A 72,089-nucleotide genomic window follows, 5' to 3' on the forward strand; every position below is an offset into this window, starting at 1 on the left:
GAGGGAAATTAAAACAACAATCTGTTAACACAGGTTATACTAAAGTAGAAAGTTTGAAGTCACTTGATGTCTGAGAGCGAGAGAGCGAGAGAGCGAGAGCTAGACAGAAAGAGAGCGTGTGAGAGAAAGAGGGGGGGGGGGCTCGGTGGGGGGGGGGGTGGATAGAGAGAGAGAGGGGGAGAGAGTGAGAGGCGGGGGGAGAGAAAGGAGGTTAAGTGAATGAGCTAGTGCCTTTCTGGTACAGAATTTTCCTCTGATGAAGTTTTAGTGCTTCATTGTTTTAGACATGAAGTGCCTTCTACAAAAAAGATTTAAACACTAGGTGCCTGACCCGGCTGCTGTGTGCCTGTGTAAGTGAGTTAAGAGTGAGAGACAAAAGCGAGATCAACTGATTTAGGTGCAGCCTGAGACAGAGAAAGCGAGGTGAACCGATATGTAAGTAATTTGAAAAATATATTTGCCTTTTCAATGGAATGGACAGCTTGACATTACTGTATAGATCACTCAAGACCAGTAAATACTGAGTGCAGCATAGGATCTGGAAGGTAATCTCAATAAAATGTCGTCATATGCTGAAAAATAATTGCAATTATTGGCAACGCCATTTGGAAACAATGAATAATGATGTTGTGTTCCAGACTAACCGGCCCTTATGGACATACAGGCACACACATAGGCACACATATCCACACACAGACACATACACACACATACATACATACACAATTTCAGACTCTGTCTCTCACAATCAGTGGCCACACCAAAAGGAAACAGAAATCCACTCAGCAAAAAGTGTGAAAGACAATTCGGACCATGAAAGGAAACAGTAGGTAGTTGCCACAGATTTACACAAATCTGAATTATCATACATACCACAATGGAGTTTATGACTGTGTTGTGCAATGTGAAATTCAATATGGCTCCTGTATTTCTGTTCCTCAGTCTGGTGATGAAGTGAATGGCACAAGATTCACTCCGATCTTTCAGCAAAATATTACACATCCATTACCAGACCAATCACACAACACCAAATAGTTATTCATTATGCTTTTGTAAGTGAAATAAGTCTGAGAGAGGACAGAGAGATTAATCAATATACGTGTAGTCTGTAACAGTGATGAGAACAGATCGGCAGTAGTTTTAAAGATGTATTTGCCTTTGCAACGAACGCCCATGACAGCTAATAGTTATTAACACGACAAAATGTATTCTTCCAAAGTGAGTGTCACAAGTCATTGGCGCAGTGGTATTTTCGCTGGACTAGTAATCCAGAGACCCAGAGTCAAGCTCTGGGGACCCGGGCTCCCACCACGGCATGTGGTGAAATTTCAATCAAGAAAGATCTGGAATTAAAAGTCTAATGATGACCATGAAACCCTTGTTCTGTGTAATCAAAACCCATCTGGTTCACTGATGTCCTTCAGGGAAGGACACCTGTCGCCCTTAACTAGTCTGGTCTACATATGACTCCAGATGACTCGACAGCAATGTGGTTGACTCTTAAATGCCCTCAGGGATGTGTAAGAACTGCAGGATCAGCCAGCGACATCCACATACCATGAATGAATAAAAAGTATTTAGTATCTTGAAAATAAAATTCCTTCTTTCTTTCTCTCTTTCTTTCTTTCTTTCTTTCTTTCTTTCTTTCTTTCTTTCTTTCTTTCTTTCTTTCTTTCTTTCTTTCTCTCTTTCTTTCTTTCTTTCTTTCTTTCTTTCTTTCTTTCTTTCTTTCTTTCTTTCTTTCTTTCTTTCTTTCTTTCTTTCTTTCTTTCTTTCTTTCTTTCTTTCTTTCTTTCTTTCTTTCTTTCTTTCTTTCTTTCTTTCTTTCTTTCTTTCTTTCTTTCTTCCTTTCTCTCTCTCTCTCTATCTATCTATCTATCTATCTATCTATCTATCTATCTATCTATCTATCTATCAATCTATCAATCTATCTATCTATCAATCTATCTATCTATCTATCTATCAATCTATCTATCTATCTATCTATCTATCTATCTATCTATCTATCAATCTATCTATCTATCAATCTATCTATCTATCTATCTATATATCTATCTATCTATCTATCTATCTATCTATCTATCTATCTATCTATCTATCTATCTATCTATCTTTTAGACATCCTTTATTGTTTGATTCATTTACGGGACATGGGGCCATTGATTGGGTCAGCAATAATGGCCCATTCCTAGTTGCCATTCAGAAGGTGGCGGTGAGCTGCCTTCTTGAATCGCTGAAGTCTCTGATATGCAGTTACACCCATACTCGTATTAGCGAGAGAACTCCAGTATTTTCACCCAACCACAGTGAAGGAACTGTGATATATTTGCAAGTCAAGATGGTAAGAGACTTGGAGAGGAACCTCCAGATGGCATTAATCCAAAGTATCTGCTGCTCTTGGCCTTGTTGGTAATTGTTGCCATTGGTCTGGTAGGTGCTGAATATGAAACCTTGATTAGTTCCAACAGTAAGTCTTGTGGATGGCAACAATCAAGCGACTGATATTTCCTGGATGGTGTAAAGCTTCTTGAGGTTTGTTGAAGCTGCACTCCAGACAAGTGGAGAGTATTCCATTCCACTTCTGACTTTTCTCTTGCAAATGATGGCCAGGCTTTGGACAATCGGGATGTGAGTTACTCTCTGTAGGATTCATGGCCTTTGAACTGCTCTGGCAGCCACAGCATTCGTCTGGCTTGTCCAGTTCAGTTTCCGGTCAATGACAACCCCCAGGATGCTGATTGTGCGGTAATCAATGAAAATAAATCTGTTGTATTATTCTGTGGGGTAGGAACGTTTGTTATATAAAGTGAGACACAGAAGACTTCAGCCGTGAATGAAACAGTAATAAAATAATATCAGAGAGTGGACGCCACATAGTATAAAAGGAAGGACGGCAGGAAGAGGGAAATCGACCGTGGATATCTAAGGAAATAAGGGAGAGTATCAAATTGAAGGAAAAGGCATAGAAAGTGGCAAAGATTAGTGGGAGACTAGAGGACTGGGAAATCTTTCGGGGGCAACGGAATGCTACTAAAAAAGCTATAAAGAAGAGTAAGATAGATTATGAGAGTAAACTTGCTCAGACTATGGAAACAGACAGTAAAAGTGTCTTCAAATATATAAAATAAAAAAGAGTGGCTAAGGTAAATATTGGTCCTTTAGAGGATGAGAAGGGAGTTTTAATAATGGGAGATGGGGAAATGGCTGAGGAACTGAACAGGTTTTTTGGGTCGGTCTTCACAGTGGAAGACACAAATAACATGCCAGTGACTGATGGAAATGAGGCTATGGCAGGTGAGGACATGGAGATGATTGTTATCACTAAGGAAGTAGTGATGGCAAGCTAATGGAGCTAAAGGTAGACAAGTCTCCTGGCCCTGATGGAATGCATCCCAGAGTGCTAAAATAGATGGCTAGGGAAATTGCAAATGCACTAGTGATAATTTACCAAAATTGACGAGACTCTGGGGTGGCCCCGGCGGATTGGAAATTAGCAAACGTGACAGCACTGTTTAAAAATGTAGGTAGGCAGGGAGCGGGTAATTATAGGCCAGTTAGCTTAACTTCGGTCGTAGGGAAGATGTTGGAATCTATCATCAAGGAAGAAATAGCGAGGCATCTGGATAGAAATTGTCCCATTGGGCAGACGCAGCATGGGTTCATAAAGGGAAAGTTGTTCCTAACTAATTTAGTGGAATTTTTTGAGGGCATTACCAGTGCGGTAGATAACGGGGAGCCAATGGATGTGGTATATCTGGATTTGCAGAAAGCCTTTGACAAAGTGCCACACAAAAGAGATCTGCATCAGATAAAGTTGCATGGCATTAAGGGTAAAGTAGTAGCAAGGATAGAAGATTGGTTAATTAATAGAAAGCAAAGAATGGGGATTAATGGGTGTTTCTCTGGTTGGCAATCAGTAGCTAGTGGTGTCCCTCAGGGTTCAGTATTGGGCCCACAATTGTTCACAATTTACATAGATGATTTGGAGTTGGGGGACCAAAGTTAATGTGTCCAAGGTTGCAGACGACACTAAGATGAGCGGTAAAGCAAAAGGTGCAGAGGATACCGGAAGTCTGCAGAGGGATTTGGATAGGTTAAGTGAATGGGCTAGGGTCTGGTAGATGGAATACAATGTTGACAAATGTGAGGTTACCCATTTTGGTAGGAATAATATCAAAATGGATTATTATTTAAACAATAAAATATTAAAACATGCCGCTGTGCAGAGAGACCTGGGTGTGCTCGTGCATGAGTCGCAAAAAGTTGGTTTATAGGTGCAACAGGTGATTAAGAAGGCAAATGAAATTTTGTCCTTCATTGCTAGAGGGATGGAGTTTAAGACTAGGGAGTTTATGCTTCAATTGTATACGGTGTTAGTGAGGCCACACCTGAAGTATTGTGGTCTCCTTACCTGAGAAAGGACGTATTGGCACTGGAGGGTGTGCAGAGGAGATTTACTAGGTTAATCCCAGAGTTGAAGGGGTTGGATTATGAGGAGAGGTTGAGTAGACTGGGACTGTACTCGTTGGAATTTAGAAGGATGCGGGGGATCTGATACAAAGTTTGATTAAACTTAAACGAGGAAGGGTCTAAAGCAGTGATTATTGATGCAGGATCTAGTATATTATAAACTGAGGCAGGGTCCATTGCAGTCATTCCTGGTCAGGGTCTGGATTAATATATGTGAGAAGAGTTATTCGGCCAGATGATTAAAAACATGGTCGACGAGGCAGGTTATAGGATGATTTTAATAAGGAAATTGAGGTAAAGAGGTGTAGGGAATGAATACCAGCGCTTAGGGCCGAGACGCAGGAAGACATCGCAAAGTGAACCAAATAATTCTGAAGATAACAATAGGTCTTCATCAATTGGAGTTGCAAAAATTAAGAAAAATGTTTCATATGCACACCTGTACGAACGGTCAATACGTTTTTTCAGCGATTTTAATTTGTCTTCTTAACCAGATGAGTGTTGTATGATTGGGTGGACATTACTCCTATGGGTACCCACCATTACCATCCTGGCAATACTGTGAGAACACGGTTCTGTCTAAGTCTGCCAGTGCTTCAGGTGATTGGTTAATAGAAATCGAGGCAGGAAAATAATCATCATCGTGAAAAAAACGTTCCAATCGATAGAGTGTAACACAAGAGTAAATTCATCATTTTGAACAAAACAGAGATTTCCACAAAATTTTGGAAATTGCAGTGCACCGGTGTTCACATGTAGACCTGTCCCTCAAGGCCAGCACATTCCTGGGATGTTGGGTAAAATGTTCAACTCAATATTGCCCACATAATAGCAGAGCAAATACACATGTAATCTACTTAGAGATATTAACACGAATTAACATAATCTCAAAATCAACGATGATTGTACTTGGAGATACAAGCAAACATATTCAATCATTTATAATATCGAGAGGCAACAGGAACATGGTCCGGTGTAATATAAACAGAGAGAGGCCCTGGTGTGATGTAAATATACAAATTCCTGTGGAATATAAAAGAGGCGGTACTTAATGTAATATAATCATATGCATGTTATAGCATATTATTAATTGAGTGTAGCACAAACAGAACAGTGTAGTATAGACAGGGGCAGGAGTTACTTTAATAGAAATAAAGACAGGGTCTCATTCAACATGAGAAGAAACCGATTTCACGTAATACAGTGCATAGAAAATAGAGCAGGAGTAGATCATTCTGCCCTTCGAGCCTGCTCCGCTATTCATTCTGATCATGGCTGATCATCCACCTCAGTATCCTGTTCCCACTTTCCCCGATATCATTTGATCCCTTCAGAGTTTTCATCCCCAAGAGCTTTATCTAGCTCCTTCTTCAAAACATACAATACTTTGGACTTAACTTCGTTCTGTGGTAGAGAATTCCACAGGTTCACGACTTCCAGGGTGAAAATATTGCTCCTCATCTCAGTCCTAAATGCTTTATCCCGTATCCTTAGACTGTGACACCTCGTTCTAGCTTCCCCTACCATTGGAACATCCTTCTGCATCCGCCCTGTCTAGTCCTGTTACAATTTGATAGGTTTATAATCAGAGGGGGAAATTAATATTTCATAAATTAGCACGAACAGACTCAAAAACAGCTTCTTCCCCACTGTCACCAGACTCCTAAATGACCCTCTTTTGGACTGACCTCATTAACACGACACCCCTGTATGCTTCATCCGATGCCAGTGATATGTTGTGTTGCCCTATTATGTATTTTCTTTTATTCCCCTTTCTTCTCATTTACTGAATGATCTGTTGAGCTGCTTGCAGAAAAATACTTTTCACTGTACCTCGGTACACGTGACAATAAATAAATCCAATCCAATCCAATAGTGTCTTCTGGTTTCTGACCCTCCTGCCAGTGAATGACGTTTATTCCTAATTAATCAAATTCGGAATTTTGAACATTGTTTTCACGCCTGCCCATAACCTGCTCAGTTTTCAGGAAATCAATCCCAGCTTCTAACCGCTCTGACCGTGCAGCTAATGCAGTGGGAAGGCCCAGTTGTATATATGTTTCTACCTTCCTTGTGTTCAGATGCTGTTTTTGGAATTACTGACATTTTATATGGAGCCAGTGGAATTCCCATTCACCATTGCCATCGTGTCAGAATAAGGCACAAGACTAATAAAAAAACCAGCCTCTGAAAATTAAATTGACCCATGTAAGGCTGGACCCAGAATTAGAAATTTAGATACACTGAGCAATGTCTCAGAATGTAATGTAAAAATGCAAACCATGATAGGTTAACAGCCTTGCTTCAGTAGAATCAATATCACCTCCCACAACAGATTCCTGAGCCCATGATCCAGACTGTGATCCAATGTAGGAGTATTTTATGTTCAGTTGCTACATCTTTTGGATGTGATGATATCACAATCTTAGGGGTGTTTCGCAGTATTATTACTAGACTGGTAATCTGGAGGCCTGAGCTATTGCTCCAGAGGTAGGAGTACAAATTCCACCAGGGCATATTGCAACGATGTGAGCAGTTTTGACCTTACTTAAGGATAGAGATTTTGAAAGCAATCCAGAGAAGAAGGTTCATTAGGCTAATCTCGGGTATGGATGGATTTTCATAGGTAGCTGGAATTTCACAGCACAGAAAGAGGTGCTTCGGCCCATCGTTACTCCACCTGTCATCAAATAGAGAAGAATCCGGCCTGAGAAGGTCTTGAACCACAGACCTTTCGGTTTACAGCCAAACACGTTGACCAATTGCACCAAAGCGACTGATATGAGGAGCGGTTAAGTAGGTAAGGCCTACACGCATTGGAGTTTAGAAGAATGAGAGGCGAAATTACTGAGATATATAACACTCCCAGGGAGCTCGATTGTGTAGATGCTGGAGGTTGTTTCTGTTTGCGGAGAGTCTGGGATCATAGGGCACAATCCCATAGTAAGGTGTCACTCGTTTCAGACGAGGATGAGGAGGAATTTCTTCTCCCAGATGGGAGTGATTCTATGGAATTATTTGCTGCAGAGAATTGGAGAGGCTGGGTCAATAAATATGTGCAAGGCTGAGACAGACAGATTTTTCATCAGTAAGGGAATCAAGGGTTGTGGGGAAAAGGCGAAAAAGTGGAGTTGAGGATTTAATCAGATCTGCCACGATCTCATTCAATGGCAGATTATATTCCATGGGCCGAATGGCCAAATTCTGCTCCTACATCTTATGATTTTATGGCAGCTTGAGGACTTGCAATTAAATGAATTAATAAGTCAGAAATAAAAATCGTTGTGTCATTCATAATACTCATGAAGTTATCGAAATTTCCCAAAGCTCAGCAGGTTCACCAACATCCTTCAGGAGAAGAAATCTTCCCTCCTTACTCTGTCTGGCCTATATGTGACGAGTTCAACAGTGATGTGGTTGACTCATAACTACCTCTGGTATTGCTGAACAAACAAGTTAGTTCAAGGGAAGCTGCTGCAGAAAGTCAAATGTGAATTAAATTGTCCTAATTTTGCCAGTGAGGGTCAGATGCCGATAATGAATTTTTAAAAACTGCAAAGTGCTGCAGATTCCGGAAATCTGAAACACAAACAAAAAGAGGCTGCTCAGCAGATCAGTGAGCATCAGCAGAGAGAGAAACAGATTCACATTTCAGGTGGTCTACCTCATTGACATAATTCAAAAGAGTAGAGCTGATTTTTCCAGTGTCCTCGACCAATGTCCGTTCTTCATCTAAAATCACAGATTAGTTGGTAACTTATCACATCTTTGTTTGTTGGAGCTTGCTGTTCGCAAATTCTCTGCTCTGTTTCCAACACTACAGCAGTGACTAAATTCAGCAAAAATATATCAGTGAATTTTTAATGGCTTTGGGATGACCTGAGGTCGGGTAAAGCGTTTTACAAACACAAGCTTTTTCCAAATGTTAACATTTTAAAATGTAAGTTTAATATGTTGAAATATCTGAGATTGATGTGACTGTAGGTCACTCCTCTGCCTGATGTTTGAATTCATCTACTTTAAATCGGTTAATATTTCAATCAAATTAACATTCAGTGGAATAACAGCCTGGTTAAAGATGCTTTATTAATTGAGGCATCAGAACTTTCAGAAAGAATACTTAATTTAAACGTATTTTTTATTTCAATTAAGTAACAGCTGTTCTAACGGAAGTTTCTATACATTTTATTATACTGTCAATATGCTTAAAATAAACTGCTATTTTGAGTTGAAACTAATCAATGCGTGAATGTGTTTATCTCGTTTTTCTGACATGAACACTTCATTGTGACCAGTGAGGTGTTTATGTAAATAAACACAGAAATAGAAGTCCCAGATTAGATTGTGGACTGACATAAACACAACATCTATATCCCCACCGACACAGCACAGAAATAGAGATAAAGATGTAAATAGAACAACGGATTCCAGTAGTAGTTGTTTTTGGACATTTGTCTCTTCATCAGTTATACGAGAAAAATGCCACGATGATATCCATGTTCAGAATTAGCAAAGATTCCCTCCAATCTCGAAATATAATGACAAGCGAAATGTGTTCATAGAGTTTTCCTGAATCTGATATATGTACCTTTCTCCTAACTGGTTCTGTCTCATGTCTCTCCACGATGGGTCATTGTCTTTATTCGACAACTTGAAGTCAAAATGCGCCCAATATATTCTCTCAGCCTAAACTCACCCCATTGGTTTCCAACTAAATGTATCGAATCTAATGAATTGGAATACATAGAGGGGGTTTTACTCTAAAATGTGGTTGGAGCATTCAATTACCCTGTAGTGTTTAATGAGAACTGTAGAGAAACATTTATTCTGTATCTAACCTGAGCTGCACAGAGCAGTGAGGATTTGATGTGGCAGTGCCAAAGGATCGTTCCCGAAATCGAACCGGGCTGACAGAGATAGATAGTTTCTTGATTAATAAGGGGATCAGGGGTTATGGTGAGAAGGCAGGAGATAGGCTATTAGAAACATAACAGTCATGATTGAATGCGGAGCACACTCGATTGGCCGAATGGTCTAATTCTGCACCTGTGTCATATGGTTTTATGGTATAAAGCCCATCTATTGACGATCTTAAAATAGATAGGTACCTGATTGCCATCGCAGATATGGTGGGTGAAGGGCATCTTCCTGTATTGTAAACCTCTAACTTTTCATGACTCTATGACAAGGTCTAAAATTATTATCACTCATACAGTGTGGCGATTAACCTAAACTAATCTAATATTTGTTTTTCCACAAGGTAGCTGACATTAGCACTGCAATGAAGTCACTGTAAAAAGTTCCTAGTCGCCATATTCCGGTGCCTGTTCGGGTACACAGAGGGAGAATTCAGAATGTCTAAATTACCTAACAGCACATCTTTCGGGACTTGTGGGAGGAAACCGGAGCACCTGATGGAAACACACACAGACACGGTGAGAACGTGCAGACTGCTCACAGACTGGGACTCTGGCGCTGTGAAGCAACAGTGCTGCTGAGAATGGATCTATTGAAGTGATTACTGATGCAGGGTCTAGACTAACATAAACCCAGACAGGCTCTCGTGCAGGAATTACTGATACAAAAGTTGATTACCCATATATGATATAGGTTATAGAGCAGTGATTATTGATTCAGGGTCTGGAATATTATAAACTGGGGTTGGGTCTATTTTAGTCGTTCCTGCTGTAGGATCTGGATTAATATATGTTCAAATATATAGGCAACACGGTAGCATTGTGGATAGCACAATCGCTTCACAGCTCCAGGGTCCCAGGTTCGATTCCGGTTTGAGTCACTGTCTGTGTGGAGTCTGCACATCCTCCCCGTGTGTGCGTGGGTTTCCTCCGGGTACTCCGGTTTCCTCCCACAGTCCAAAGATGTGCAGGTTAGGTGGATTGGCCATGATAAATTGCCCTTAGTGTCCAAAATTGCCCTTGGTGTTGGGTGGGGTTACTGGGATATGGGGATAGGGTGGAGGTGTTGACCTTGGGTAGGATGCTCTTTCCAAGAGCCGGTGCAGAGTCAATGGGCCGAATGGCCTCTTTCTGCACTGTAAATTCTATGTCTAAAGAGTTATTAGGTCAGATGATTAAAAACTTGGTCGTCGAGGCAGGTTATATGGGATGATTTTATTCAGGGAATTGAGGAAAAGAGAAGTACGGAATGCATACCAGAGCTTAGGGCCGAGACGCATGAAGACATCGCAAAGTGAAGCAATTAATTCTGAACATAACATAACGTCTTGATCAATTACAGTTGCAAAACTCAAGAACAATATCTTATATGAACACCTACACGAACGGCCAATACCTTTTAGCAGCGAATTCACTTGCTCTTCTGAGCCAGATGAGAGTTCTATGATTGGGTGGATATTTAACCTGTTGGTGCCAATCTGGTGATTCTGTGAGAGCACTGATCTGTCTAACACTGCCAGTATATCAGATGATTAGTGAATATAATACTAGGCAGGAAAATAATCCCCACCATGAAAACAACTTTCCAATGGATAGAGTGTAACACAAGAGTAAATTCATCATTTTGAACTAAATAGAGTTTTCCATTAACTTTTGGAAAGTGCTGTGCACCGGTGTTCATATGTAGACCAGTTCATTACTGGGATGTTGGTAAAATAGTAACCTCAATATCACCCACATGATAGCAGAGCAAATACACATTTCATAGAACTACTTATAGGTATTAACAAGAATTAATATAATCTCCAAATCAACAACGATTGTACTCGTACAAACAAGCAAAAATATACAATCATAGGGCAGCACGGTGGCGCAGTGGTTAGTATTGCTGCCTACGGCGCTGAGGACCCGGTTTCGATCCGGGCTCTGGGTCACTGTCCGTGAGGAGTTTGCACATTCTCCCCGTGTTTGCGTGGGTTTCACCCCCACAACCCAAAGATGTGCAGGATAGGTGGACTGGGCCATGCTTCATTGCCCCTTAATTGGAAAAAGTAATTGGGTACTCTAAATTTAAAAAATATATATATACAATCATTTGTAATATCGAGACAGGCAGCAGGAACATGGTCCGGTAAAATATCAACAGAGATAGGCCCTCGTGTGATGTAAAGAGACAAATTCCTGGGAACATAAAAGAGGCGGAGTTTAATGTAATATAATCCTATGGTCTAGTGTGTATTAATTGAGTGTAACACAAACAGAACAGTGTAGTTTAGACAGCGACAGGGTTTACTTTAATATAAATGAAGACAGAGTCTCATTCGACATGAGAAGAAACAGATTTGATGTAAGACAGTGACATACAAAATAGAGCCGGAGTAGACCATTCTGCCCTTCGAGCCTGCTCGGCTTTTCCCCGTTTCATTTGGGCCCTTCAGAGCTTTGATCCCCAAGCGCTATGTCTAAATCTTTCTTTAAAACATGCAATACTTTCGACTCAACTTCGTTCTGTGGTAGAGAATTCCACAGATTCACGACTCCCAGGGTCAAGATATTGCTCCTCATCTCAATCCTAAATAGTTTACCTCGTATTCTTAGATGTTGACCCCTCGTTCTAGCTTCACCCACCATCGGGACCATCCTTTCTGCGTCCACCATGTCTTGTCCTGTTGCAATTTGATCGGCTCAGAATCATGGGGGAATTAATTGATATCTAATTAATCAGTGTCCTCTGCTTTCTGACCCCCCTGCCAGTGATTCAAGTTTCTTCCCAATTAATTAAACTAAACCATTCTTAATTTTGACCATTTTCACCAGGCCTCCCCATATCCTGCTCGGTTCTAAGGGAAATAATCCCAGCTTCCAACCGCTCTGACCATGCAGCTCGTGCAGTGGGAAGATCAAGTTGCACATATGTTTCTGCCTTGCTTGCATTTAGATGTTATTTTTGGAATAACTGATATTTTATATGGAGCCAGTGGAATTCCCATTCACCATTACCATCGTGTCAGCATAAGACCTAAGACTAATAAAAGACCAGCGTCTGAAAAGTAAATTGACCCATGTAAGACTGGACCCATAGTTTCAACTTTAGATTCCCCGAGCAACATTTCAGAATGTCAAAATACAAACCATGATAGGTTAACAGTCTTTTCCCAGTGGAATCACTATCACCTCCCACAACAGATACCTGAGCCCATGATCCAGACCTGTGATCCAATGCAGAAGGAGTGTTTAATGTTCAATTGTTCCATCTTTTAGATGTGATGATATTACAGTCTTTGGGATAGTCTCGCAATATTATTACAAAACTGGTAATCTGGAGGCCTGAGCTATTACCCCAGAGACAGGAGTGCTAACTCCACCAGGGCATATTGTAATGTTGTGAACAGTTTTGGTCTCCTTATGTAAGGAAATATATTTTGGAGGCAGTCCAGAGAAGGTTCTTTCGGTTAATCCCGACTATGGAGGGATTTTCAAAGCTAGGGGGCGTTTCACAGCATAGAAAGAGATCTTTCGACCCATCGTTGCTCTACCTGTCAGCAAAAAAAGAAGAATCTGGCCTTGAATCACAGACCTTTCGGTAAACAGCCAAACATGCTGACCAATAGCACCACAGAGACTGACAAGGGGAGAGCTTAAGTCGGTTCGACCAACACGCATTGGAGTTTAGAAGAATCAGAGGCGAAGTTACTGAGATATATAGTATTCTCAGGGGGCTCGACAATGTAGCTAGAGGTTGGTCCCGCTTTTGGGAGAGTCTAGAACCATAGGCCACAATCTCAGAGTAAGGTGCCACTCATTTCAGACGAGAATGAAGAGGAATTTCTTCTCTCAGAGGGTAGTGATTCTATAGAATTATTTGCCGTAGAGAGTTGGCCTGATTGATGAATAAGTTCAAGGCTGAGTCAGACAGATTTTTCATCAGAAAGGCAATCATGGGTTGTGGGGATAAGTTGGAAACGTGGAGTTGAGGATTTTGTCAGATCAGCAACGATGTCATTGAATGGCAGATCATATTCCATGGGTCGAATGGCCAACTTCTGCTTCTACATCTTATGGTTTTATGGCAGCTGTGGGGACTTTCAATTGAATGAATTAATAAATCAGAAAAAAATCGTCGTGTCATTCATAATACTTATGAATTTAGCGAAATTTCCCAAAGCTCAGAAGGTTCCCCAACATCCTTCAGGAGCAGAAATCTTCCCTCCTTATCCTATCTGGCCCAAATGTGACTCTAGTTCAACAATGATGGGTTGACTGTTAACTATCTCTGATATTGCCGAGCAAGCAAGTCTGTTGACGGGAAGATGCTACAGAAAGTCAAAAGTGAATTAAACCGCCCGAAGTGCACCTTATCAAAAAGGTGGTTCACATCCGGCTTCTCAGGATGGACAGTTAATGCTGACTTTGTCACTGATGGCCATATGGCGAGAATGAATCCAAAACTGTTCAAAGTGCCGCAGATTCTGGAAATCAAAAACAGAAACAACAAAAAAGTCTGCTCAGCAGGTCAGTGAGCATCAGCAGAGAAAGGAACAGATTCACATTTCAGGTGGATTACCTCATTGACATAATTCTAACGAGCAGAGCTGTTTTTCCCAGTATCTTGGACTAATGTCCGTTCTTCAACTAAAATCACAGATTAGTTGGTCACTTATCACATCTCAGTTTGTGGGAGCTTGCTGTGCGCAAATTCTCCGCTATGTTTCCAACATTACTGCAGTGACTAAATTCAGCAAAAATATATCACTGAGTTCTAAGGGCGTTGGGATGACCTGAGGTCGGGTAAAGCGTTTTACAAATGCAAGCTCTTTCCAACTGTTTACATTTTAAAATGCAAGTTGCAATTGTCAAAAGGTCTGAGATTAATGTGTCTATTCATCTCTCCTCTGCCTGGTGTTTTGAGTTATCCACTTTAAATTGGTTAATATTTCAATCAAATTAACATTCAGTGGAAACGAGCTGGTTAGATATGCTTTATTAATAGAGGCTTCATAACTTTCAGAATGAATACTTATTTTAAATGTATTTTTTCTTTCAATTAAGTAACTAATGGAGTTCTAACGGAAGTTTCTATTCATTTTAACCAACTGTCAATATTCTTAAAATACACCTCTATTTTTAGTTGAAACTAATCAATACGTGATTGTGTTTATTTCGTTTTGCTGAAATGAATATTTCATTGTGACCAGTGAGGTGTTTATGTAAATAAACACAAAAATAGAAGTCCCAGTTTTGATTTTAGACTGAGAAAAACAAAGCAAATGTTTCCCCATCAACACAGCACAGAAATAGAGCCAAAGACGCAAATAGATCAACGGATTCCAGTAATGATCGTTTTTCGACATTTTTTATTCATCAGTTATATGAGAAAAATGTCATGATGATATCCATGTTCAGAATTAGGAAAGATTCCCTCTAATCTCTAAATGTAAGGACATGTGAAATGTGTTCGTAGAGTTTTCTTGTATCCTATCTCCCTCTGTGTGTTTCCCCTAACTGGTTCTGTCTCATGTGGGCAGCACCGAAGCATGGTGGTTAGCATAAATGCTTCACAGCTCCAGGGTCCCAGGTTCGATTCCCGGCTGGGTCACTGTCTGTGACGTCCTCCTGCACATCCTCCCCGTGTGGGCGTGGGTTTCCTCCGGTTGCTCCGGTTTCCTCCCACAGTCCAAAGATGTGCGGGTTAGGTGGATTGGCCATGCTAAATTGCCTGTAGTGTCCTAAAAAAGTAAGGTTAAAGGGGGGGTTGTTGGGTTACGGGTATAGGGTGGATACGTGGGTTTGAGTAGGGTGATCATGGCTCGGCACAACATCGAGGGCCGAAGGGCCTGTACTGTTCTATGTTCTGTGTCTCTCCACGATGGGTCATTGTCTTTAATCGACAACATGAAGTCAACATGTGGCCAATACATTCTCTCAGCCCGATCTCACTCCGTTGGCTTACAACGAAATGGATTGAATCCAATGAATTGGAATACATAGAGGGAGTTTAACTCTAAATTGTCGTTGGAGCAGTCAATGACCTTGGAGTGTTTCATGAGAACTGCAGAGACAATTTTACTCTGTATCTAATTTGGGCTCCACATGGTGAGTGTTTGACATGACTGCGCAGGGAGATTTACTCCGTATCTGAACTATGCTGACCTGGATGTGTTTGATGGAAAAATGACCAGGTTCCTTTGCCCAGTAAATGCACAGGTTTCTTTACCCCACTGTCAACCTGTCTTGGGGATCTCTGAGGAAGAGTGCAGAAGAGATTTTACCTGGCATAGAACCCTTGATTTCCAGACCTTTAATGTATTTAAGCGAGTTATGTAGAGGGAATTTCATTCTGTATAATAATAGCTTATTGTCACAAGTAGGCTTCAATGAAGTTACTGTGAAAAGCTCCTAGTCGACACATTCCGGTGCCTGTTCGGGGAGCCCGGCATTGGAATTGAGCCCACGCTGATGGCATTGTTCTGCATTGCAAGCCAGCTATTTACCCCACTGTGCTAAACCAGCCCCGCTAACAATCTGCAGCTGCACTGGGAATGTTTGATGGGGGCAGTGTGATTGAAGAAGTCCTGGCGAAATCTTGTCTTCAACCACTGATCCAACTGTCCTGCGAGTGTTTGAAGGGACAGTAGGCCCTGCCTCTGGATTGTACCTGGCCGTGAACCCGTCTCTGTTTGTGTTTTACTCCCTCGTACCTGTGTCAGTTTATATTCAATAAGGACACTTTTATATTTGTTCATATAAAACTAGGCCACCAATTCGAGGATTGTCTTGATCAATAAGGAGTTCAGTGGTTATTGGGAGAAGGCAGGAGAATGGGGATGAGGAACATATCGGCCATGATTTAATGCTAGAGCAGCCTCGATGGGTCGAATGGCCTAATTCTGCTCCTATATCTTATGGACTTATGGACCCTGTTGGCTCTGTTCAGATTAACCTAGAACCTGACTCTGTTTCTATTCATTTAAACCTGTCTCTGTATTACATTAGATACAGCCTCAGTTCTTCACTGGGCCATGTCTCTGTTCATATTAATTTGGACCAGCCTCAGTCATTGCTGCGGAAGAGCATGCACAGTAATGTGGAAAATGGCTGGGGAGGAAATTGTGAAGATAAAAAAAAACTGAGGGAACAGTAATAATGTAAAATTCTTTAGCGAGCAATGCTAATCTATGTCCAGATAAACGTCATAATCTGTCTTGTCAGCACCCTAGATGCATGCACATAGAAGCGCAGATCTCTCTGATGTTCTTGCAGCCAATTCAAATTGTACAACTGAACTTCTATTGCCTGGGCCTAGTGCAATAAACGAAGGGAATGGAATAGTTGTAATTGTGCAACATAAACGATATGTTTCAAATGATGTAATAGGACCTTGGCTTCACCAGTAACGTCAGAATGTGGTGTTGAGCCCTCTTACTGAACCATTGCATTGATATTGAGTAAGTACACCCACAGTGCTGAAAGGAAGGGAGTTCCAGGATTTTGACCAGTGACGGCGAAGGAACGGAGACATAGTTCCCATCAAGATGGTGTGTGGCTTGGCGGGAACTTGCAGGTCCTGTTGTTACAATGAATCTGCCGGGCCTGCTCCTTTTAGATAGCTGAGTTCGTGGGTTTTCAAGGTGCTTTCTAAGGAGATCCTTGTATATCGTTCACGCTGCTAGAATTGTACACCCGTGATTCAGGGAGCGAATATTTAAGCTGGTGGATGGGGTGTTCGTCGAGAGGGCTGCTTTGTCCAGGATGGCGTCGCGATTCTCGAAATTGCTTGAGGAACACATTTCAGACAAATGGAGGACATTCAATAAACTCCTGACTTCTGCCGTATAGATGATGGATAGGATTTGGGAAGTCTGGAGGTGAGATACTCACCACAGAATTTCCAGCCACTGACCAGCTCTTGTAGCCACATTATTTAAAAGGTTCTTCCAATTTAGTTCTTAATCAATGATAATCCAGAGGATGTTTATTGTGGGGGATTACATCACGGTAGTGTCATTTAAAATCCAGGGGAGATGGTTAGCATCTCCCTTTTTGGGATGGTCATTCCCTGACACTTGTCAGCCCAAGCCTGAATGTTGTCCAAGTCTTGTTGCGTATGAAGACAGACTGCTTCAATATTAGAGGAATCGAATATGGTGCACAACATTGGGTAAACATCAGCGAACATTCCCACTTCTGACCTTATGATGAAGGGTGAAGCTAGGGCCGGGGACACTATGCTAGGACACTATACGTGACAGGATGCTCCTTGACACTTTTCATGAAGTTGCTGATGATCGAGTGCGGACTGATAGAGAAATAATTAGCCGGGTTGGATTTTTCCTGCCTTTTGGGGACGGGTCATGTTTGCCAATGTTACACATTGTTGTATACATGGCAGTGCTGTACCTGCACTGGAGAAACATGTCTGGGGCGCAGCCAGTTCTGCAGCACAAATCTTCAGTCTTGTTGCTGGAATGCTGCCAGGAATAATAACATTAGCAGCGCCGTCAGCCGTTTCTTGATGTCATGTGGAGTGAATCAAATTTGCTGAAGACTGACATCCATGATGATGTAGACCACCGGAGGAGGCCGAGATGGATCATCCTCGGCAAGGCTGACAGAAACTTTCAGTCTTGTTTTTTGCACTGATGTGCTGGGCTCCCCCATAATTGAAGAGGGGGATTTTATTGAGGCTCCTATTCCAGCTTTTTGTTTATTTGTTGATTACTATTCAGGACTGGATGTGGCAAAACTGCAAAGGCAGATCCGAAACATTGAAAATGGGATCACAGTGATTATGTGGCATACACATTGAGATGTACTGGTGCAGTATTAATTGAAACAGAGTGTCGTGTATTATAAACAAAGACAGAGTCTAGCCTAACAAAAATACAGATGGAGTCTAATTTAAAATTAACAGAGAAGGGGATCACTGCATTAATTATTGAGTTAATGTCCGCTTCATGTCTCGTCAGGCATCTCGATGTAAATGCCATCTGCTGGCCAAACTGTGCAATTGCAGTGATTGTGAAATGTCACTGTCAGGTATGATCCATGATGATTTTACATAGAATTTACAGTGCAGAAGGAGGCCATTCGGCCCATTGAGTCTGCACTGACTCTTGGAAAGAGCACCCTACCCAAGGTTAACACCTCCACCCTATTACCATAACCCAGTAACCCCACCCAACACTAAGGGCAATTTTGGACACTAAGGGCAATTTAGCGTGGCCAAATGATGTATCACTAATCCTTTTTCCACAAACGTAATACCACATCGCCTTCTGCGGGAGATTTCAAAATATAAGGTGTAACTAATTGCAAGTGTCGATGGCTGATTATCCCACATTGAGATCAGAAACAGAGCTAAGCTGCTCAATTCCTGGTCATGCATTTTTGTTCATCTTTGTTAAATAGAGGAATGTTTACCTGGGCGTTGTATCATGCGAAATGTAACATTCATCTAACAAACATAGTGTTGGGGAGAGTTTATTGATTCACTATACCACCTGGAAAATGGTTGGGATCAATGTCACCGAAGATTCCCAGGAAGTTAACATGGGATTTTAATTTTAATGGGGAAATGTGGGTGTGCGTGTAAGACAGAGAGAATGCGTGTGAGAGACTGTGTGTGTGTGTCTGTGCTTGTGTGAAACACATGTTGCGTACAACTAAATTTCACAAAGGCCACGACATCCTTCTATTTCCAATAGATGAACCGCAAATATTTCCACAAATGTAGCACACGAAGCTCCCAATTGTCGTTCTAGGTTGCCATTTTCTCGGTTTGTGTCTATTTCAAACCTGCTAAATCCACCGGTCCTGGTGGTTCACACCAGCCCACCGGACGTGTCCTATTTTTTCAGTTTGCAGCTGGTGACACCCAGTTGCGATGATCAATATTTAGGTTTAAGGACATTATGTCACACTTGGAAGAATCCTTGAAGCGGAATATCGGCCTTCCCACTGGGTGCGTGGCTCCGGCTACTTCGCAAAGTGGAAATTCCTTGCTCGTGTGACCATGGCCGATTTAGGGACCACACTGGAAATATGCAAACCACCTATTTTTACCTTGGAGAGACTTGGATGCTCTGTCTTTGAGAGAACTGCCGCATTTCTGATTGTGTCCGGCCAGTAAATATCCATAATGCATTGCGGACAACAAAGATGACATTTGCTGAGCTATTTTTCTTCACAGGTGAAGGTGTTCCTTGTTTCACAGCCAGACAACAGGATTCTGAGAGTTCAGGCCTTATAAACCATCAGCTTGTTCCAATGGGCCAGCTTGATGTTATTCCATGGGCATTCAATGAGTAAAACAAAGGTCGTAACTGTTTTTCCACATGAATTACATTCTACATCAAGGCAGTCTCTCACCATGGAAACTCGGGAGCAGAATCTGCTCACCGGCTCTTAATTAGGTTGACCATGGCGAAAGTGCAACACCTTGACCCACAACCACGATTTTCCTCATGCTTATGGTAAGGAAGAACAAGATACAGGCACCGAGGACACAGTCCATGAGTCTCTGAATATGATGTTTTGTTTTGATGATCGAATTTTCAGCGTAGAGGAATTCTCTGATGAGGATGTATTGTGATTATGTCTCCGTTTTGATGACTAAGAGGTTGTAGAGGTTGCAGCCTGACCGAGTGTGTGAGTGGATTTTATTCTTGTCTTCAGGTAAGGCGAAGATCAGCAGTATGGAGAGGAAGCTGCCGAATAGAGGTGTGTGTGGGACATTGTCCTCTTTCACTCAATTATTCACTTAGAATCTGTCGGAAGTGGAATGATCACTCTGTCCCGTGCAGTGCATTTTACCATGGAAGGAGTGAATGCGACAGGGGAGCTTCAGCAGTCAGCCAATTTCCCCCAAATCATATAGCCCCGACTCTGTGGACAGTGTCGAATATTTATCGAGATTGACGAAAGTAAGGTGAAGAGGTAGGCATGTGGCAGAGAGAGCAGATCATGTCCAGAGTAAACCTTGTGACGCAAACACAGCACCATTCTTCCAGCAACATTTGGCCTGAAAGCAGATGAAGTGTTTAAACTGTGACCATTGGAAAGGCCTTCCCAGTGCTGCGATGAGTGAGATATGTCACTAGTTGCTGCAGTCTCCTCTGTCCACTTTATTTTCAGATATTGGTTATGATTTTGCATCATGAATCTCCTGTGGGATGGGTTATATCTTCCAGGAGAGAAGGCGTCGGTCATAAATGTTCAGAAACATAGCAATAATATTCACCAATTTTCGTTCATTTATTAATATAAATAATTAGATTCACAAATTGCTATCGTTCCATAAAGTACAGTTTTAAATTAAGTTATACGGTGTGGCCATCGAGGGCTCGGCCATGACTTATTGTCCATCGCTAATTGCCTTTCACAAAGAGGCGGTGAACTTCTTGTTTGAACTTCTGCAGTCACTCTGGTGTAGAGACACCGACGATGCTGTTAGGGAGGCAGCTGTAGGTTTTTGAATCAGCGACACTGAAGATTCTGTGATATATTTCCAAGTCAGGATAGTGAGTGATCTGGAGGAGAATTTCCAGGTGGTCATCTTCCCATGTGTCAGCTGCCTTTACCTTCTGGAAGGTAATGGTCCTGGGTTTAGAAAGTGTTTCAAGGGAGACTTGCTGCCCTCCTGCAGCTCATCTTGTGGATGGTACATGATTGCCATTGTTAGTTGGTGGTGGATGGAATGAGTGTTTGCGCATAGGGTGGCAATCAAGCGGAGCTGCTTTGGCCTGGAAGGTGTCAGAGTATTCAATTACAGTCCTGACTTGTGCCTTGCAGATGGTGAACAGGCTTTCGGAATCAGGAGGTGTGTTGCTCGCTGCAGGCTTCCGAGACGCTGACCGGATCTTGTAGCCTCAGCATTTATATGGTTAGTCCAGTACCGTTTCTGGTCAATAGTAACCCCAGTGTATTGATCGTGCGGGATTCAGCGATGGCAGAATCAGTCAATATCAAGTGGCGATGGTGAGATTCTATTTTGCTGGAGATGGTCATTGTTTAGCAATTCCGTGGCGAATATTACCAATTGTCACAATTCACAAAGTTAAATAATGATATTAATCAATTATCATCAACTCACAACATAAAACGTTATATTTACCAATTATGATCCACACCTTTTTTACAAACTGTAAATGCAATTCATTCAAGGGAGGTGGATTTGAGACCAGGAAGAGATCAGCCATGATGATTGAATGGCGGAGCAGGCTCGAAGGGCTGAACTGCCGACTTCCGCTCCTAATTCCTATAGTCATATGTTCAACATAATTTATTTGAGATAGGATTGACTATTCTGTCACCGAGTAGTCACATCTGCATCAGAATTCAATGTGAAATGGAATTAAACCAGTAAGAAGTCTTACAACACCAGGTTAAAGTCCAACAGGTTTGTTTCAAACACGAGCTTTCGGAGCACGGCTCCTTCTTCAGGTGAAGAAGGAGCCGTGCTCCGAAAGCTCGTGTTTGAAACAAACCTGTTGGACTTTAACCTGGTGTTGTAAGACTTCTTACTGTGCTCACCCCAGTCCAACGCCGGCATCTCCACATCAGAATTAAACCAGACCGAGGATTATGTGCAGCTACCCAGCAGCCTCTGCGTTGTATTGGTCAGTAATCTCCTCATCGTCACACAGAATCTCCAGACTGGAGTGTGAGATGATTTTTAAAGTGTCAGTAGAAATGAAAATGTCTGTACCTAATGTGACGCTGATGAACCTTTGAATCCCAGTATGTTATTACAATGATTTGGAAACTAATTCAACGTCTGCAGCTGTCCACTGAGTTTCACAGTATTTCAGTTTTCACATTAATGTGTTTCCAGTCTGGTGTCTTCATTAATTTGGGTGAGGACATCTTGAGTGACCTAATGTACATGAAATTACCACATGTTCCAAATATTACAACCGTCCCCCCTCAACGTCATCATGTTCCTGCTTTCTGTCTTTGAGATGAAGATTCGCCATCAGCAGAGAAGAATCACCAGAACCGCAGGATATCTCAAGTTTCCTCTTAGTGACGTCCATCTCATCAGTTCCCGATAGTCTGGGGATGGAATTTACCCAGAAAAGCTTGAGCCACCGAATGCATTATACTGACACAAATTATAAAGGGCCTGGTTTAAATTGGGAAGTCATCAAGCACAAAACTGAGAATGTAGAACAGCATATTTCAGGACCATCTATCCATGCATCCATCAAACCCATTCACCGATTCCACAATCAAAATATTCAGGCATCTAACAAACATCCATCCCTACATCAAAGCAGTAATCCCTTTATCTTTTGGGTCGGTAGTGGGGGAGTATTAATGACATTGAACCAATAATCCAAAGGCCCGGGCTAATTCTGTGGGGGCTTGGGTACAAATCCCACCATGGCCGGTGGGGGAATTTGAGTTCAGTTAATAAATCCGGAATACATACTAATGGTCACCATGAAACCCCCTCTGCTTCACTAATGAAGGAAATCTGACATCCCTCCCTGGTCTCACATATATGTGGCTCCAGTCGGCAGCAACATGTCTGACTCTTCAGTTCCTTCTGAGCTGGCCCAGCAAACCACTCAGTTCAACAGCAACTAGGGGCAGGGAACACATGGTGGCCTTGACAATGACTCCCACATTCCATGGAAGAATAAAGGGAAAAACACGTAAATGTACATGTTTATATATTACAAAATGTTGCCCCTGTCTGATAGTCTGTTTGTATTCCTATCCATCATCACAATGTTATGAGATGTGGGAGAGATACTCCAGCCGGCAATTGCTACGATTGGTCAGAGAAGCTGGATAACTCTCCTTTCCTTAGGGATGGGTACAGTTCAAATAGGTTCACAATTTAAAACATAAAAAGATCTCCAGTACTGTTGCTGGGTAGATTTGTTTATAAATAGCCCTCATTGACAATGTTAAGAGTTTGAAGTTGGATTGCAGCCAAGCGGTCAGTACTGAGCAAACAGATCTTTGAAAAAAAAGTACAGATGTTTCCTGTAAACAACATTGAACATTCGAGCCTCCCTGACTGCAGGCGGCTGGATTGCTGCCAAATACTGTGTGGGGCAGATTAGCCTGAATATGAATGGATTAAATGGGATTTATCCATTCAAACAATAAATGTTTTAGTCGCACATGAAGTAAACTTTTAAATGGTGATCCATGCAAAGAAATATATTCACTGAATGCTTTGTTCACTATGAGATTAAACATGATCGGAAAATAGCAACCTGACCAGATGCTATTTAATTTATATTAGTTCTGAGTAAAGATCCTCTAGTTATTAAAGTCCGTTTGTTGAGAACCGAATGAAGTGAGAGAGTGATTGGTGTTGATGGACACAATCTACAAGTTCAATAAGATGACTCCAATTCCAAAAAATAAAATAAAATGAAATAAAAGTAAATAAACTGCATTGAACTCGGGGGGATTCCTGGGATATTCTCCGAGTTGTTGATCTCCGTTAAACGGAGGCGTCTCTTATACCCGATTAACACCGTGTTCTGTACAGTTTAATTTGTGCTGATTTCCATTATTTAACAGTCCCTCTCATTGCTGCCAATAAGTGGAGAAATGACCAGTTCATGACCTGCTTCAATGGAAGATAAAACATTTATTCCTGTGATATTGTGTAATATGCTGCAAAGTCCTGATATCCTGTGTTCCCAACACCAGTGAATGTTAGACAGCTGGTGGTCAGTAAAATTAGCGGCAATGATTTGGATGCTGAAGGATAACTTTGCTGATCGCCGCGTCCGTTCTGATTCATTAACTTCTTGTCAAAAGCTGGTGTGAATTTTATGTTTCGCTGTCAACTCACTGCTGAATTATCTGGCAAGCGGCTTCTTTTACCGCTAATGTTCACAGGACTGTCTGAGGCTCAGGGGCAAATCGAGAAATGTAAAGAGAGACATTGCATAATGTGAGGAGTTTCTTCTTGTCTGCAGACCCACATTGTACAGTGATGGCCATCCGCACTGCAAATGTAATCACGTCATTCATTCCCTCATTTAGTTACATTATGTCTGATAAATTATACTTTATTGTTGTAATGGGATAGAGTCCCGGAGTGTTGCAAATCTGACTGCCAGACGATTTATTCCCTGATAATGTAATTTGATCTGCTTGTGTTCATCCCTTTATATTGGAGTGTAGAAATAAAGAGACTTAATATTTAATGGAATTAGATTTTACTTAGAGATGTTCAAATATAACGTTCCTTTCGGATGAGGATAGACATTACAATGAATCAATTCAGCCAAACAATTAATACCGATCTAATGTATTTTTTAAAAATAATATCCTATAGTAAATCTCTGTGTCCATTCTGTTGGGGGTGTGGAAGGTGGGACGTGGATCCAGTCGCCGCCTCCACCAGGGAATCAACAGGCGGCGCCTGGAAAGCCGCCCCCTTCTGCCGGGTATTTAAATGCCGCTCACTGGGACCCGAATCCAACAGTCCGGGAGCTGGTTTGTTCACTGAGTTCCTGACACAACCATTTCCCCCAAATGGCCAGAAGGATGAGGTGGGCCATTTCTCTCAGTTTGTTGCTGACTTTCTTATCCCGTGAGTAGTTTTTATTGTCCAAGTCTCTCACTGTTACTGTCTCAGTGTTAGTCTCTCTCTGGAATGTTCCAGTGTCACCAATCATTTCACCAGCATTAATCCTCGGGCTTTTTGATATATTTTTACAGGTGTCCAGTCGGATGTTGTGTTGACTCAGCCAGAGGCAGAGACTGGGCGTCCCGGAGGCTCCCTGACACTGACCTGTAAAACCAGCGGCTTCGATCTCGGCACCGCTTCCATGCACTGGGTCCGGCAGGTTCCCGGACAGGGGCTGGAGTGGCTGGTTTGGTACTATAGTTCATCCAGCAACAACTACGCCCCAGCCATTAAAGATCGATTCACTGCGTCCAAAGACACTTCGAACAACATCTTCTCTTTGGCCATGAGGAGTCTGAAGACCGAAGACACCGCCATCTATTACTGTGCAAGAGACCACAGCGAGAGGAACCAGGGCTGGACCCGCACAAGAACAGCTCGAGAGGGAATTCAGCAACTTGCACCTTAACCTGAAGGTCAGCACTTGATTCAAATGTAATATTAATGTCAGTGATCAGAGTCATTGCACAAGCTGCTTCTTACATAACTCACACAGAGAAAATTAAACAGTAAAACTGAACACACCAATCGATATAATAGGATGAGCTTGTGTCAGTTTATATTTATTGTTAACAGTTTCAGCTATTACAGACTTGTATATAATCATCGTTTTATTATTTCTGATACTTGGGAAAATCTATGTACATTGGATTTGATAAACTGCTGTATAAATTGTAAATTAGATCAGAAGTAAACGTGTATTTGAAGTGAATATTGAGCGGCAGGACTGAACAGAGAGTGAGTGCAGTATTTGTGCGGCTGTCTGTCACTGTGACTACAGTGGGTCACAGTGCTGTGCACAGCGACATCCTCATACAAAAACCTCAGAGAAAGAGTTTGTTCAAATTGGTGATCAGGGCCACAACACGAACGTTAAAGTAAACGAGTTTTAAATAAAACAACGTTTGGAAGTAATATTAGTTTGCAAAAAGGTATAAAAATCTTCCACTTTATCACTGTTGACCGACTCGCGAAATGTGCACAGAGGTTTTAAAAGTGTTCCGATCTTCTTTATAAATGTAATGACCAGGACAAGCTGAAATAACTCACCCATTCGCCCTTGGAAGAGACAGAGTTAGTTTTTTGGGAGAGCAGTGAAATTATATCTCTGTATTTTATAGTTAACCGTCTGCCGCAGTATTTGACACGCTGTGTCTCACTGTGATACCTGGGTGGCACAGCAGTTACTGTCAATACAAAAAGCCCCTCAGCACTAATTAACTGAGGCTGGCTCAGTGCTCGCTTTTACAATCCAACTTTATTCACAGTGAAGCATTATTTGATTGCAGCAATGAGAAAATAATAAGAATTAATGTGGAAAATTGGTGGTCGTTATTTAGTCACAATTGGTGTTTTCAATAACATTTCCATGTCTGTGAAATGTAAAACATTCGGTCATTTATGAAGAGAGAACGGTATCCACAAATATTAATATAATTTCCCGAAAATTAATCGTGAATTTTCTTTACTGTTGGTTTGTGAATATTTAAAATAATGGTGGATTTCTGTCTATTTTATGCAGGTGCGGTTATTGTATGGAGCAGCTCAGGGAATGTGATACTGTGACATCATGGACTACTGGGGACAAGGCACCATGGTGACGGTGACTGCAGGTAAGAACCATTCCGTCATTTACCAACTGTTTTACTTGAGTATTTGTTTTATATTTTTCTGCATTTTCAAAATCCATTCGTTCACTGAAATGTGTTTTGGTGGATCATGTATTGGGATGTTGTTGCAATGTTTCATTTGATTCTGCTGAAAGGGGGATATAGAATCCCGCGGTTTCTTGACAGAAAGATGCTGCTGAGGGATTCAGTCCCTGTTTGCTGTGATCTGATGTTTATTTGCTGAGGATACTGTGTGGCTGGGTTACTTTAAATACAAAACGTCTGTTTGTACGATGTTTAATCTCGGTTCTATCTAATGTCTGCAGTTTGTACCGTCCACCGCACAAGTGTATGAGATTGACCCCAACATTGATAAAATGTGTTAAAGTTTCTGTATTATCTTATTGAACATGTTCTGCTTACTGAAAGTGCTGATGATATCATTCAAGTTTTCTGTTTAGTTTACTGTTCATTCATTTGATGACATGAGGGTTTGGTGCATTCAAAATTGAGATTTTCTTGCAATGTTACATTCGATTCTTTTGGAAGTGTTTTGTAGAATTGAGCTGCTTCTCTATGATGTTTCACTCCTTCAGTGATGTGATTTGGTGTTTTCCTGCTGAGGAATGTTTTTGGGTGACTTTGTGTAGGAAAGTTTGTGAAACGGTTTGGTGTGTCTGTATTGTTTCAACTCGGTGACACTGAGCGGTTACACGGTTTGTGATTGAATGCAGAGGCTGCGTGTTGGAAACTGCTTGTCGCAGGATTGTCGACAGAGAACAGGGAGGCTGTTTCTGCATCTTGAAAAAAAGTGAAAATTGCAGATTAAACTAAGCCACGTTTTACCACAAATCCTTTCCGAGCACAAGTTGTTGCTGCAATCAGTTTGCCGTTTGTGCAAATTTAAATCTCCGTGGCATCTGATGGTTGCAGCTTTTACCATCAACTGCAAACATTAAAAGCATTAAATGTGTTTGAAAAATGACTCAGTATGAAAAAAATGGTTAAGTTTCAATATTTATTTGGTGTTAATATTCGAGCACCTCGCAATGCTATTGCTGTTATTCCACATTTCTGTTTAGTTTAATAATTCATACATTTGGTGACTAGCTGGTTTGCTGGATATTGATATTTTCTTGCAAAGTTAAGTTTGATGCTGTTCGACGTAGAATTGAGCTGCTTCTCCATAAACGGGTTTCATTGATGTGATTTAGTGTTTTGTTCTGCTGAGGAGATTGTGTATCTGGGTGACTTTAAATGATTCAGATCTGTCAAACGGTTCAGCGTTTCTGCATTGTTTCTGCATTGTTTAAACTCGGTGACACTGAGCGGTTACACGTTTTCTGGTTGAATGCAAACAGTCTCCGCGTTTGAAAATGCTTGAAGGGCGATTGTCGGGTGAAAACAGCCAGGCTTAAGAAAATAATCGAATAAAGATATATTGATGCATTTTGTAATTTTAACTGATGCTTCCAGATTAAACGAAATAGTGACTGAAACGCCCATGCAGAACATAGTAACATTTATATAATTCAAACAATTCCAATGCGGTGATACAACTCCATATTAACCAAAGGTTATTATATATTAATATAATTCATCATTAATCACCTTTCACAATCCTGCTGTGTTCCGCACGAGGTTAACTTGACCGGACAGGTTTCTAGGCTGGAAATACTTTGTAATTCCAGTTATTCTATTATTTCTGTGGCGCTGCAACCATATTATACCTTCACTGTAATGCGTAGTTGGGTAGCGAGGTAATTATCATTAATCTAATGTTAAATAGGTTTCTGAGATGTGGAAGTCGCTGCCAATCAAGGAATTGTTCCCATGATTTTATTTGTATTGTAGGAAAGTTCAGATTGCCTATGGCAAGAGATTGAAAAGTAAAAGCTTGAATGTCAAACCGGTTTATTTATTTACAAAAGGTTAAAAGTAGCTTTGCATTTGATAATGACATCCTGTCTCCCATAGCTGTGCTCTACACACGATAGAATTATAGGAAGAACAGATGATTGGAAAGGAAGAATGATTATATCTTAGCTTTAGGCATACATTTTATTAAATGCTAAATTCAACAACAAATTGTCGACTCCACTTGGTCATAATGGGTGAGTTTTGCAAATGATTTGAATAAACATTACTGAGCTGGTCTCGAAATATTCATTACTTTCTGAGAATAGATGGAGTTTATGATTTATCAATATTTTCAGAAAGGCGCATATTTTACACATTTGTAGGTCGAATAGAGCAATTGGAGTTTAAAGAAATGTGAATATAGTCAATTAAATGTTAAGATGTTTCCATCGAGTAATTTGGAGTTTACTGTTCAACATTGTTTGATTGTCAGGTTGTTTTAATTAAACCCCAATTATTTCATAACGCTCTGGGTAAAAACAATTTGGGGATTATTGAAAGCTATTTTTATTATATTTATTATTATAGTACAGATAATCGAATAAAGAATTAGCTGACAATTAACAATAACTTACAGTACAATATCAGTGAGAATTAATTCAACATAAATGATCTCCTACAATTGAGTTGTATCCTGGCGTGCAATATCTCAAATGTTTTAGAGAATTTTAATAATACCTGAAATTAATTGAGGAAACCATACATTTCATTATACTGCTGTGTGCAGCTCAATTATTTTACTGATTACATTCTTTTGCCCTGATTATTTTTCTGATTACATTTAATTGTGTTTTTAGATCATATCAGTGGGTAATGTGAATATTTCCTGGTTTGTTTAATTATTACCTTGTCACTGAGTCTCTGTTCCGTCATTAATCTAGCCTGAATCTGTAATATTTAATCTGCTAATTTTCAGCAAAACTACTTTTTGCCCAATTGTCGAGTTTTGAGATAGACAGAGAGAAATAGTTAAAAACCGAATGCAGTTTTGAAATTAATGTCAGTTTAATTTCAAATAAATTACTAAATTATTGTTGTCGGAAGTTGACCATTGATAAATTAGAATCAAACAGTTTCATGAAATTGACAGATTGAACAGATCTATCTGCTGGAACTCGATTGTTGTCATTTGTGTCTGTTCAGTTTCTGTGCGTGCGGTCACTGTGCTGGGACCAGGAATCTTCCTGACTGGTTGTAAATCTTCTGCTTCATTTTCCAATATTTCAGGGAGTACAATTTGATCAATCTCTTCAATAAAACTTGTATATGTGTGGAATGTGGAAATTATACTTGATGTTTGACTAGGTGACTCAGAAAGGGGATTCCAAGCCCAGATTGTGACAGTCAGAAAGAATTCAGCAACGCCAGACAGGCTGGAGAAGGAGATTTGGGTGATTTTTAAGCAGTGATATATCGGTCTTGGGAATTTTCGATTCGGCAATGCAGAGAGCGATTTATTGGGTTACATTCCGTGCTATGGCAGTCCTTGATTTATTTAATGCATCAGTGCAGCGGAGAAATCCCTTTGCATTTGATTTTTAATCCTATCCTAGGATTCTGGAGGCGCTGGCAAGGCTAGATTTTAATATATCCCTGGGGCTGGTTTAGCTCACTCGGCTAAATCGCTGGCTTTTTACAGCAGACTAAGCAGGCCAGCAGCACGATTCGATTCCCGTACCAGCCTCCCCGGACAGGCGCCGGAATGTGGCGACTATGGGCTTTTCACAGTAACTTCATTGAAGCCTACTCGTGACAATAAGCGATTTTCATTTCATTTCATTAAGGGTCCTTGGGAAAGTTTTGATGTGAAGCATCCTTGAATAGCTGCAGTCCATGTGGCGGAGGTATATCTGCAATATTGCTAGGGAGAGAGGTCCAGAATTTTGACTCGGCGACAGTGAAGGATTGGCAGTATATTTCCAAATCAGGACGGTGAGTGTCTTGGAAGGGAACTTGCAGGTGTTGGTGCACCCATACATCGATACAAACACATACACACTCTCACTCTCTCACTCGCTATTTATCTTACATCCTCACACAAACGAATTCTCTCACGCGCATAATCACAATACGGCAGCACGGTAGCATTGTGGATAGCACAACCGCTTCACAGCTCCAGGGTCCCAGGTTCGATTCCCGGCTGGGTCACTGTCTGTGTGGAGTCTGCACATCCTCCCCGTGTGTGCGTGGGTTTCCTCCGGGTACTCCGGTTTCCTCCCACAGTCCAAAGATGTGCAGGTTAGGTGGATTGGCCATGCAAAATTGCCCTGAGTGTCCAAAATTGCCCTTAGTGTTGGGTGGGGTTACTGGGTTATGGGGATAGGGTGGAGGTGTTGACGTTGGGTAGGATGCTCTTTCCAAGAGCCGGTGCAGACTCGATGGGCCGAATGGCCTCCTTCTGCATTGTAAATTCTATATAAAAAATATACACACTGTGCCTCACACACAATCACACACTCACAATCTCACTCTCAGACACACTGTGATGATCTCTCACTCACGCGCTCTCACTCACACACGATCTATCTCACACGTATTCTCTTTCACCAAATCTCTGACACACTTTGCCTCACTCTCACACCCACTCTCAAACACACAGACCGTCTCTCTCCCTCACAAACAAGCATAATCGCTCTTCAAACGTAGCATTTTTTTCTTTCAGGCTCTCTCTCACACATATTCCCTCTTATATACATATACAATATCTCAGACGCACACAAACTCACCAACACATTATTACTCTCTCACTCTCTCGCTTACACGCTCTCTCAAACGTGCACCCTGGCACATGCCCTCTCTCTCTCTCTCTCATGGACACTGTCTCATTCTCTCTCTCTGTTGACAAACAAACTATTTCTCTCTTTCAGGCATGCAGTATCTCACACTCTCACACATTCTCTCTCTCTCTGACACACACACTCTCTCATCCGCACATTCTTTCTCTCACACACTCCCTCTCTATGGCAGACACACTATCTCAGACACACAGATCTCTCTCTCCCACACACAGTCTCACATCCATAATCGCTCTTCAAACAGAATCATTCCTTATTTCACACACATAATCTCAAACATACTACTGTATCTCTCTCCCTTTCTCTCACACACACTTCCACAGACACAAACACGCACCCTGTCACACACATACATTCTCTCACCTGCTCGCTCTCATGCACATTGTGTCACGTGCCTCTCTCAAACAATCTCTCTCTTTCGCACATGCACACTCTCATACACAAACACATACATACTCACACAAGCACTTATTTCTCTCTCTGACACACACTGGTACATACATACCTCGTGAACACACTTTCTTTCACTCAAACACAGACATGTTGAGGGCATTTAAAAGTTTATTGGATAAGCATATGGATGATAATGGCATAGTGTAGGTTAGATGGCCTTTAGTTTTTGACTTCCCATGTCGGTGCAACATCGTGGGCCGAAGGGCCTGTACTGCGCTGTATCGTTCTATGTTCTATGTTCTATGTTCTTTGGCATACTCTATCACATGTTCTCAGAAACACACAAACGTGCCCACACATTCTGTCTCTCTCTGACACACGTGGTCTCTCTCTCACTGTCTGAGGTACACACCCACGTGCTCTCTAATCTCACACACACTCACATACACACACAATCTCGAACTCACGCACACAATCTTCCCATTACACACTCTCACACACATTGCCTCTCTCACTCACACACAAAATCTCTCTCACACACATCCCCTCACACACACTCACACAGAAACTCTCCCTTGCAAATTATTTTATTCTCCCTCTAACACCTATCTCACATACATACACGTACTCTGTCTCTCTCACACACACAGGAACACACACATAGGGGCACACAGGAACACACACATATGTTCACACACACATACTCAGGAGCACACACACACTCATCACACACACAGCAGCACACAAACAGGAACAGATACACACACTCACAGACACACAGTAACACGCACAAGGGGATACAGAGGGACACACACACACACACAGGGACAGACACACGCTCACACACACACACATGAACACCTAGGAACACGCACACAGGGATACACACACACAAGAACGCACAGACAGCTGAGTGTGACTGTTCGTGACATCAAGGCAACATTTGAACCAGTGTTGCATCAAGGACCCCGAGCAAAACTGAAGTTTATGGGAATCGGGGGGAAATTCCCCGCTGGTTTGAGTCATACCGAGTGGAAAGAAAGATGGTTTCGATTGTTGGAGATCAATCATCTCAGTTCCAGGACATCACTGCAGGGGTTCCTCAGTGTCGGCCCCACCATATTTAGCTGCTTCATCAATGACCTTCCAAAAGTCAGAAATGGGGATTTTGGCTGATCATTGAACGATGTTCAGCACCATTCACGACTCCGCAGTTACTGAAGCAGTCCATTGCTAAATGCAGCAAGATCTGGACTATATCCAGGCTTGGGCTGACAAGGGGAAAGTAACATTCGCACCAGACAAGTGCACGCAATGGACATCTCAAACAAGCGAAGATCGAACGATCACCCCAATGCCATTCAATGGAATTACCATCGCTGAATGTCCTGCTGACCATTGACCAGAAACTGAACTGGACTCGCCATATACACTGTGTGGCTGTGACAACAGGTCAGAGACTCGGAATTCTGCAACAAAAACACTTCCTGATGCCCCAAATCCTGTCCACCATCTGCAACACCAGGTTAAAGTCCAACAGGTTTGTTTGGAATCCCTAGCTTTCAGAGCGCAGCTCCTTCATCAGGTGAGTCACCTGAGTAAGAATTCTTACTGTGCTCAACATAGTCCAACGCCGGCATCTCCATATCACCATCTGCAAGGCACGGTTCAGGAGTGTGATGGAATGCTCTCCACTTGTCTGGATGAATGCAGCTCCAATGACACAAAAGTAGCCCGCTTAATTGGCACACCATCGACAACCACTCCCTCCCTCCACCACTGAGGGACACTGGCAGCAGTGTGTAACACCTACAACATGCTCTGAAGGAGCTGGTCATGGCTGCTTGGACAGCACCTTCAAATCTCACAACAGCTACCATGTGGACAAGGACAGCAGACACATGGGAACATCACCAACTGGAATTTCTCCATCCAGCCTCTCACCATCGTGACCTCAAGATATCACGTTGTTCCTTCACTATCCATGATTCAAAATTCTGGAGCTGCCTCCCAAACACCACATGGACTGCAGTGGTTGAAGAATGAAGCTCACCACCATCTTCTCTAGGGCAATGAGAGGTGGGAAATAAATGTTGGCTCAGCCAGAGACGTCTGCATCACAAGAATGAAGAAAACACACTCTCTGACACAATATGACAATTTTACGGCCTGAAATTGCCATTTTCAACATTAAAATCCAGTTCCGAATTGTTTTGTACAGAATGAAATCACACCGACATTAAAGCAGCTGCCCAGTGATCTACACTGCTGTCTGACTGTACACAGCCGGTGTTACTGACAGTATTAAAGCAGCTGCCCAGTGATCTACACTGCTGTCTGACTGTACACAGCCGGTGTTACTGACAGTATTAAAGCAGCTGCCCAGTGATCTACACTGCTGTCTGACTGTACACAGCCGGTGTTACTGACAGTATTAAAGCAGCTGCCCAGTGATCTACACTGCTGTCTGACTGTACACAGCCGGTGTTACTGAAAGTATTAAAGCAGCTGCCCAGTGATCTACACTGCTGTCTGACTGTACACAGCCGGTGTTACTGAAAGTAGTAAAGCAGCTGCCCAGTGATCTACACTGCTGTCTGACTGTACACAGCCGGTGTTACTGAAAGTATTAAAGCAGCTGCCCAGTGATCTACACTGCTGTCTGACTGTACACAGCCGGTGTTACTGACAGTATTAAAGCAGCTGCCCAGTGATCTACACTGCTGTCTGACTGCACACAGCCGGTGTTACTGAAAGCTGATCAATGTGTAGAATCAGGACAGGATCGTTGGAGAGGAAGAGGAGGAGGTGGGGGTGGTGCAGCCGAATGGAGGAGCCCCCAGCTCGGCTGTGGACAACAGACAAGAGAAAGCTGAGCCTGAGCGGAATGCCATCCAGAGAAACATCGCCCGGCTTGGCCCGGAGTACCTGAATGATCACTCATTCACCCTCACTCAACGTCACTCACACTCACTCACACTCACTCACACTCACTCACCGTCACTCACACTCACCCACCGTCACTCACACTCACCCACACTCACTCACACTCACTCACTGTCACTCACACTCACCCACACTCACTCACACTCACTCACTGTCACTCACACTCACTCACGCTCACTCGCCGTCACTCTCACTCACTCACACTCACTCACCGTCACTCACACTCACGCACACTCACTCACACTCACTCACCGTCACTCACACTGACCCACCGTCACTCACACTCACCCACACTCACTCACACTCACTCACTGTCACTCACACTCACCCACACTCACTCACACTCACTCACTGTCACTCACACTCACTCACGCTCACTCGCCGTCACTCTCACTCACTCACACTCACTCACCGTCACTCACACTCACGCACACTCACTCACACTCACTCACCGTCACTCACACTCACCCACACCCACTCACATTCACTCACCATCACTCATACTCACTCACACTCACTCACTGTCACTCACACTCACTCACTCTCACTCACACTCGCTCACCCCTGTTCACACTCACTCACAGTCACTCATACACACTGACTGATTAACCCATACTCATTTACCGACACTAAGTCACAATCCCTCCCTCAATCATCCACCCTCATGCATCCATACCCACTAACCCACATTCATTCACACACCCACACTCACCTATGCACATCCTCAATCACCAACCCTCATTCCCTTACCCTCACTCACTCACAGTAATCCGTCCGAACTAACTCATCCTCCCTCACCCACCTTGTCATCCACATTCACTTCCTCACCCTCACTCACCAACCCTCACCCAGCTTCACTCACCCACCCCCACTCACCAACCCTCACCCAGCTTCACTCACCCACCCTCACTAAACAACCCTCACCCAGCCTCACTCACCCACCCTCACTAACCAACCCTCACCCAGCCTCACTCACCCACCCTCACTAACCAACTCTCACCCAGCCTCACTCACCCACCCTCACCCAGCCTCACTCACCCACCCTCACTAACCAACCCTCACCCAGCCTCACTAACCAACCCTCACCCAGCCTCACTCACCCACCCTCACTCACCAACCCTCACCCAGCGTCACTCACCCACCCTCACTAACCAACCCTCACCCAGCCTCACTAACCAACCCTCACCTAGCCTCACTCACCCACCCTCACTAACCAACCCTCACCCAGCCTCACTCACCCACCCTCACTAACCAACCCTCAAACAGCCTCACCCACCCACCCTCACTAATCAACCCTCACCCACCCTCACTAACCAACCCTCACCCAGCCTCACTCACCCACCCTCACTAACCAACCCTCACCCAGCCTCACTCACCCACCCTCACTAACCAACCCTCACCCAGCCTCACTCACCCACGCTCACTAACCAACCCTCACCCAGCCTCACTCACCCACCCTCACTAACCAACCCTCACCCAGCCTCACTCACCCACCCTCACTAACCAATCCTCACCCACCGTCACTCACCCACCCTCACTAACTAACCCTCACCCAGCCTCACTCACCCACCCACCCTCACTAACCAACACTCACCCACCCTCACTAACCAACCCTCACTAACCAACCCTCACCCTGCCTCACTCACCCACCCTCACTAACCAACCCTCACCCAGCCTCACTCACCCACCCTCACTAACCAACCCTCACCCACCATCACTCACTCACACTCACTCACCCACCCTCACACTCACCAACTCTCACTCACACTCACTCACACTTACACACACTCAACCAGCCCACTCACACTTATTCACTCACCCCCACTCACCCTCGCTCACCAACAATCACCCACCCTCATTCACTGTCACTCACTCGCCCACTCTCACCCACACTCACTCTCTCACACTCATTCACCCACATTCAACCACCCCACTCTCACTCGCTCACCCTCACTCACCAACCCTCACCCACCCTCACTCAATCACTCCAACTCACCCTCACTCACCAACCCTCACCCATCCTCATTCACACTATCTCACTCACCCACCCTCACCCTCACTCACTCACACTCATTCACCCACACTCAACCACCCCACTCACTCACTCATCCTCACTCACCGACTCACACTCACACTCGCACACACTCACTCACCCACACTACTCACACTCAGTCACACTCACTCACCCTCACTCGCCAACCCTCACCCCATCTCTCACACTCATTCCCGCAACTACATTCACTCACTCCCACTCACCCTCACTCACCAACCTTCACTCACACTGACTCACACTCACTCACCCACAGCCAACCACCCCACTCAAACCCACTCACCCACTTTCAATCACTCACACTCACTCAACCACCCTTGCTCATGGAAATCACTCAGTCCCTTCACTCAGCCACCGTCACTCACTCACACTCACTTATTCACTCACTCCACACAAATTAATTCACTCCCCTAACTCAACCAGTCTCACACGCCCAGCTTCGCTCACTTTTCATAACTCACGCACCCTCATTCACCCACAGTCATTCGCTCACCCAATGTGATTCACTCACCCACACTCATTCACCCTCACTCATCCACCCTCATTCACTCAACTTCATTTACACGCCCTCACTGAGCCTCACCTTCATTCACCCACCTTCACTCACTCAGTAGGCCTCATTCACACATCCTCGCTCACCCACTGTCACTCACTCTCCATCATTCATGCATCCTCCCTCCCTCACCCACCATTACTCACGCAGCCACATTCAGAAACCTCAGATCACCCAAAATCTCACTCAACACCAAATCGCCCACTCATTTATTTACATGCTGTGGAGATGCTGGCGTTGGATTGGGTGAGCACAGTAAGAAATCTGACAACTCCAGGTTAAAGTCCAACAGGTTTGTTTGAAACTCTAGCTTTCGCAGCACTGCTCCTTCCTCAGGTGAGTGAAGAGGTAGGTTCCAGAAATATATATACAGACAAAACTCTATATGTATGTTTCTGGAACATATCTTTTCATTCACCTGAGGAAGGAGCAGTGCTCCGAAAGCTTGTGTTTGAAACAAATCTGTTGGACTTTAACCTGGTGTTGTAAGACTTCTTACAGTGCTCATTTATTTTCAACCACCACCGTCGCCCATGCATCCTCCCTCACTCACCAATCCATCCTCAATCATTTACAATCGCACGCCCATCCTCATGCTCCACACTCATACGCGCCCACCATTGTTCATGCACACACACTGACACACCATGCCACCCTCTTCTCACTCCCGCCCTAATTCACACCCACGCTCGCTCACCCTCATTCACTTGTCCCCTTGCTCACTAAATGGGAGGAGTTAGTCTGCAATAAGAGAGGAAGAGAGAATTGGAGCGAGGAGTGAGAGCCAGTGTGCACGAATGTGGTGGCCTGGCAAGGCGGCAGTAGGACCCAGGAGAAAGAGAAGAGAGCTGGAGGGAAGCGTCAGGGTCGGGGGCGGGGAGAATTGTAAAGAGGACGTGGGAAAATATCGAGGGAGAGGAACATGTCAAAGAGTCATGGAATAGAGCAGAGAGCCCTGGAAAAGGTAGAGAGATGGGGAAATGTGCGGGAAGCCTCGGAAAAGGCAGAGAGCTGTGGAAAACTGCGGGGAGCCTGAGAAAATATAGAGAGTTGGGGAAAGCACAGGGAGCCTGGGAAAAGGCAGAGAGCTGGGGAAAAGCACAGGAAGGCTGGGAAAATATAGAGAGCTGGGGGAAAGCATAGGAAGCCTGGGAAAATATAGAGAGCCGGGGAAAGGACAGGGAGCCTGGGAAAAGGCAGAGAGCAGGGGGAAAGCACAGGGAGCCTGGGAAAAGGCAGAGAGCCGGGGGAAAGCATAGGGAAGTTGGGAAAAGGTAGAGAGTTGGGGAAAAGCACAGGGAGACTGGGAAAAGGCAGCGATCTGGAGAAAGTACAGGGAGCCTGGGAAAAGGTAGAGGTTTGGAGGAAAGCGCGTAAGCCTGGGAAAAGGTAGAAAGCTGGGAAAACGTGCGGGGAACCTGGGAAAAGGTAGAGAGCTGGGGAAAAGCACAGTGAGCCTGGGAAAAGGTAGAGAGCTGGGGGAAAGCACAGGAAGCCTGGAAAAGGTAGAGAGCTGGGGAAAAGTGCGGGGAGTCTGGGAAAAGGCAGAGAGCAGGGGAAAAGCGCAGGGAGTCTGGGAAAGGGCAGAGAGCGGGGGAAAGCACAGGGAGCCTGGGAACAGGCAGAGAGCTGGGGAAGAGCACAGGAGCCTGGGAAAATGTATAGAGCTGTGGGAAAGCGCAGGGAGCCTGTGAAAAGGTAGAAAGCTGGGGAAAAGTGCGGGGAGTTTGGGAAAAGGCAGAGAGTTGGGGGAAAGCGCAGGGAGTCTGGGAAAGGGCAGAGAGTTGGGGGAATAGGATAGGGAGCCTGGAAAACGTTTGAGAGCTGGAGGAAAGCAAAAGGAGTCCGGAAAATGCAGGAAGTGGGGCGAAAGCTCAGGGAGCCTGGGAAAAGGCTGAGAGCTGGGGAAAAGCGCAGGGAGCCTGGGAAAAGGCTGAGAGCTGGGGAAAAGCGTAGGGAGACTGGGAAAGGCTGAGAGCTGGGGAAAAGCACAGGGAGACTGGGAAAAGGCTGAGAGCTGGGGAAAAGCGCAGGGAGACTGGGAAAAGGTAGACAGCTGGGAAAAAGCGCAGGATGCCTGGGAAAAGGTAGGGAGCTGGGAAAAAGCACAGGATGCCTGGAAAAAGGTAGAGATCTGGGAAAAAGCACAGGATGCCTGGGAAAAGGTAGAGAGCTGGGGAAAATCACAGGAAGCCTGGGAAAAGGTAGAGAGCTGGGGAAAATGACAGGAAGCCTGGGAGACGATATGGAGATGGGGGAAAGCACAGGGAGCCTGGGAAAAGATAGAGCTGGGGAAAAGCGCAGGGAGACTGGGAAAAAGTATAGAGCTGGGGAAAAGTGCAGGGAGCCTGGGAAAAGAAGGAGCTGGGGAAAAGCGCAGGGAGACTGGGAAAAGATAGAGCTGGGGAACAGCGCAGGGAGACTGGGAAAAGGTAGAGAGCTGGGGAAAAGTGCAGGGAGCCTGGGAAAAGAAGGAGCTGGGGAAAAGCGCAGGGAGACTGGGAAAATGCAGAGAGCTGGGGAAAAGTGCAGCGAGCCTGGGAAAAGGTAGAGAGCTGGTGGGAAAGCGCAGGGAGCCTTGGAAAGGATGGAGCTGGGGAAAAGCACAGGGAGGCTGGGAAAAGGCAGAGAGTTGGGGAAAAGCAGAGGGAGTCTGGGAAAGGGCAGAGAGTTGGGGGAAAGCACAGGGAGCCTGGGAAAAGGTAGAGAGCTGGGGAAAGCACAGGGAGCCTGGGAAAAGGCTGAGAGCTGGGGATAAGCACAGGGAGCCTGGGAAAAGGCTGAGAGCTTGGGGAAAGCACAGGGAGCCTGGGAAAAGGCTGAGAGCTGGGGAAAAGCGGAGGGAGATTGGGAAGGGCTGAGAGCTGGGGAAAAGCGCAGGGAGACTGGGAAAAGGCTGAGAGCTGGGGAAAAGCACAGGGAGACTGGGAAAAGATAGAGAGCTGGGGAAAAGCACAGGATGCCTGGGAAAAGGTAGAAAGCTGGGAAAAAGCACAGGAAGCCTGGGAGACGATATGGAGATGGGGGAAAGCACAGGGAGCCTGGGAAAAGATAGAGCTGGGGAAAAGCGCAGAGAGACTGGGAAAAGGTATAGAGCTGGGGAAAAGTGCAGGGAGCCTGGGAAAAGAAGGAGCTGGGGAAAAGCGCAGGGAGACTGGGAAAAGATAGAGCTGGGGAAAAGTGCAGGGAGCCTGGGAAAAGAAGGAGCTGGGGAAAAGCGCAGGGAGACTGGGAAGAGGTAGAGAGATGGGGAAAAGCACAGGGAGCCTGGGAAAAGGTAGAGAGCTGGGGGGAAAGCGCAGGGAGCCTGGGAAAAGATGGAGCTGGGGAAAAGCACAGGGAGGCTGGGAAAAGGCAGAGAGTTGGGGAAAAGCAGAGGGAGTCTGGGAAAGGGCAGAGAGTTGGGGGAAAGCACAGGGAGCCTGGGAAAAGGTAGAGAGCTGGGGAAAGCACAGGGAGCCTGGGAAAAGGCTGAGAGCTGGGGATAAGCACAGGGAGCCTGGGAAAAGGCTGAGAGCTTGGGGAAAGCACAGGGAGCCTGGGAAAAGGCTGAGAGCTGGGGAAAAGCGGAGGGAGACTGGGAAGGGCTGAGAGCTGGGGAAAAGCGCAGGGAGACTGGGAAAAGGCTGAGAGCTGGGGAAAAGCACAGGGAGACTGGGAAAAGATAGAGAGCTGGGGAAAAGCACAGGATGCCTGGGAAAAGGTAGAGAGCTGGGAAAAAGCACAGGAGCCTGGGAGACGATATGGAGATGGGGGAAAGCACAGGGAGCCTGGGAAAAGATAGAGCTGGGGAAAAGCGCAGACTGGGAAAAGGTATAGAGCTGGGGAAAAGTGCAGGGAGCCTGGGAAAAGAAGGAGCTGGGGAAAAGCGCAGGGAGACTGGGAAAAGATAGAGCTGGGGAAAAGTGCAGGGAGCCTGGGAAAAGAAGGAGCTGGGGAAAAGCGCAGGGAGACTGGGAAGAGGTAGAGAGATGGGGAAAAGCACAGGGAGCCTGGGAAAAGGTAGAGAGCTGGGGGGAAAGCGCAGGGAGCCTGGGAAAAGATGGAGCTGGGGAAAAGCGCAGGGAGACTGGGAAAAGGCAGAGAGCTGGGGAAAAGCACAGGGAGCCTCGGATACGGCAGCGAGCTGGGGTGGGGGGGGGGGACACATGGAGCCTGGGAAATGGTATAAAGCTGGGTTAAAGTACAGGGAGCCTGGGAAAAGGCAGAGAGCTGGGGAAAAGCACAGGGAGCCTGAGAAAAGGCAGAGAGCTGGGGAAAAGCACAGGGAGCCTGGGAAAAGGCAGAGAGCTGGGTAAAAGCACAGGGAGCCTCGGAATGGGTAGCGAGCTGGCCGGGGTGGGGGGTGGGGGGGGGGGGGGGTACACGGAGCCTGGGAAATTGTATAAAGCTGTGTAAAGTATAGGGAGCCTGGGAAATACGAGAGCTGAGTAGTGAGCAGGTGAGATGACCAGAGAGCTGAGCGCAGACAGGGGAGAGAATCTGCAGGAACACGGGGAAAAGTGGTAATTGCTGGGCCAAAGCCAATAATCAGGGGGCAAAGTGCCATGTTCTGGGGAAAAGCACAAAGAGCAAGTGGAAAGTTCCAGAAGCTGAGGCAAAGAGCAAACAACCTGAAAAGATGCAGCTGGGCAAATTACAGAAGTGGAGGAAAGATCAGAGAGCTGGGAAAAGCGCAGAGAGCTGGGAAAAGGACAGGAAGCTGGTTAACGCGGATACATGGAATGCGGAGTCCATCCCACAATCCGCTCCGCCATAATCATATTGAATAGTGCAGGAGACCTGAGGGACCGAATGGCCGCATCCCGCTTTTAATGTCCAGGGTCCTGTAATTGGAGAATTTTGGAGTTACTTGCACATGTGCTCAAACGTAGAATTTTATAGTCATTATTTAAATACCTGGATGATTTTTCTGAAGCAAAGTCACGACTCCTTGTTTTGGGGAGTGGGGGTAGTGAGGTGGAGAGAGGGGGGACAACAGTCAGTTTGAACACAGGCAATTTCCAAAACAGCAATGACAGAAATGGAGAGACAACTTCTTTATCACAAAGTGCTGTTGGTGGAAAAAACATTGGTGTCATAAATAATGGGGAAACCCTCCGCTCTGCTCATTGAAAGGAATGAATGGTACATTTTCAGATGACACCACAATGCTAATTTCTGCAAGGTGTTAGAAATGGAGAAAGAGATGTGAGTTTCTAAAGAGGGAATAAACAAATGGTGATTCTCAAAAGTTAGAAGTAACAGAAGCTCAAGTATGGATGCAGTTTTAATGCGAACGGTTTATGATAAATTTGTAACTTTATCCAAATTCTAAGTTCTAAGATTCTAATCTTAATGACAAATCCCAGAGTCTAACTTGTTCAATTGGCCATTCTCTCCCAGCGACACCGTCTCCGCCCACTCTCTACAGCCTGGTCTCCTGTCAGCAACACAACACCGGCGGCTCCGTCACCTACGGCTGTTTGGCGATGGACTACTCCCCAGAAATCACCAGCCTTACCTGGAAGAAAGATGGGCAGCTGATCAGCACTGGAGTTAAGGAATACCCGTCAGCAAGAAACAAGAAGGGAACCTACACCCTGAGCAGCCAGTTAACCATCACCGAGTCAGAGGGGGAATGCAGCAAAATCAGCTGTGAGGTTCGACACAGCGGCTCAGACAAGAGCATTGGAATGACATGTAAGTGTTATGGAAACTGTGCGAAGCAGAACCGCTGTGATTACTTTATTTACACCTTTGGCTATAACATATTTATGATAAAGTGTGCCGTTCTGATTCCTGAGGAAAATATTGGCCGCAGAGAAACAGTTAAAATATAATAAATCATTTTATTTGTCACACCATCTTCTGCAAGAAATGTCTAAATTGTGTTTCTTGAAGGCCCGCCTGGTGTCCCTCCACATGTTATCCTCACCGTGAGTTCCAGTGAAGAAATCACAAGACAGAAATTTGCAACCATCGTCTGTTCAATTAACGATTTCCAGACAAATTCAATCACGGTAAAGTGGCTGAAGAATGGACAACCCATGGCTTCAGGAATTGTCACCTCTCCCGCCTGTGAAGTGAACGGGAACTTCTCGGCGAGCAGTCGGCTGACAGTCTCCGCTGGGGAATGGTTCAGCAAAGCGGTCTATACCTGCCAGGTCACTCATCAAGAGGTCACCCAAAGTCACAACATCACCGCGTCTGGTAAGAGACACAAACAGAGGAAACAATAAATCATCCTGAACTCTGATGTTAATCCAAATCAGGAATTTATTAAAATCAGGACAAAGCACAGAATAACTTCTAATTTACTGCCATGTAGTTTGTGTTTCATTCTGATGTAAGAGCTGCATTTGGATTGCTCACCATTCAGGATTTGATCAGCAGAGAAATAAATGTTTCCCTCTAATTTGAAGTCATTTAGTGAGTGAGGTGGATTTGATATCAGCCTTATCCTGAGACAGCTGATTATATTTGAGAGGCAGTAGGTGTCTGAACCCCTTTATTGATAACAGCTCCAAGGAAAATTGTTGGAAAGTTCATTCAACCTATTTATAAATCAGCCTTCCGTATTAGGTTTCCGAGATCAGGATTGGAATATTTGTATTGGGAATGCTGCAATACTCGTTCATTAGAATGCCATTGGTGCTGACTGTATTTCACAATGAGAATCGTTTAAGATGACCAAACTGGTTTTCCATTGTGTACAGAAGATTAATGGCGATCATTGGAAGTTTCGAAGTTGATTTATTCCCATTGAGTGAGTGAAGGCTGAATCCTTCTGTCCTGATTCTGAAGATGAAACTTGTGTTGATTTTCATGTTTTCATTCACAGATCCTTCTGATTGTATTACCGCCTCAGTAACAATACTGCCACCACCAATAGAACAGGTCTTACTGGAGGCGACTGTCACCTTAACCTGCGTCATTTCGAATGGTCCTTATGGAGTCAACGTGTCCTGGAGTGAAGCGAAGAAGCCGCTGAAATCAGAGATTGCCGACCAGCCTGGGGCAGATACTGAGAGCGTGGTCAGCAAATTAAACATCTCGACACAAGCCTGGCTGAGTGGGGCTGTGTTTGACTGTGTGGCGAGCCATCAGGACCTGCCAACTCCTTTAAGAATTTCAATCCACAAAAAAATAGGTGAGCGGTGAAACTGAAGCAATAAGTGAATCATTGTGTCTATTTCTGGTGTCAGTGCAGCGGTCAGTATTTAGCATTCAGTGTATTTATGGTCCATTCTGATTGGTAATTCCACGACTAAAAATTTTGGGCCTGTTGATCTTAAGGGGGAAATTGCTACGTAGATGAAGGAACAATGAATTAAAAGCAGTGATATGGGGTTTAGACGGAGCTAGACCAATGGCCACAAGACGTAGGAGCAGACGTAGGCCATTCAGCCCAACAACACTGATCCAGCCTTCAATGAGATCATAACTGATCTGATGTGATGATCTTCAACTCCTCTTTCCCGCCTTCTCCCGCTGTTACCAGACACCTAAACGACCCTCTTACGGACTGACCTCATTAACACTACACCTCTGTATGCTTCACCCGATGCCGGTGTTAAGTAGTTACATTGTGTACCTTATGTTGCCCTGTTATGTATTTTATTTTATTTCCCTTTCTTTTCATGTACTGAATGATCTGTTGAGCTGCTTGCAGAAAATACTTTTCACTGTACCTCGGTACACGTGACAATAAACAAAATCCAATCCCATATCTCTCATTGGTTTAAAATATGTCTCTCTCAACCTTGAACATACTGAACAACCCAGAATCTACAGCCCCCTGGGTTAAATAATTCTACAGCTCCCCGACGCTCTGAGAGAGGAAATTCCTTCTCATCTCTGTCTTAAATGGGCGAACATTGACTATGTGATCCTGCACTCTGGTCCGAGATGCTCCCACAAGGGAAAACAACCTCTCAGCGACTACACTCCGAAGCTCCCTGAGAATCTTTCATGTCTCAATTAGGCCGCCTTCGTTCTTCTAAACTCCAATCAGTCCAGGCCCAGCCTACTTAACTTCTCCCCATAAGAAAATCCCTCCATACTCGGGATCAACATCGTGATCCTTCTCTGGACTGCCTTCAAAACCAATCTGTCTTCCTTAGATAAGGGCACCAAAACTATTCAAAATATATCAGGTGTAGTCTAACTAATGCCTTGTATAGTTTTAGCTCGACTTCCACATGTTTATATTCTATTCCCTTTGAAATAAATGTCAACATTCAAATTGTCTCCATATTACCTGCAGAACTTGCGTTTTGTGGTTTCTGCGCGAGGATCCCCAATTCCCCCGTTACTTCAGCTTCCTACAGTCTTTCTCCAGCTAAATAATATTCCGTTATGTTCCTCCTCCTACCAAAGTGTCTCACCTCACATTTCTCAACATTATGTTCCATCTGCCAAGTTTTTACTCAGTAACTTAAGCTGTCTCTGTCGCTCTCTAGATTTTCTGTAACCTCACCACTTGCCTTTATATTTTTTGTCATCTGCAGCCGTGGGAAGAGTGCATTCATTTATTAAACACAGTTTTGAAATTTATGTATATTACATCTAATGCCCCCCTTTCTCTAGCTTTCTCCTTATCACCTCAAATAAGGGCAATAAATTTGTCAGGCATGATTTCACCTTCACGAAGCCGGGCTGACTCTGTTTGATTATATTGTGTATTTCTAAATGCTCAGCTATTGGATCCGTTATAATGGACTCAAACCGTTTCCCACTGACAGATGTTAAGGTCCCTGGCCTATAGTTACCTGTTTTTGACACCCTCCCTTTTGAATAAGGGTGTTACATTGGCAGTTTTCTAATCCTCTTGGGGTAAGGTGGGAGGAGCCTGGTTTGGAGTTTAGACACCAGCACAGAACAGTTGGGCCGAATGGCCTGTTTCCCTGCTGTACACTTTCTGAAACTTTCGAATCCAATATCCGTAAATTCTCAGGGAAAAGGATTGTGTCCACCTCTGCTCCGAGCTGGGAACCCGGACAGATCCCAATGTGGAAAATGGAAACCTTTAAAATCCAACACAAAACACATTTCTCTCACATCTACCCCGCGGTTCCATTGTCTCCGGAATTCCCCATTTTATTGACATTTATTGTACATTTTCTGCAGATCCCAATCCGCGGGAACCGTCCGTCTCTGTCCTCCTGCCCTCGGCTGAAGACGTCTCCGCTCAGAGATTCGTCTCCCTCAGCTGCTTAGTGAGAGGTTTCTCCCCCCGAGAGATCTTCGTCAAGTGGACCGTCAATGACAAGCCGGTGAATCCCGGGAACTACAAGAACACCGAGGTGATGGCGGAGAACGGCAATAGCTCCTTCTTCATGTACAGCCTGTTATCCATTGCAGCGGAGGAGTGGGCCAGCGGTGCTTCTTACTCCTGTGTGGTGGGACATGAAGCCATCCCCTTGAAGATCATCAACAGAACGGTTGATAAATCCAGCGGTAAACCCAGTTTTGTGAACATTTCCCTCGCTCTGATGGACACCGTTAATTCATGTCAATGATAATCTGTTGGTTAGATTTCGAACTAAAATAAAATAATAAAGTTTTTTCCTCCAATTGTGATTTAAATGCACTGCCGCTTAATTAATGGCGCTTCCACTTTGCTGATATTAGATCTGTTCAATGAGACCCGGATTTCTATAGGTCTCAGCTCCAAGTCTGATACAACCAGAGCTCCCAGCTCAGATACACCCTGGGTTAGAGACAGAGTAAATCTCATTCATTCCAGGATTCAACAAAATATCTTCATTGACTTTCCTCCCGCTGAGGAGAAATCGGACAATTTCCCATTTCAGACAAACCCATCACATTTAGATCTCGGTGTTCTTGCTTCTCTCATTGTCCATCCCTTTAAAATTAATGTCAGCTTTAAGTTGCTGCATCACACCCAGTGGGAACTGAATTGAGGATCACACAGAAACATGGACCAACAATCCCCAGTCAAAGAGAGGGGAAAGTGAAATTGTTAATACACTGTACCCCCACTTCACCAACAGTGGGAGGAGCATTAGTTAATCCACTGTACCCGCACTTCCCCAACAGAGAGAGGGGGAGGGGCTTTAGTTAATACACTGTACCCCCACTTCCCCAACAGAGAGACGGGGAGGGGCTTTAGTTAATCCACTGTACCCCCACTTCCCCAACAGAGAGACGGGGAGGGGCTTTAGTTTATCCACTGTATACCCACTTCCACAATAGAGAGAGGGGGAGGGGCTTTAGTTAATTCACTGTACCCCCACTTCCCCAACAGAGAGAGGGGGAGGGGCATTAGTTAATCCACTGTAACCCACTTCCCCAACAAAGAGAGGCAGAGGGGCTTTAGTTAATTCACTGTACCCCCACTTCCTCAACAGAGAGAGGGGGAGGGGCATTAGTTAATCCACTGTAGCCCACTTCCCCAACAAAGAGAGGAAGAGGGGCATTACTTAATGCACTGTACTCCCATTTCCCAGGCAAAGAGAGGGGTAGGGGCATTACTTAACACAGTGTACCCCCAATACCCAGGCAAAGAGAGGGGTAGGGGCATTAGTTAACACAGTGTATCCCCACTACCCAGGCAAAGAGAGGGGTAGGGGCATTAGTTAACACAGTGTACCCCCACTACCCAGGCAAAGAGAGGGGTAGGGGAATTAATGAACAAACTGTACCTTAATTTCCCCAGCAAAGAGAGGAAGAGGGGCATTAGTTAACACACTGTACCCTCACTTCCCCAACAAAGAGACGGTGGGGGCCTGAGTTAATCCACTGTACACCCGCTTCCAACAGTGAGAGGGAGAGGGATTAGTTAATCCACTGTACCCACACTTCCCCAACAAAGAGAGCTAAGGGGCAATACTGACCCATTTTACCTCCACTTTCCCGACCAAAAGAGGAGGAAGGTGATGAGTGAACTCTCTGTATCTCCACCTCCAACAGGGAGAATCCAAAGGCAATTTGCTGAGCTGACCAGAGAGAGGGAGATTATTAACTCAATATCTTCCCAGTCCCCAAGCAGGGAGTTTGAAAGTAAACGGTTCTCTCGACTAAGAATTCAGTTACTGACATTACAAGGCGGCATGTAGCTTACTAGCTACATGGCTAAAAGACCATCATGATAAAGATGTTCTAAAAATTTATGCAACAGAATTTTTTAGCACCCTTGTTCCTCTTATCTGTATGCTGAGACCGATTCCGCATAATCCAAATCCAGACTGGTGATTGAGTTCTCCCTGGGTTTTCACTGTTCTCTCCTGAGGCACCTCCTTGTATTTTTGCATTCGGTCACCTGATGTCAGCTTGCAGCTCACACAAAACACATTTATATGCAGAAAGTTCAACATATTCTACATTGGTACCAATAATACCTACAACTGGCAAAGCTACAGGCAGCTGATACAAATACACAGACAGATAAACAGACACAGACACTACACATACATGCACACAGACCCAGAAACACACACACGCTCACACGTAGACACAAACACACACATGGGCACACACATAGAAACACATGCATAAACATACACACAGGCACAACGAACCACACATATTTTGACACAAAAACACACGCAAACGTGCGCAAAAATTCACAAACATGCACATAAACACAAACAAGCCCACATTTATACAGAGACAGACACACGTGCACATCCACACATGGACACACAAATCCACACACACAAGTGGCTACACAAATGTATGCAAACAGACACATACAACCACATGTCCACACAGATACAGAAATATATAAACCAGACAAGCAGGATGACAGAAGAATATGAAACACAAATGTAACCAATAACATATACATTAGCAGAATTTCACGATGAGAGAAATATTTCCATTCAAACAGAGACAGTAATCCACATTAACACACGAATGGGCTCACGTAGACACATATTAGCAGACTCGTACACACGCTAACACGAACACATATGAATACACATAGAATTATCAATACACATCAATAGATAGTTATAAACAACCATCAACGCATAAATAGCACTGCTGCCTCACAGCGCCATAAACCCGGGTTCAATTCCAGCCTTGGGTGATTGTCTGTGTAGTGTTTCCACGTTCTCCAGTGTCTGTTCCTGTTTCCTCCGGGTGCTCCAGTTTCCTCCCACAATCTAAAGCTGTGCAGGTTCGGTGGATTGGCCAGGCTATATTACCCCTTAGTGCCCACAATGTTAGGTGGGGTTACCAGGTTCTGGGGTTAGGGCAGGGGCATGCGTCCAGATAGGGTGCTCTTTCCGAGGGTCGGTGCAGACTCAATGGGCCGAATGGCCTCGTTAGGCACAGTAGGGATTATCCGATGATGATTCTATGATGAAATACACGCATCAACAAACACACACACACACAAACGCACTTATCTAGACACAAACATTAAGACACTGACATGCATGTTGAACGTATAAAGACACATTAACACTTTTATTACTGGGCAGGGAAGTATAAACTTATATTATAACAGGCATTAATATATAAACATAGACTTCAACACACAACACACACACAATAAACACTCATATTTACACATTGACTTAAGATAAATTTACACACAGGCGCCGACACACAAATACACAGATCAATACTCATTGACACATGAACATACACAATGACACTTATAAAGACATCGGGACACACAAATGAAGAGTAAAGAAACACGAATTTCGCATCTACACAGACACAAAAGCTAAAGAACAAACACAGACGTCAGGCAAGGGCGGCACGGTGACGCAATGGTTAGCACTGCTGCCTCACGATCCCGCTCCTGGGTCTGTGTCCCTGTGGACTTTCCTCGTGACCCGTGGGTCTCACGCCGACAACCCAAAGATGTGCAGGGTAGGTGGATTGGCCATGTTAAATTGCCGCTTAATTGAAAGGAAAAAGTTACAGAGATCGATTTCCGAGTGTCATGAACTCAACAGTAGATATGCAATGACAAATATATTAAAGAATGAATTAGCAGCGGGAGAAAATGAAACGAGAATATTAAAAATAAAACGTGTATTAACAAACAATCTGATTATATTTATTGGGCTCGATCCTCGTAGATACCACAGACCACACCTGGACTGAAGACAATGAGGATGATAACGGGAACATCTGGACAACCGCTTCCACATTCATCACCCTGTTCTTCCTGAGCATTTCCTACAGCGCTGCAGTCACTCTGGTGAAGGTGAGAAGATTCAATCCACTCACACTTCAAACTGACAGAAGCCGTTTAAAAACCCTAAATGTTTGATTTGATTAAAAACTCTAACATCAATGTTCCAGATCATAAACATCTGCTTCATCATTTTCTCTCTCTTTTACAGATCAAGTGATCGGTTGACGTTCGGACGCTGTAGATTTTCCTCAGCTGTTTATTATTATCTGTGTGTGACAGAAATACAATATCTCCTCTTGGTGACTCTAACAGTAACATCCTCTCCGTTTATTATTCTGCATCTGTAACTGAGACAATCATGGACAGTATTTCTGCTTTTCAGTTTAAAATGTACAAGATAATTTTGGCTGTAATGTAACTGTAGCTAATAATTTCTCTCAATATCATGTCTAAATAAGTAACTTATCTCGTACCTTATTCACAACAATTTTCTTCCCTTTATGTTGAGCTCCTGTTCTCTCTTGTGTCTGTTACAGTTGTACATACATTTGGCAGCTCAGATGGCATGTGTTCTGTTCTCAGTGTGACCCTCAATCACTATTTTCCCTTTTGTAAACATCAAAATAAACTTTTGTGTAATATTTTCTCTGAAATTTTAATAAATATTGAATGAAAAATGAAGAAAATAAGACTAATCGGAACTCCTTTCTCTAAGGTCTATCGGCACTGATCGATTTCCCCGATTATACAGTTGTCTCCCCTTTCCCAGACAGATATTTCTCACCAGTCCTGTCTGGGATGTGTCGGAACTCAAGGCCCCTCAGTGAAAGAGCCACTGCGCCGCCAAGCGGCCCATCCGGGTTAAGACACCTTCACCTTTGCCTTTTTATGGTAAACTCTAGAGACAGGATGCCAGCTAAAGAATTCTACAGATTCACTCCCCTCTGATGGAAGAAATGTCTCCTCATCTCTGTCCTAAATTTGAGATCTCTTACTCTGAGATTATGCCCTCTGGTCTCAGACTCTCCCACAAGAGGAAACAAGATTGTTTTTCAGGCTGTGTAACTGGTTAAAGCTCTTTCCACAGTCAGTTCACTGGAACACTCCCACTCAGGTGTGTGTGGGTCTCGGGGCTTTTCCAGTCACACTTGTTTGAAATCGCTTCCCACAGTCCGAACAGACAAACACATTGACAGTTTGTGATATTTAGATCCTAATGAATTGAGTGACTGTCAGATCTTGATGTTATATTTGGTTCCAGTTGCCCAGCTGCCAATCCTCCCGTTCTAATGCCTGAAAAATAAGTTTACAAAAATGATCACTGTAAGAATAGGATAGAAATTCACAACAGATCATTCTAGTTTCTATCAAACCTTCTTTCGTCTCTTGCTTTCCTCAAGCATGTGGTCCAGTCAAAATAAAAGACCAAAATCAGCTAGAAGCCCCAACAAAAGTGTCACTGCCTGTGCGGAGTCTGCCCGTTCTCCCCGTGTCTGCGTGGGTTTCCTCGAAGTGCTCCGGTTTCCTCCCACAGTCCAACGATGCGCAGGTTAGGTGGATTGGCCATGCTAAATTGCCCTTATGTTGGATGGGGTCGCTGGGTTACAGGGATAGGGTGGAGATGCTCTTTCCAAGAGCCAGTGCAGACTAGATGGGCCGAACGGCCGACTTCTGCACTGTAAATTCTATGATTGTACCTCGATGATTATTGAGTCAATCCGCGAGTCAGCCTGAAATCTGCCTCACAATGCCCGGGTGATTGACAGCAGCCCCGGACCAATAAGAAGAGGAGGGGCGGGACTGCGGGACCGACCGGAAGCAGCTAGACCTCCAACCAATCGGAGTGAATGAGGGGCGGGCCCGCTGTGATTGAAGCAGGCGCAGTGTGTGTAATGGCGCTGTAGAAGGACGTGTTTTTTAGATCGGAAATCGGTGAGAGGACTTTAACAACATGGAGGGAGCGAGAGATCGCGGGGGTGGGCGGAAACGTTGTGTAAAGTTGTTGAAATCGCAAACATCGGAAAGGTTTCCGCGACCCCGTTTGTACTGAGCGAAACTGCAGCTCCTCACGTTCGGCTCGGGTTAACGGCCGCCATCTTTATTGGATGCAAATCAGGGCGCATGCGCGTTTTCCGTGTTTGTCGGGGCGATGTTTCAATGAGTGGGAGGAGCTTGTTCCCCATTGTTCAGAATGGAGACAACTTGTCCATCAAACTGGATTAGTCTTTGAGTCCTAATGTCTTACTGATGATGCAAAGCAGTGGCAGAGATGGAAAGAAAAGGAAGCCGATCCTGCTCTCTGGATTTCACTCTCTTATTAGACATTCTGTCCCATCTGTCCAAAGCTCTGCGGCTCTGTTCAGCCATGTGAAGACCCAGGATAGAAATTCACAATCAATGGGCTTTGACAAAGAGTCATTGGACTCGAAACGTTAGCTCTTTTCTCTCCCTACAGATGCTGCCGGACTTGCTGAGATTTTCCAGCATTTTCCCTTTCAATAGAAATTCACAACCCTGAGTAGACGTCACCCTCAAATCGAGGACTGATTCATAGAATTTACAGTGCAGAAGGAGGCCATTGGGCCCATCGAGTCTGCACCGGCTCTTGGAAAGAGCACCCGACCCAAGCCCACACCTTCACCCTATTCCAGTAACCCCACCCAACTCTAAGGGCAATTTTGGATACTTAAGGGCAATTTAGCTTCACAGCTCCAGGGTCCCAGGTTCGATTCCCGGCTTGGGTCACTTGTTTGTGCGGAGTCTGCACGTTCTCCCCATGTGTGCGTAGGTTTCCTCTGCGTGCTCCGGTTTCCTCCCACGTCCAAAGATGTGCAGGTTAGGTGGATTGGCCATGCTAGATTGCCCTTAGTGTTCAAATTTGCCCATAGTCTTGGGTGGGGTTACTGGGTTATGGGGATAGGGTGGAGGTGTGGGCTTGGGTAGGGTGCTCTTTCCAAGAGCCGGTGCAGACACGATGGGCCGAATGGCCTCCTTCTGCAATGTAAATTCTATGAAATTATATGAAATACATGGGTTTTTGGAAAATCATTGCGACAGTAAAAAATATTTTAGTGACTCTGGAACATGATTAGGACAGTAAAAATACTAATGTTGAGTCTCTGGAAAATCATGAGGACAGTAAAAAAGATTTTTGAACATTTCTCTTCTGTGGATATAAAAATATTGAAACTGTGATAAAGGTTGATTGACTGACAGTCAATCGCTGTCCTTTTATAAAATAACTTTAGAGTGCCCAATTCATTTTTTCCAATTCAGGGACAATTCAGAGTGTCCAATGGGCCTAACCTGCACATCTTTGCGTTGTGGGGATGCAGCATGGTGGTGCAGTGGGTTAGCCCTAATGCCTCACGGCACGAAGGTCCCAGGTTCGATCCCGGCTCTGGTCACTGTCCATGTGGAGTTTGCACATTCTCCCCGTGTTTGCGTGGGTTTCGCCACCACAACCCAAAGATGTGCAAGGAAAGTGGATTGGCAAGGCTAAATTGCCCCTTAATTGGGAAAAAAAAATTAATTGGTTACTCTAAATTTATTTTTTTTAAATCATTGGGTTGTGGCATGAAACCCACACAAACACGGGGAGAATGTGCAAACTTCGCACAGACAGTGACCCAGAACTGGGATCGAACCTGTGACCTCGGCGCTGTGAGACAGCAGTGCTAACCACTGCACCACCGTGCTGCCCTAGTCAAACACTGTCCTGGAAGGGAAGGAGTTCTTTTGCTTCCCAATTGGCCGAGGAAGGCAGTGCGTCACAAGGATGGATGTGTTGACCGATTAACGGCTGGAGGATGGCGGCAAGTCATGTGATCAAGCCTGCAGAAATACATTCAATCAAAGTTGGCGAGGAGAGAATGTTGTGAATTTCTATCCGAAACTGACAGTGTGGTTTCTGTAAATTTACAGGATACTGGAAGTGGAGGTTTAACAGACGGGAAACACAAACCAAATGTCACATCGCGATCTGACAGAGTCACTCGATTCATCAGAACCAGAATTTCAGCAGCATCTGGGTGTGGAAGGTAAAAGGTTTGTCTGTTCTGTCTGTGAGGGAAGATTTCAGGTCTCGGTGTGACTGGAAAAGCCACGAGATTCACAAACCCTGGTTAGACCAAACCTGGAGAACTGTGTTCAGTTCTGGGCAACAAACCTGAGGAAGGATAGAATGGCCTTGGAGGGAGTGTAGCACAGATTTACCCGAGTGATATCTGAACCCCCCCCGGGGTTGGGTTAAATTAAAAGGCGAGATTACACAAAAATGTCAGAGTCAGCTGGCAGCACGGTGGCACAGTGAGTAGCATTACTGCCAAACAGCGCCGAGGTCCCAGGTTCGATCCCGGCTCTGGGTCACTGTCCATGTGGAGTTTGCACATTGTTTGCATGGGTTTTGCCTCCAAAGCCCAAAGATGTGCAGGTTAGGTGGACTGACCACGCTAAATTGCCCCTTAATTGGAAAAAATGAATTCGGTACTCTAAATCTATTTTTAAAAATTAAAAAAACCAAAAATGTCAGTCATTATGGGCAGAGAAGGGCATTCGGTCCATTGAGTCCATGCTAGCTCTCTGGTCGGCCAGGTGGTTAGCACTGTTGCTTCACAGCACCAGGGACCCAGGTTTGATTCCTGGCTTGGGTCACTGTCTGCGGTCTGTGCACGTTCTCCCCGTGTGTGTTGTGGGTTTCCTCCGGGTGCTGCGGTTTCCTTCCACAAGTCCCGAAAGACGTGCTTGTCCGGTGAATTGGACATTCTGAATTCTCGCTCTGTACCTGAACAGGTGCCGGAGTGTTACGACTTGAGGATTTTCACAGTAACGTCATTGCAGTGTTAATGTAAGCTTACATATGACACTAATAAAGATTATTATTATCTGGAGCAATCCAGTCAGAGTCATTCTCCTGCTCTGTCTCTATCTTCACAGGTTTATTTCTCTCAGGTTTCTATCCAATTTTTAAAAAAATAATTTATTGTGTCTATTTCCAAACACTGTCCTTGGCAGCAAGTTTAAGGTCATTGCCACTGGCTGTGTAAAAACATTCTTCCTCATACCTCCTGTACCATTTACATGCACAGATACGGAGCAACGTAGAAAATAGGAGCAGGAGGAGACCATTTGGCCCTTCGAGCCTGCTCCACCATTCATAACGATCAGAGCTGATTAGGCTCAATAGCCGAATCCCGCTTTCCCCCCATATCCTTTGATCCCCTTCACCCTCAGTGCTGTATCTAACTACTTCTTGAAAACATGCAATGCTTTGGCCTCAATTAGTTCCTGTGGCGACAAATTCCATAGGCTCACCGCTCTCTGGGTGAAGAAATGTCTCCTCATCTCTGTCCTAAATGGTCTACCCGGTATCCTCAGACTGTGACCCCTATTTCTGGACACCACTATCGGGAACATCCTTCCTGAATCTACTCTGTCTCACCCTGTTTTTCTTTTAACATAAATTTAGAGTGACCAAATTTTGTTTGCAATTAAGGTGCAGTTTTAACGTGGCCAATCTACCTACCCTGCACATCTTTGGATTTGTGGGGGTGAGACCCACGCAAACACAGGGAGAATGTGCAAACTCCACAAAGACCGTGACCCGGATTGAACCCGGGTCCTCGGCGCCATGAGGCAGCAGTGCTAACCACTGAGCCACCGTGCCACCCACTTTTTATAGGTTTCTATGAGATCCCCCTCATTCTTCTGAACTCCAGCGAATACAATCCTAACCAATTCAAACTAACCTGCACATCTTTGAACTGTGGGAGGAAACCGGAGAACCCGGAGGAAACCCACACAAACACACGGAGAAAGTGCAAACTCCACACAGTCAGGGGGAGAATTGAACCCGGGTCCCTGGTGCTGTAAGGCAGCAGTGCTAAGCACTATGCCACCCCCTGTCTTGCAACCCTCAAGAGAAAAAAAAATCCTTATCCCCATCTGAAATGGGTGACCACTCACTTTGCAACAGTGACCCCCATGTTCCAGATTCTCCCACAAGAGAAACATCCTCTCCACATCCACCCTGTCAAGACCCCTCAGGATCTTGTATCATTCAATCCAGGTTTTACCCAAAACTTTAAATCTGTGTCCTGACTGCTTGTATGATCAGTGAATGGAAACAGAGTTTCTTTGTCCACCTGATGGAAATCTGGCATAATCGTGTGTCCCTGAACCAAATCTCCCCTCAACCTCCTTTGCTGGAACCATTCTGGTAAATCTCCTCTGCACCTTCTCCAAGAACCTTCCCATTCTTCCTGAAGAGTGGTGACCAGAGCTTTATAAAGATTCATAGAATAGAATTAGAACTATAGAATTCCTACAGTGCAAAAGGGGGCCATTCGTCCCATCAAGTCTGCACCGATTCTCTGAAAGGGCACCCTGCCTAGGCCCACACCCCTACCCTGTCCCTGGAACCCCAGAGCCCCACCTAACCTGCACATCCCTGGACACTGAGGGGCAATTTATCAAGGCCAATCCACCTAACTTTCCCTTCTTTGGACTGTTAGAGGAAACCTGAGCACCGGGTGGAAACCCACACAGGCATGGGGGGAAAGTGCAAACTCCACACAGACAGTCACCAAGGTCACAATTGAACCCGGGTCCCTGGCGCTGTGAGGCAGCAGTGCTAACTACCGTTCCACCAGAAGCATAGTTTCTGTATCAATATTACTGTTTATGAAGGTCAAGATCGAATTTGCTTTGCCATCAACTCTCTTAATATGTCTTGTAGATGTACAAATTCCCTCTTCACCTCTTTCTCTCTCCTCCCAAAGAGGCCAGTTGTGTTTTTGTGACAATTCTGCCATTTTCATGGTCACTTTTTCCCAGAACCGGCCCCACAAATGACCAGATTCATTCAGTTCAATTTCACAACCTGCTTTTGTGTTTTTCTAAAATAAATTTAGATTATCCAATTCATTTTTTCCAATTAAGGGGCAATTTAGCGTGGCCAGTCCACCTATCCTGCACATATTTGGGTTGTGGGGGTGAAACCGCAAACACGGGGAGAATGTGCAAACTCCACATGGACTGTGACCCGGGGCCAGGATCGAACCTGGGACCTCGGAGCCGTGAGGCAGCAGGGCTAACACACTGTGCCACCGTGCTGCCCGCCTTTGTGTTTTTCTGGGTTCTCTCTCACTCCCTATTTTCTGTTTTAAATCAGTTTCACAGTGTGTTCGAATGGGAGACTTCAAAGTCCAGAAACTCAAACCAAGCATCATGTCAGGATCTGACAGAGTCCTCAATTTATCATATCCTGAATATCAGCGGATTTTGATCATGGAAGGAAAAAGCATCGTTCACAGTGGGGAGAAACCGTACACGTGTTGCGTGTGTGGACGAAGATTCAGTCAATCATCAGGCCTCACAAGCCACAAATGCAGTCACACAGAGGAGAAACCATGGAAATGTGGGGACTGTGGCAAAGGATTCACTTACCCATCCAAACTGGAAACTCATCAACGCAGTCACACTGGGGAGAGACCATTCACCTGTTCCAAGTGTGGGAAGGGATTCACTCAGTCATCCACCCTGCTGAGTCACCAGCGAGTTCACACTGATGAGAGACCGTTTCAATGTCCAGATTGCGGGAAGTGCTATAAATGTTCTGGGGAACTAATGTGCCATCAATGTGTTCACACTGACGAGAAACCGTTTAGGTGCTCTGACTGTGGGACCGGGTTCAGACGGTCAGCTGATCTCGCTGTACATCAGCAAATTCATACTGGGGAGAGGCCATTCGCCTGCTCTCAGTGTGGGAAGGGATTCATTCGGTCATCGGCCCTGCTGAGACACCAGCGAAGTCACACTCGGGAGAGATCGTTCACCTGCTCCGAGTGTGGGAAGAGATTCAGTCACTCATCCAACCTGCTGAGTCACCAGCGAGTTCACACTGGGGAGAGTCCATTCACCTGCTCCAATTGTGGGAAGGGTTTCGCCACTTCATCCCACCTGCTGAGACACCAGCGAGTTCACACTGGGCAGAGACCATTCACCTGCTCCGAGTGTGGGAAGAGATTCACTCAGTCATCCAACCTGGTGAGTCACCAGCGAGTTCATACTGGGGAGAGACCATTCACCTGCTCCAAGTGTGGGAAGAGATTCAGTCACTCATCCAACCTGCTGAGTCACCAGCGAGTTCACACTGGGGAGAGTCCATTCACCTGCTCCAATTGTGGGAAGGGTTTCGCCACTTCATCCCACCTGCTGAGACACCAGCGAGTTCACACTGGGGAGAGACCATTCACCTGCTCCAAGTGTGGGAAAGGATTCACTCAGTCATCAAACCTGCTGAGACACCAACGAGGCCACAAGTAACCACAGTAATTGGATTTTGCTGTTACTCACATTCAGGACTGAGCCATATTCATTTGGGTCTTTTTCTGCTGATAACAAACTCCAGCCCATTTACAGGGGCTAATATTCTGGCTAAAAATCAAATAAATTAGATTTGTGTTAAATACGCAGTGTGTTGAAACTTTTTGATATCTCTGACACAAGTTAGTTCCTTTTGAAGTTCTCTCACTCTCCCCTGTCTCTTCCATCCTCACCTCCAACAAGAAGCGCGAGGAGCTTGTGGAGCTTCTTTGTGACTGAGATTGAATAAATCCGATCAGCTGCCTCTGCTGCTTCCATCCCTTCCACGAGCCCACCGGACCAAACTGTCTCCAAATTTCATCCTTTCCCAAGCCCTGAACCCACATCTTTCTCTAGTTTCTCTCCCATCTCCCCTCATGCCCTCTCAGAGCTCATCTTGTCCATGAGACCCAGATCCTGGCCCATCGACCCTATTCCCACTGAGCTACTGATCAGCCAACTATCCTGTGTCTATGGATATTGTCAACATTTCTGTCTCTTCAGGTACTGTCCCTCTGTCCTTCAAATCTGCCATCATTACCCCTCCTCCATAAAACAGTCCCTTGACCCTGCCATCCTTACAAATTACCATCTTCAACCTCCATCTCCTCTCCAAACTCTTTGAACATATTGCTACCTCCCAAATCCTTGCCCATCTTTCCCAGAACTCCCATGTTTGAATCCTTCAATCAGGTGTCCGCCCTGTTTCAGTCGTGAAATACAAGAGACAAACAAAATCTTACCCGGAGAGAAGACAGACAATCCGGGAGCTTGGATGCAAGGGCGGCACAGTAGCACAGTGGGTAGCACTGTTGATTCACAGCACCTGGGACCCGGGTTCGATATCCGTCTTGGTCATTGTGCAGAGTCTGCAAGTTCTCCCCGTGTCTGCGTGGGTTTCGTTCGGGTGACCCGCTTTCCTCCCACAGTCCAAAGATGTGCAGGTTAGGTGGATTGACTGTGCTAAATTGCCCTTCGTGTCCAAAAAGGTTAGGTGGGGTTGCGGGGATAGGGTGGAGGCATGGGCTTAAGTAGACTGCTCTTTCCCAGGGCTGGTACAGACTCAATTCTCGGATTCTATAAGGTGGGATTGTCCTTTCTGAGCTCCAGCCAGGTGATGTTAAACACTCAGGCGGGAAAGACAAAAATCTACAACGTGTTTAAAACAGCTGATTTGTTTCACCAATATCATTCTAGGATGTTAAACTCCAGTCCCTTCGAGGTTATTTTCATCAGAAACAATCTCCAACTATCAGAGTAAAAACCTCAAAGTTCTGGTACAGATAGAGGCCATTTGGCCCATTGTGTGTGTGCTGGCTGAAGTGGAGCTGTTCAGCTTAATCCCATTTTGCAGATCTCAGTCGATTGTCCTGTATGTCCCAGTCCTTCAATTGGATATCCAAGACATTAATTTTAAAGTGATCAGGATTTCTGTTTCTGTGATGCTATCAGACAGCGAGTTCTAGACTCCCACCACTGAAATGATTTCCCCCTTCCACTCGCAATCCTCTGTTAATTACTTTAAATCTAAACCCCTTGGTTATTGATCTGTTAATGAAATAGATCCTTCTTATCCATTCTATCCGGGCCCTCAGAATGTTAAACACCTCAGTTAATCTCTCCTCAGCATTCTCTGTTCCACAGAAAACAACCTCGGCCTCTCCAATCTTTCCTCATTGTTAAAATTCTCCACTTGTGTCAACATCCTGGTCAACCTCCTCTGCATTCTCTCTGGGATGAACACATCCTTCCTGTAATGTGGTGACCAGAGCTGTACTCAGTAATGTAGCTGTGGTTTATCTAGTGTTTTGGACAGCTCCAGTATAACCTCCCTGATCTTATAATAAACACAGAAAATGCTGGAAATACTCAGCAGCTCTGGCAGCATCTGTGGAGAGAGGGGTTTCAGGTCTTTCCTCCAATAGAAATTGCCGGGAATATTCCCTGCTCTAGTATTCTGTCCCCGTGAATAACAAAGTATCCTCTCTGCCTTCACAATCACCGTATCTATCTCTCCTGTCACCTTCAGGGATCTGTGGACATGCACTCTAACGCCCCTTTTTCCCTCTCACCTCACTATCATACCATTCATATTCTTTCCCTTTGCCGTGTTTGTCCACCACAAATGTATTTCTTATCCCGCGCTTCTCTGGATTGACCTGTTTGCTACTTTTCTGGCCCGCTGATCAGTCTATTGATGTCTTCCTGCAGTCATTACAGCCTTGGTTCAAACATGCACAAAAGCGCTGAATGCCAGAGGTGAGGTGAGAGTGTCTGCCCTTGACATCAAGGCAGCACTTGACCGAGTATGGCATCCAGGAGCCCCAGCTAATCTGGAGTCAATGGGAATCGGTGAAAACTCTCCGCTGGTTGGAGTCGTACCTGGCACAAAGAAAGATGGTTGTGGTGGTTGGAGGCCAACCATTTCAGCTCCAGGACATCACTGCAGGAGTTCCTCAGGGTAGTGTCTTCGGCCCAACCATCTTCAGCTGCTTCATCAATGACCTGCCTTCATCATAAGGTCAGAAGTGGGGATGTTTGCGGATGACTGCACAGTGTTCAGAATCATTCGCCAACCCTGAGATAATGAAGCCGTCCATGTCCAAATGCAGCAAGACCTGGACGATATCCAGGCTTGGGCTGAGAAGTGGCAAGTTACATTCGTGCCACACAAGTGTCAGGCAATCACCATATCTTCCAAGAGAGGATCTAACAATCGTCCCTTGACATTGAATGATATTACCATTGCTGAATTCCTCACAATCAACATCCTGGGGGGTGCCATTGATCAAAAAATTAACTGGATGAGCCATATTAATACTGTGGTTACCAGGAAAGGTCAAAGACTAGGAATCCTACGAAGGGTAACTCATCTCCTGAACCCCCTCCCCCCCCTCTCAAAGCCTGTCCACCATCTGCAATGCACAAGTCAGGAGTATAATGGAATACTCTCCAGTTGCCTGGATGAGTGCAGCTCCAACAACACTCAAGAAGCTCAACAGCATCCAGGACAAAGCAGCCCGCTTGATTGCTCCCCCTTCCACAAACATTCAGACCATCTATCACCGATGAACAGCCGTGTGTGCCGTCTACAAGATGCACTGCAGTAACTCAACAATGTTCCTTATTCAGTACCTTCCAAACCCATGACCACCGCCATCTCGAAGGCCAAGAGCAGTAGATCACTGGGAACCCCACCAGCTGGAGGCTCCCCTCCAAGTCACTCACCACCCCGACTGGGAAATATATCACCGTTCCTTCGCTGTCACTGGGATAAAATCCTGGAACTCTTCCTAACAGCACAGTGGGTGTACCTACACCTGAAGGACTGCAGCGTTTCAAGAAGGAAACTCCCCGCCACGTTCTGAAGGGCATCTAGGGATGGGCAATAAATGCTGGCCTTACCAGTGAAACCCACATCCCATAAATGAATAATAAAAGTCTGCAGCTTTCTTTCTCACTGCCAAAAAGAGGACCGTAAATAACTTAATCCTGTCCCCATGTTAAAGTCTAAAGCATTGATATAGAACTCAAGAAGCATGGAATCGTGTCCTGGGAAATCTAAAATCCCACTGGAAATACTCCACCAATCACAAACATACCTCTTGACCATTGCCCTTTGCTTCCTGCTGCTCCAGCTGATGTCACTTCCTGCACTTGTGATTGTTCTGGACATGAGAAGTATCCTGGTTTTCCCACGTGGAGCAGGACTGGAATACCACGGCCAGGTCTTTAATTATTTGATTATTTGACTTAGCAAAATAAATTTAAGATTAAAATAAATAAAGATTCATCAGCTTCTCACCAATCAGTTTCTTCTGTTGAGCTGAAGTCACCTTTTATCCAGGAATTAACTGAAATGTTTTTGATAATTGTTTTTTAAAATAAATTTAAAGTACCCAATTCTTTTTTTTCCAATTAAGGGACAATTTAGCACTGACCAATTCACCGACCCTGCATCATCTTTGGGTTGTAGGGTAAGACACACGCAGACACAGGGAGAATGTGCAAACTCCACTCGGACAGTGATCCGGGGCCAAGGGATCGAGACCAGGTCCTCAAGCGCCTTCAGGCAGCAGTGCTAACCAGTGTGCCATCATGCCACCCGTTTTTGTTAATTGTTAATATCTAAACCCCTCAAATGATTAATTGACTGAAAAATTCAGATGTCTTTATTCTTACAATGCCAACTTCATCTTTATCCCCTGGATTTGATTAACGGACCACAAACTGTAATTCTGTGAACGATGACTAGATTATTTCAGTTTTGCGATAATTAATGAATTGTCTCACTTTATAATTGATGAATGCAGTGACCAGGATGTGTTCTCCTCAGGACTGGGATGGCCTGTCATTGCCACAGGACTGGGATGCCCAGTCATTGCCACAGGACTGGGATGCCCTGTCATTGCCACAGGACTTGGGATTGGCCTGTCATTGCCACAGGACTGGGATGCCCTGTCATTGCCACAGGACTGGGATGCCTGTCATTGCCACAGGACTGGGATGGCCTGTCATGCCAAGGGACTGGGATGCCCTGTCATTGCCACAGGACTGGGATGGCCTGTCATTGCCACAGGACTGGGTGCCCTGTCATTGCCACAGGACTGGGATGGCCTGTCATTGCCACAGGACTGGGTGCCCTGTCATTGCCACAGGACTGGGATGGCCTGTCATTGCCACAGGACTGGGGATGCCCTGTCATTGCCACAGGACTGGGATGCCCTGTCATTGCCACAGGACTGGGATTCCCTGTCATTGCGACAGGACTGGGATGGCCTGTCATTGCCAAGGGACTGGGATGGCCTGTCATTGCCTTTATTTATTCCATTATTAACTGACTGAAGCAACAATAAACTGGAGGTTAAATTAAATAAAGATTCATCAGCCACTCACCAATCAGCTCATTCCATTTGTCTGAAGTCACGTTATTTTTATCAGGAATTAACTGAAATGATTTTCTTCATTCTTATTACGTAAACAGATTGGATTTTAACTTACTGAAGAATTCAGACTTTTTCACTGCTCCAATCACTTGTCATTCAGCTTCAACTTTATCCTCTTGATTTGATCAACAGAACACTAACTGCAATTGTATAAATAATCACATTGATTCAGGTTTATACTAATTAATGAATCATGACTCAGTACATTAATGCAGTGACCAGAATGCTTCTCGCATAATCTCCTTGCTCTTATATTCCAGGCCTCGTCTAAGAAAGGATTCTTGGCTGCCTGATCACTCTATCCAGCTACCTGCGGATAGGGACTCCAATGCCTCTCTGTTGCTCTATGTTCTCAGTATAATTCTATTCATAGTTCATTCCCTTGACTTGTTTTCACTCTGAAATTCATTATCTCTCATTGTTTGCAGCACAGCAGTTAATACTGATTACAGCGCCAGGGTCCCAGGTTCGATTCCCAGCTTCGGTCACTGGTCTGTGCGGAGTCTGCATATTCTCTCTGTAGCTGTCTGGGTTTCCTCCAGGTGCTCCAGTTTCCACCCATAATTCCTGAAAGACATGCTTGTGAGGTGAATTGGACATTCTGAACTCTCCATCTGTGTACCTGAACAGGCACCAGAATGTGGCGACTAGGGGATTTTCACAGTCACTTCATTGCACTGTTGACGTTAGCCTACTTATAAAAATTCAATAATAAAGACTATTATTAAATTGAATTCCGGGGCGGCAGGTTGGCGCATTGGGGTATGTGGAACATTCCTTGTTCCAGGCCTACCCGGGTCCCCTCCCATAACCCCTTTACCGGTACATTGATGACTATTTTGGTGCTGATTTATGCTGTCGTCCGGAACTGGAAAAATTCATCAACTTTGCTTCCAGTTTCCACCGCTTCATCACTTTCAACTGGTCCATCTTAGACTCCTCCCCTCTCTTCCCTTCCTTGACCTTGCTAGCTCCATTTCTGGCAATAGACTATCTACTAATATCTATTACAATCCCACTGACTCCCACAGCTATCTTCGCACCCTACACCCTGTAAGGACTCCCTCCCTTTCTCTCAGCTCCTCCGCCTCTGTCGCATTTGTTCCGATGATGCCACTTACCAAAGTGGTGCTTCAAATGTGTTCCTTCTTCCTCAACCATGATTCATCACCTACAGCTGTAGACAGGGCCCTCAACACTGCACGGTCCATCTCCCACACCACTACCCTCACCCCGTCCCCTCCCTCCAAGAACAAGGATAGAATCCCCCTCATTCTCACATTTCACCCCACCAGCCTCCGTATGCAAAGCATAATCCTCTGCCATTTTCACCAACTTCAACATGATGTCACCACCAAACACGTATTCCCTTCACTCCCTCTGTCAGCAGTCCACAAAGACCATTCCCTCCAAGATAATCTAGTCCACTGCTCCACAATACCCAACACCTCTCCCATCACCTATGGCACCTTCCCATGCAATCGCAGAAGATGCAACACCTGCCCTTTTACCTCTTCTATGCTTAACATCCCAGGCCCAAAACATTAATTCCAGGTTTAAGCAGCGTTTCACATGCACCTCTTTCAATTTGGTCTATTGCATTCACTGCTTCCAATGTGGTCTCCTCTATGTCAGAGAGACCAAACGTAGATCTTCGCTCTGTGCGCATTCAGGTCCCTGACCTTTCCGTTGATTGCCATTTTAACACAGGACCGTGTTCCCATGCCCACATGCCTGTCCTTGGCCTGCTGCAATGTTCCAGTGAAGCTCAAAGCAAACTGGAGGAACAGCATCTCATCTTCCGGTTGGGCACGCTACAGCCTTCCGGTCTCAACATTGAATTCAACAACTTCAGATGATTAGCTCGAGCCCACCTTGACCCCTTCATTTTCATTCCATTTTATTTGAACTGTCTTTTACCTTTTATTTCTTTGTCTTTCTTTACATATATTTCCCCCCACTCTGTCCCACTATCTGATCCCCCCTTTCCCGTTGTTACCAGACTCCTAAACGACCCTCTTATGGACTGACCTCAGTAACACTACACCCCTGTATGCTTCGTCCGATGCCGGTGTTTATATAGTTACATTGAAAAATAAAAATTGCTTATTGTCACGAGTAGGCTTCAATGAAGTTACTGTGAAAAGCCCCTAGTCGCCACATTCCGGCGCCTGTCCGGGGAGGCTGGTACGGGAACTTGTGTACCTTATGTTACCGTATTATGTATTTTCTTTTATTTCCTTTTCTTTTCATGTACTTAATGATCTGTTGAGCTGCTCGCAGAAAAATACTTTTCACTGTACTTTGGTACACGTGACAATATACCTGACTAACCTTTTGGACACTAAGGGGTAATTTAGGATAACCAAAGGGGCAGCAGGGTAGCATGGTGGTTAGCATAAATGCTTCACAGCTCCAGGGTTCCAGATTCGATTCCCGGCAGGGTCACTGTCTGTGTGGAGTCTGCACGTCCTCCCCCTGTGTGCGTGGGTTTTCTCAGGGTGCTCCGGTTTCCTCCCACAGTCCAAAGATGTGCGGGTTAGGTGGATTGGCCATGCTAAATTGCCCGTAGTGTCCTAATAAAAAAAGTAAGGTTAAGGAGGGGTTGTTGGGTTACGGGTATAGGGTGGATACGTGGGTTTGAGTATGGCTCGGCACAACATTGAGGGCCGAAGGGCCTGTTCTGTGCTGTACTGTTCTATGTTCTATTTTAGCTCTCTTTTCCCTTGGTTTCTGTGGCTATGACTAATCTTTCATTCGCTACCCTACAGTATAAGTATCTCCCACTTTCAACGGCTTTTAGCTTTGACAAAGGGGCATCTGGGCTCTTCTTCTCCTTACAGATGCTGCCAGACCTGCTGAGATTTCCAACATTTTCTCTTTTAGTTTCAGATTCCAGCATCCGCAGCAATTTGCTTTTGCAAATCACTTTGGGAAATAGAACATAACACAACACCCATTTGCACGAATTTGTGTTTTATTTCAACGAGGTAACAAAATATATTTTCTGCTGCCTATTTGGAGTTTCAACGATGCTGTTATTACCCAACATACCCAGCGTTTGTGAATCTGCCCTGATCACGCCCCAGGAGCCTAGTACGCAGGCGCAGTGTTATATATAGAGCATGCGCAGTTTCACTTTGCTCGGAGTCCTGCGAGCACATGAGGTTTTTTTCGGCAGGTGAGGGTCGCTGGGGCGGAGGGAGGAATTGAGTCGGGAATTGGGGTGGACAGCGAGCGGAGGCTTCATAAACACCTGGTGCAGGTTGCAAGCCCCGACAGGAGCCTGCCGGTCCCCTGCTTTCTGTTCCAGGGCGTTTTCCCGGGAACAGGCCCGGGTTAATTGCCGCCATCTTGTTTGGGCGGGCAGCGAAGCGCATGCGCGGATTCGGCCGGACGAGTGGGCGGGGCCTCAGGTTCCCAGTGACCCGGATGGTGACAACAATCCAAACAAAACAGCTGGAGGACATTCCACGGAGCTGACTGGGTGGGAGGAGGTCTGAAGGTTCAAATTAGAGCAAAATACTGCGGATGCTGGAAATTGGAAGTAAAGACATAAAATGTGGATGAATGAGCGGGTCTTTCAGCTTCTGCGGAGAGAAATAGTTAATGTTTCGGATCTAAATGATCACAGCCGCAGGGACTGAGTATGCAGAGGGGAGGTTGGGGAAAGTAGATTGTTAGTGAGCAGGGGTAGTTGGAGTGAGTGGGGAAGGAGGTCTGAAGAGAGGAACCTGAGTGAGATGGGGGGGGGGGGGTTGAGAGAAGGGCTTCTGACTGAGTTGGGGGAGGAGGTTTGATGAGAGTGACCTGAGTGGGCAATGGTAGTTAGGCTTCTGTCTGTCAAGGGACGGGATATTGACAGAGTTTTTGTGTTTATATGTTGGGAACCAGCATGGAGTGTCTGGGAGCAGCCTAAGGTCCAAGAGAGCTCTGTGCACACTGTTGGTGGGGAGAACAGGCAGAGTGTAAGTCAAATATTTTATATCTGGAATGTTGCAAGGGCATATTTTTGGTTTTGGACAACTCTTGGGCCTCCTTCACCATGTAAATGGTGTGCACTTGATACCCCTGATAAACCCACATGTCTCCAGTTTCCACAATCTTCACTCTCAACAGGTTTCACCCTTCCCCCATCAATGGTTTTGTCATCAACATCTCCCTCCATACCCTCCCCCCTCACAAGATGTCCCCTTTTCTCCAGTGGATTTGGTCACTCCTGGTGTTGGGTGAACAGGTATTAGTGTGAATCTGCATACAAGCAGCAGATTTTGACATGACCTTGTGTGGTGTTGAATCTGAGAGGTTGGCAAGGGGATAATTAGAGTCGTCAAGGTTTGAGGTGACAAAGGAATGAATGAATTTCAGTAGCAGATGAGATGAGGCAGCAGCAACTCTGGACAAGGTTACTGAGTTGGAAATAGACAGTCTTTGCGATGTGTCATCAAAAAAACAGTTTGGGATGAAATTTGACAACCAGATTATGAACAGATTGGTTCAGCCTCAAAGAGTTGCAATAGATATAGGAGCTAGGGAATGGGATATGTAACACAAACTGAAGATGATTGCTTTCCTCGTCCTGATATTTAGATGGAGAACATTTCTGCTTATCCAGTAATGAGTCAGATAATTTGGGATGTTTCCGGATTTGGAGGGACACTTGGAGATGATAGTGGAGGTTAAGGGTTTTGGACGTCACATGAAAGCTCTGGTCGAGTTTTAGATAAAATCCTCTCCTTCAAGCCTTCCCACCTCCCTCTTCCTCTCTCCCCCAGATTGGGGGGGTGTAGGCCCAGATCAGGTGGCAGCTTCCCTTCCCGAAAGGACATTGGTGAACCAGTTGTTTTTTATGACAATTCAGCAGTTTTCATGGTCACATTTCCAAGTGTCAGTCCCACAAATGACCGGATTCATCCAACTCCATTTCACAAGCTGCCTTTGTGTTTATCACTCTCTTTTTCTCCTCTTTGAATTCATTTTTCAGGATATTGGAAGGGTAATTTGTCAATATCACATCAGGATGTAACAGTCACTCGACTCATCAGAGCCAAAACATCAGCTTTTGAACATGGAATCAAAAAAAAACACTCACAAGAGGGAGAAAGTGTTTCCGTGTTCTGTGTGTGGACGAAGCTTCAGCCAATCATCAAACTTGTCAAAACACAAGTGCTGTCCCATGGGGGAGAAACCGTGGAAATGTGGAGATTGTGGGAAGGGATTCAATTGTCCGTCTGAGCTGCGTATTCATCAACGTAGTCACACCGGGGAGAGACCATTCACCTGTTCTGTGTGTGAGAAAGGATTCACTAAATCATCTGACCTTCTGAGACACCAGCGAATTCACACTGGGGAGAGACCGTTCACCCTGCTCTGTGTGTCGGAAAGGCTTCACAACTTCGTACCACCTCCTGAAACACTATCGTTCCCACAGTGAGGGGAGAAATGGGGAGAACGTGTTTCCGTGTTCTGTGTGTGGACGATGCTTCAGCCGAAAAGCAAACCTGTCAAAACACAAATGCTGTCCCAGCGGCGAGAAACCGTGGAAATGTGGAGACTGTGGGAAGGGATTCAATTACTCGTCTGAGCTGCGTATTCATCATACAGTCACACCGGGAAGAAACCATTCCCCTGCTCTGTGTGTGGGAAAGGATTCAACAAACCATCTGACCTTCTGAGACACCAGCGAGTTCACACTGGGGAGAGACCGTTCACCTGCTCTGTGTGTGGGAAAGGCTTCACAACCTCATATGGCCTCCTGTCCCACCATCGTATCCACAGTGAGGAGAGACCTTTCCAATGTTCTGACTGTGAGAAAAACTATAAAAGGAAAACAGGTCTGTTGAGCCATAAACTCACTCACACCGGGGGAGAAACCGTTCACCTGCTCTGCTTGTGGGAAAGGATTTGCCCGTTCATCCGAGCTCCTGACACACCAACTTGTTCATACTGATCAGAGGCCGTTTAAATATCCTGACTGTGAGAAGAGCTTTAAAAGCCGGAAGGATCAGCTGACACATGAACACACTCACACCAGGGAGAGATCTTTCATCTGTTCTTTCTGTGGGAAAAGTTTTAGTTGGAAGTCCAACCTACTTAAGCACCAGCGGATTCACACTGGGGAGAGGCCATTCATCTGCTCAGTGTGTGGGAAGGCATTCATTCAGTCATCCCACAGGCTGAGACACCAGCTATTTCACAAGTGACTGAAGGGATTGGATTTGGATTCTGCTGTTAATCACATCCGGACCGAACCATCTTCACTCTGACAGCTGGTGTTTGTTGCTGCTGATATTAATCAGCCTGAAAGCTGGGGTGTGCATTGATGTTCTGTATAAATATTGATTAAATCAGCTTTGATTCAGACACTGTGTTTTGAATATTTGGTTTCCTCAATGATAAGAGGAGACTGATTGATCTGCTGACTGGGACATTATTTTGATCTTTTCTTACTCTGAATTATTTCTGTTCTCTGGTTCACCTTCTCCCAGATTAAACACTGAGCTTTCATCAATCCTATCAATCTGTTGGAGACATTGGGCGGTTGGTGAGTTTCACCTGATGTTGGTGTCAGTTGCCCTCGGAAGATTTCCCAGTTTTCTGAAATTCCAGTGTGGTTGTGTGTTGATGTAATGATCGGAGTTTCAGTTCCAATGCTGATGATGGAGGGCCTGTGCTGCCAGAACCACAGAATGATTACAGTTCAGGAGGAGGCCATTCAGCCCATCGAGCCTGCACTGCTCACTGAAAGAACATCCTACCTAATCCCACTCCCCTGCCTTATCCCTGTAACCTTGCACATTCTTTCTTTGCAGATAATAATCCAATTCCCTTTTAAATACATTGATTGAAGCTCCATCTCCATCTTAATATGTTCATTCCAGACTCTATCCACCATCTGGGTGAAAACATTTTTTAGCCTCCCATCACTTCTGCTCCTTTTGCTAATTATTTTAAATCTGTGCTCTCTAGTTCTTGATGTACTCCTGAGGGGAAATAGCTTTTCATTATTTACCCTGTCCAAACCCCTCAGGATCTTGATTACCTCTTCAAGTCTCCTATCAGCCTTCTTTTCTCCAAGGAAAACAGACTCAGCCTCTCCTCATAGCTCCAGTTATTTATCCCTGGAATCATTCTTGTAAATCTTCTCTGGACTCTGCACTCCAATGCCTTCACATCCTTCCTCAAGTTTAAAAAAAATAATTTCATTGGGATGTGGTGTCGCTGGCTGGGCATTTACTGCCCATCATTAATTGCCCTTGAACTGAGTGGTTTGCTCAGCCATTTCAGAGGGCATTTTCAGAGTCAACCACTTTGCTGTGGGTCTGGTGACACATGAAGGCCACACCAGGTAAGGGCAGGAGATTTCCTTCCCTAAAGGACAAGAGTGAATCTGATGAGTTTTTATTGCATTATTTTATTGCTTTTTTTCATAAATTTAGAGTACCCAATTCATTTTTGCCAATTAAGGGGCAATTTAGGGTGGCCAATCTACCTAACATGCACATCTTTGTGTGGGGGCGAAACCCACGTAAACACGGGGAGAATGTGCAAACTCCACACGAACAGTAACCCAGAGCCGGGATTGAACCTGGGACCTTGGCACCGTGAGGCAGCAGTGCTGCCCCCAGATTGGGTTTTTCTGACAATAGACGATGGTTTCATGGTCATCATTGGACTTTTAATTCAAGATTTTAAAATATTGAATTCACAATCCACTATTCTAAATACTAAGAAGTTAATTTCTGGACTAAAGAATTGTGAGTTCTTCGAAGATGTAACAAGCAAAGTGGATAATGGGGATCCTGGAGATGTAGTATATCTGGACTTCCGGAAGGCGTTTGATAAGTTGCCACACAAAAGGTTAATTGACAAGGTGAGATCACATGGGATTAGGGGTAATTTATTACCTTAGATAGAAGACTGGCTGACAGACAGGAGACAGAGAGTCAGGATAAATGGTTCTTTTTCTGGATGGCAAGATGTAACTAGTGGGGCGCCACAGGGTTCAGACCTTGGGCCCCAGCTATTTACAATTTATATTAACTACTTGGATACAGGGATAGAAGGTTCTATAGCCAAATTTGTAGATCACACAAAAATAAGTGGGACAGTAAACTGCAATGAGAAAATAAGAACCTTACAAATGGATATAGATACGTTAGGAGAGTGGTCCAAAATGTGGCTGATGGAGTTGTGGATAAGTGTGAGGTCATGCATTTTGGTCAAAAAAATGGAAAGGCACCTTATCTAAATGGGGAGAGACTTCAGGGTGCCCTATGCAGTGAGATCTGGGTGTCCTTGTGCACGAGTCACAGAAAATGAGCATGAAGGTGCAGCAGATAATAAGGAAAAAAAATGGA

General features: G+C 44.8%; 1 protein-coding gene and 1 gene segment (V, D, J or C); both read left to right on the forward strand.

Moving 5' to 3' along the window:
- The first annotated feature begins 24,908 nt into the window (after positions 1 to 24,908).
- Positions 24,909 to 46,881, forward strand: LOC119959486. The segment is given in 7 exon segments: positions 24,909 to 24,954; positions 25,083 to 25,438; positions 26,627 to 26,663; positions 42,703 to 42,999; positions 43,201 to 43,509; positions 44,141 to 44,449; positions 46,429 to 46,881. Coding segments are annotated over 7 exon segments (1,746 nt in total).
- A 7,526-nt stretch (positions 46,882 to 54,407) lies between these two features.
- LOC119959483 (zinc finger protein OZF-like) lies at positions 54,408 to 70,092 on the forward strand. Its single transcript, XM_038787727.1, has 5 exons — positions 54,408 to 54,459; positions 57,591 to 58,740; positions 61,041 to 61,047; positions 68,915 to 69,087; positions 69,770 to 70,092. Exons 2-5 carry the CDS (start codon positions 57,608 to 57,610, stop codon positions 69,930 to 69,932), a joined length of 1,476 nt encoding a protein of 491 aa, XP_038643655.1. The 5' UTR covers positions 54,408 to 54,459; positions 57,591 to 57,607; the 3' UTR covers positions 69,933 to 70,092.
- Positions 70,093 to 72,089: the final 1,997 nt, after the last annotated feature.

Source organism: Scyliorhinus canicula, unplaced genomic scaffold, assembly GCF_902713615.1.
Source record: "Scyliorhinus canicula unplaced genomic scaffold, sScyCan1.1, whole genome shotgun sequence".
NCBI lineage: Eukaryota > Metazoa > Chordata > Chondrichthyes > Carcharhiniformes > Scyliorhinidae > Scyliorhinus > Scyliorhinus canicula.

What these genes read in the sequence shown, in the direction of transcription:
- LOC119959483 (XM_038787727.1), top strand. Translation starts at nt 57,608, where the DNA reads ATGGGAGACTTCAAAGTCCAGAAACTCAAACCAAGCATCATGTCAGGA. An exon ending in ATTCACACTGGGGAGAGACC is followed by an intron (nt 69,088 to 69,769) that starts GTTCACCCTGCT and finishes CACCAGGGAGAG; the next exon opens with ATCTTTCATCTGTTCTTTCT.